The sequence below is a fragment of the Diceros bicornis genome, unplaced genomic scaffold (genome assembly GCF_020826845.1).
Source record: "Diceros bicornis minor isolate mBicDic1 unplaced genomic scaffold, mDicBic1.mat.cur scaffold_158_ctg1, whole genome shotgun sequence".
Taxonomy (NCBI): domain Eukaryota; kingdom Metazoa; phylum Chordata; class Mammalia; order Perissodactyla; family Rhinocerotidae; genus Diceros; species Diceros bicornis.
The window spans coordinates 744,481-816,569 of NW_026691064.1; the positions used below are offsets into that span (position 1 = coordinate 744,481).

The 72,089-nt window shown below is 37.3% G+C and overlaps 1 long non-coding RNA gene across 1 annotated transcript; it reads left to right on the forward strand.

The window, feature by feature from the left end:
* Window positions 1–26,033: 26,033 nt before the first annotated feature.
* On the forward strand, window positions 26,034–45,892 carry LOC131402563 (uncharacterized). Its single transcript, XR_009218773.1, has 4 exons — window positions 26,034–26,150; window positions 35,348–35,411; window positions 44,397–44,492; window positions 45,730–45,892. It is a non-coding gene; the product is annotated as an uncharacterized LOC131402563 (long non-coding RNA).
* Window positions 45,893–72,089: the final 26,197 nt, after the last annotated feature.

Sequence of the window (72,089 nt, forward strand, 5' to 3'; positions counted from 1 at the left end):
GGAGCCCTCCTAAACCATTCACAATTATAAGACTCAGGCAACTACTTCATCCTCTGTATTACTGTACACTAAACACGTTTCAATATTTCAGTTACTCATTAGCCATTTATTAACCACTGTCTCAGGAACAGATGCTTGTTTCACCAGTGAAGATGCAGAGATCATCAGAGCAAACTATCCACACTGTCTTATAGAAGCTCAGACCAGAAAACACATATTAACATATTTTTTATACAACTGAGGACTTTGATAATATCTACATCATTTAGAAGTCTTACAGATTTAAGCAACAGGAAGAATAAATAGCTCGCAGTGCTTAGGGAAGAAAGGATTAACTGCATTGGCTTGTGCCATCAAAAAGCTCTCGGGACACATCTGCAGCTGCAGGGGGAGCTGGACTCAGGAGTTCACGTTCACTGGGATCTGTTCTCACCTATCTTTGTCTCTGGTCTCTTCAGATCCCTTTGATGCAATTCACCTGTGGGCAGCTCCCCCTGGATCCTCCCAGATTCAAGACCAAAGGGAAAGAGCAAACCCCTCTCTCTTAACAGCCTCATGGGAAGTCCTCAGTGGATTCTAACAGGGACATATATCAGAGAATCATGGGGATCTGATTAGCTGAGGCTGAGTTAAGCTACAAATACATAAACTGGAGGAAAGTAAAAAATGGTGTAGATTGAGCAGAAATCACTGGAGAAATTGCTACGTGCAAAACTCAACATATTTCCATTTTAAAAATACTAAAACCTTAATGTTTTTGTGACTATATTTTTTTAGTGACTTACAACAGGACAGACTGGAAACTAGGTCTTTGGGGGAATGTAACCTAATGGATTCTTAATAAATACTTGAAGATTAAGTTGATGATGATGAAAATCTCCTGCTGCTGCTGATTGTGTCTGAAGACCAAATTCCTTCTCTTGTGTCCTCCCGTTACACAGTCAAGGGCCATCACCAAAGGAAACAGAGCTCAGTGTTACCCTAGGACCTCTCCCCCAGGAGATTTACATACAGATATTATCAGACTAAATTAAATCTCAGACACATGTCTTTGGAAGATTATGCAACACTGAAATAATACTCTTAATCACATAATTAACATTTATGGCACATTCTAGTCCAAAACTACAGAATATATATTCATTTCTGTTGTATATAAAACACTCACCGGGTATTATGGCCATATTCCAGACCATAAAACAAATCTCAGAATGTTAAAAATGCTTAAAATTGTACAGAGTACATTCTCTCACCATAACAGTACTGATAAGAAATCAATCACAAAAAGATATCTGAAAAATATCCAAATATTTGGAAATAATCCAACATGCTTTTAAATAATCCATGAGTCAAAGAAATTATGAGAGCAGCTGGAATATACTTTCAAATAAATAAAAATAAAACACAAAATTTCAAAAATTTTGAGGTATTGCTAAAGAAATGCTTAGAGGGAAATGTAGAATTTGAAATGATTATGATAAAATCAATGCTTTCCTCAAGAAATGAAAAAAAGTAGATCAAAGTAAACTCACAGTAAGTAGAATGAAGGAAAAATAAAAAGAAGAGTGGAAAATCAATTCAATAGACAAAGAATAGAGAAAATCAATGTAACCCAAAACTGGATCTCTGAAAAGATCAATAAAATCTATGAAACTCTAATCAGGCTGAATAAGAAAACAATGAGAGAAGATATTACTTACTAATATGAGGAGTGAAAGATGGAACATTTCTAAGATCCTATAGACATTAAAAGAATAATAAAGTTATTTTATGTACAACTTTACACCAATAAATTTGAAAAATGAGATGAAATGGACACATTCCTTGAAAGCCACAAATTACCAAAACTGACTTAAGAAGAAATAGAAAATCTGCAAAGTCCTATATACATTAAAAAAAATATTGAGGGCCCAGCCCCGTGGCCGACTGGTTACAGTTCCATGCGCTTCACTTTGGCGGCCTGGGTTCACAGGTTCAGATCCCAGGCAAGGACTTACTCCACTCATCAGCCATGCTGTGGTGGTGCCCCATATACAAAATAGAGGAAGATTGGCACAGATGTTATCTCAGGGCTAATCTTCCTCAAGCAATAAAAGTGGAGGATTGGCAATGTATATTAGCTCAAAGTGAATCTTGCTCAGCAAAAAGAAAAAAAACATATTGAAAACTTTCCACCAAAAAGGACATATCCTACCCCACCTAATAAGGTAATTAAGAAATAAAGGACATATAAATTGGGAAATAAGAAGTAAAACTATCTTTATGTGTAAATGATATGATCATGCACATAGGAAATCCTAAAGAATCCACAAAATAGCCACTAGCTCTTATAAATGTGTTGAACAAGGTCACAGCACACAATATAGAAATGCAAAGATCAATTGTATTTTTGTATTTCTATATACTACTATCAAAAATTGGAATTTGAGAGGCCAGCCTAGTGGCGTAGTGGTTAAGTTTGTGTACTCTGCTTCGGTGGCACAGAGTTCGTGGGTTTGGATCCCAGACGTGGACCTACTCGCTGCTCATCAAGCCGTGCTGCAGTAGCATCCCACATACAAAATAGAGGAAGACTGGCACAGATGTTAGCTCAGCGACAATCTTCCTCAAGCAAAAAGAGGAAGATTGGCAACAGATATTAGCTCAGGGCCAATCTTCCTCATCAAAAAAAAAAAGGGAATTTGAGACATACAACTAGAATATACAACTATGTACTGGGGCTTTGAGAAGGGGAATAAAAAGGAGGAAAATTAGCAGCAGATGTTAGCTCAGCATGAATCTTTGTAAAAAAAAAGAAAAATGGGACTTTGAAATTGAAGTACTATCTACAACAGTGTAAAAAAATATGACATACTTAGGGATGAACTCAAAATATGAAAAAGATCTGTACAATGAAAAGTAAATAGGACTTCCGAGAGAAATTAAGGAAGACCTGAAAAAATGGGGAGATATATGTTGTTTTAAGGATCAAAAGACTCAATATTGTTATAGTGTTCACTTTACCCAATTTGGTCTATAGACTCAAAGCAATCCTAGTCAAATTCCAAAAGTGTAAATTTCATCTAGAAAACTGTAAGTTGATTTTAAAATTTAGATGGGAATAAAAAGAATCTAAAGAGTCAAGCAAACCTAAAAGAAAAAAATCTGTATATCTTATACGATCTGGTTTCGAATCATGTATCAAACTACAAAGATTTCAGATCCTGCAACAGACTATAAAGATGCCATAATCAAGAGAGCGGGTATGAGAGAGAGAATAGACACATTGATCAAAGGAACAAAGAGAGAGTCCAGAACCACACCCAAATGGTCATTTGATCTTTGACCAGTTTGGCAATGCAAATCAATGAGAGACATGACAGTCATTCAACCAATGGTGCTGGGACAACCAATGGTGCTGGGACAACCAATAGAAATATAAGGGAAAACACCCTGACAACTACTTCATACTATAGACAAAAATGAATTAAAAATGGATCGTGGACCTAAGCATAAAAGCTAAAACTATAAAACTTCCAAAAGGAATTATAGGAGAAAATATTTGAGACTTTGTGGTTACTTCTTACACAGGAAACAAAAGGTATGTATAACAGAAGAAAAATTTTGTAAATTTGAATTTATCAAAATAAAAAATCCTGCTCTTAAAAAATGAAAAAGAAGAAAAGGCAAGCCACATCTTGGGAGAAAATATATGACAAAGGAATGGCTTGTCTCCAGGATACAAAGAGAACACTCACAACTCAGTAAAGAGATGAACAGGACAATTAAAAAGTGAGCAAAATATTTGAATAAATACTTTCAAATGGGACAAATTGCCAATAAGCATGTGAAAAGATGTTTAACATCAGCAGTCAACAATGAATGAAAATTAGAGTCACAATGACCATTGCAGACATATAAGAACATATTGTCTTAAATTTAAAAGACTGATAACTGAATATTTTCAGTTAATCTAGGTGTGGCCAAGGTCAGCGAAGAAAGAAAGAGAGGGAGTGAGGTGGGACCACTATTCATTGCTACCCGCCAGTAGCAGGGGCTGTGCGAGAGCTCTGCTGCCATGATTTAATCCTCGAGTTCCTCTGAGAAGGCCGTTATCCCTCTTTACCCAGAGGCCACGTAGGTTGAAACTCAGATCCCTCTGATTCCAGAATTCTTGGTTTATCCATGATATCACGTGGTCCTCGGGGACACACAGCAAGACCATCTGCCGTGGGATTCCTTATGCTTGCCCTTTCTGGGATCAAACCTTGTCCCCAAATTTCTGAGTGGTACTAATTACAGTTAAAGGTAGTGGAAGTGAAGCTGAATAGCTCACTACAAATCTCTGGGTTCCACAGCGGAACCAGGTTCCTCTGGGTTCAGGAGGAACTCCTTGGACCCAACGCACCTTCAAGCCACAGAAAAGCAATCACCTCCAAAAGGCGGTGTATCATCTGTAAATCTTCGACAAATTTTGTTTTTAACTCTGCTTGTTTGAAGAAAAATATACCATTACTTTTAGCCTAAGCATGTGAATGCGGAAGATAGTCCAGTGAACTGGTAGAGTACCCAGGAAGCCACCAAAGATGTTCAAAGAATTAAGTTAAATGTGACTCCAGCTTAAAATATGTTCATAGAAATAGCACATTCCTGTGACTCTGCAATAGAGTTTGAATCTTTTCACACATAGCTTAGTCACAGATTTCTTACAGCATACAGGAATAGCCTCTTGGAATGGTCATTGTTTTCATGTTGAGTGTCTTGCCTGAGAATTTTTATATTCAGTTAGGGACCTGAAGTCATATACTTCTCTTACTCACAAATAATATTTCAATATGTGATCTAAAAGATTACATCTTGTATCAACTTAGTAAACTGGAGCCGACTGAAAACAAGCAATTACTAAAAATAGCTTCCAGTTTCTTAACTAGAAAATCTTCCATGGAAATAAGGGCTGTCCTTTCACACACCTGGCTGATTTATAACTGAAGATGCTGTACCCACTTGAGATCTCCAGAAAGGGAGAGTGGACATCAGTGAGGGCTCTGACATGTCTATAATCTGCTAACAAAGAAAACTTTGAATGTTTTCTTTATGTCCATATTTCTTACACATCACTGTTGCCCTAGGAAGCAACACCGCCTTCTCTGCCTGCTGTGTTCCATCACACTCCATCTCCCTGTCTCTGTCCGTCATCTTGGTATTTACCTTCCGTTCATCCTTTCTGTTCTTTTATTCTTGCTTCCTCCTTTCCTGCTGTACTTTGGGTTAACTAAGTATTTCTTTACATTGCATTTTATCTTCTCTATTGGGTTTTTTTGCTGTAACTCTTCATGTTATATTTTATTGTTACTACAGGGTTTATAAATACACATCCTTAATTTAATACAATCTACTTTGAATTAATATGACACCACTTTGTATGTAATGTAAAATCCTTACAACAGTATAATTCCATTTAACTTCTCCTATCCTTTGTGCTTTGTAGGTTACATATTTCAATTCAATGTATATTGTAGGTTCTACAGTGCATTATTATATTACTCTAAAGAATCAGTTAACTTTTAAAGATTATTAGTTAAAAAAATCTTTTATACCTACCCACATTTTACAATTTCTAACACTCTTATAAATACAAATTTCCATTTTCCTTTAGCCTGACTTTCTTTAGCAATTATGGTGTGAACCTGCTGGCAATACATTCTTTCAGCTTTTGATCATCTGAAAATATCTTTATTCTGCTTTCGCTTCTGAGAGATATTTTAAGTGGACATAGAAGTCTAGATTGATGCTTTTCATCTTTATCACTTTAAAGAAGTAACCCATTTCTTGTGGCCTACATTGTTTCTGATGGAACGGACTCATTCTTATCATTATTCCTCTCTATAAAATGTGTTTTTTAATCTGCTTGAAGAATTCCTTTTTTAAATAAACGTTTTATTTTAGAACAGTTTTAGATTTACAGTAAAATTACAAGGATAATACAGGGAGTTCTCATAGCCCCCACACCCCAGTTTACCCTATTACTAACATTTTACTATAGGATATTCCATTTGTCACAACTAATGAATCAATATTGATATATCGTTATTAACTGAAGTCTGTATGTTATTCAGATTTTCTTGTTTTTTACCTAACATCCTAATTCAGTTCACGGATCCCATCCAGGACACAACATTACATGTAGCCCTGTCTCCTCAGCCTCCTTTGGGCTACGGTAGTTTCTCAGACTTTCCCTGTTTTGGTGACCTTGACAGTTTGGAGGATTCCTGACAGATTGGTCAGGAATCTTGTAGAATGTGTCTCAGTTTGGATTTGTCTGTTGTTTTCCTAATGATGGGACTGGGGTTATGTGTTCTTGGGAGGAGAGACACAGAGGCAGGGTGCCTTTTTCATCACACTGTATCTAAGTTACATCTCAACATGGCTTATCACTATTGATGTTGACCCCAATCACCTGGCTGAGGTGGGGTTGTCAAGTGTCTCCACTGTAAAGTGACTCTCACCCCCTTTCCATGCTGTGCTCTGTGGGAGGAATTTACTATGTGCAGCCCACACCTAAGGAGTGAAGAGTTATGTTCCACCACTTACAGGGCAGAATATCTGCGTGAATTATTTGAAGTTCTGAAGATGGGAGACATCCATTCTCCCCCATTTTTAATTCATTCTATCATTTGTTTATATAAGTATGGGCTCATAGATATCTATTTATACTTTGGGTTATGACCAAGTAACTCTATTTTGTTCCTCCAGTTGGTCCAGTTTTGGCCATTGGGAGCTCTTTAGGATGGCTCCTGTGTCCCTTTGACAGACTGCATCTTTGTGCATTTTAATAATTGCTTCCTTACTTCTGTCATTACAAGATGCACCAGCCTCATCTTCTATATTTCCTACTCCATCCCTAGAAACAGCCATCTCTCCAAGAAGCCTTTAGGATTTTCTTTTTATCTTTAACTTGATGGAATTGACCATGATGTGCCCAGGTTTGGGTTTCTTTGTGTTTCTCCTCTTGTTGTAACATTACATATTGTACATTTGTTTAATATACACATCACGCTTGCAGTGTCTGGCACATAACACGTGCTCAACACATATTAGCTATTACAATTATTAGTGTAAAAAGATCTCATTTGCATTACATCTGAGGTCCTAAGTGACCTGGGAACCAATCTCCTTTTTGACCAAAATTTCACTAACTTTATCTCTTTTATGTGTGTTCTTCTCACCCTAATCACATTTCGTTTTTGCACACATAGCTGCTGTAGTAACATCTTCCCAGAAGGCACCGTGAGTCCTCCCAGAAGCCGTATTCTGCCATTCATGTGGCTCCATTGTGGTGCTTTCTCCTGTTGACCGAATGTGCTTACAAGTCAGAAGGGTGGTTGTCCAGGGTCTTCCTGTTCCCCCTTCCTCTTTGAGGATGGCTTTCAGTGGAATATCAATAAAATGCTACCTAACTGTTTATGATATTTATTTTCTAATGTTTTTATTCCTCTACCTTTACCCGCATTTCCAGCCTTAGGTTGTTAGAAATACCTTTATAATGTCTCTGAAGGCTCTTGAACCCTACGAAAATGCTAGTAATGTTGATTGGGGTAGCAGTAAGATTATCTTACAATGGAATTTGTGAGTAGGCTTTTGAATTTTTGAATCCTGATTTAACTGAGCCTCTTTTTCTCCTCTAAGAAGACTTAGAGGGAGTTAAAACAAACCAAGAGGGAAAATGAATCAAAATATCCCTTTATTTTTAATGGGATTGGGCAAGAGATCCCAATGGCCTCAGAACCCAATGTTTAGCGAATGTGCTGGACCATGTAGAGGGCACTACTTTTTTTTTTCCCCTACTCCAGGAAGGTCTGAATAGTCTCAATTCAAAGAAAGCACAAATATCACTCCTATATATTTCCCTTTAACGTCTAAGCCTTAGTGTCAGCCATCGTCAATATAACTAGAAGAAAGACTGATTAAAAAGAATCCAGGGCTGCCAAAAGCCAGGACAGACACAGAGAGAAGCCTAGAGCTGTCTTAGTTCAACTTGGCCAGATTTCCTGTGGTCACCACTTTGCACCAAATCTTAGGGCCACAGCCTTGGCCTTCTCCATTCTGTCCACTTCCACTGTGTCATCATGTGGAAGAAGAGAAAGAAAGAGCAAGTCAGAGTCTCAGAGGGCCGTCCTGTCCAGAGTGTATTTTTACAATTTTTGAAGGAAAGTGGTGGGGGGAGATCTTCAGTTTTATGTATACAAGAAAAACGTAAAAATTCTGGATTCCCAGGAAAGGTAAGACAATAGGGCATGGTCTTGTGCAGCCTCTTTTGTTGTTCTTCTCACATTTCGGGGTCAAGAAGAGAAGATGGTGATGGGCATGCATTATAGCTCCTGCTCCAACAGGTCCACAGCCAAGAACTCCACCCTATCCCAACTAACATTATAAATCATATCTGGGTGTGTTGCCTACAAAACTATCAAGACAGTGGTATAAACATACAAATGATAATTTAAAAAAAAATGATCAGTTACTTAAATACCCCAAATTCACGGCCACTTTATAAAATTTAGTAGGTATCTCTTTCCGTTATGGAATTACTTATCTCCACAGATAAGTAAAAATTTCATCGAAGTGTATCTTCCCTTATTTTGTTACCAAGAGAAAATCCCAATATATGGCCCCTTCCCCACTTATTCTGCTCATCTCTGAGTCAAAAGCTGAAAGAACAGTCTTTATTTGGAGGCTAATTTGCTTAAGTTTCAACTTCAGCCTGTGGAATCATTCATGGGAGCTGACACAGCCACCTCAGTACCCCCGGAGCCGGGTTTTCTCAAACCCAATGCTTTCACATTCCTCATCTTTCCACGGCTCTAAGAACAGTTAGTAGAGATAAGAATAGCACAGCAATGACCCCACACCCATAAAATTGAGAAAACATCAATAACAGAATGAAACGTGAAGACTGCAGCAACTTTAAATCTACGTACCAAGTCTAGACTGACACCACTATCAGTACAGTCAGCAACCTCATCTGGACCCTCCCTTCTGCCTACTGTGTCATTACACTTTGTGAGTCGTCTCTCTCTCCTTCTCTGCCGTTTTATGTAACAGTTCTTTCAAGTATGCCCTAGCATCCTCAAACCTCCAGGGATTTCCATTTCTCAGACATCACAAAGAACACAGAAGTAAGAGACAAATTTCTCTTAAAATTTACCTTCAAGGCTACACATTTATCTGCATCTTTATATATCGTGTTTTCTGTCTTTCCTCCTTCCTGTAGGCTAATTTCCCTGTGTGTTCTCTGGATCACATCTCCTCTTACCTCCTCAGACTATTTGATTTATTCAGTTATTCTCTCTCGCTTCTCTCTCTCAACTTCTTTATATTTCCTAACATGTAAATCCATATCTGTACGTTAAAACACCTCCCCTGATCCCACATCCTTTTTTAATTATCACTCTTCTGCATGCCACATATTAAGCTTTTAAATGGGTTTCAATGCGTTAATTTTTTCCTCACTTTCCACTTTTTTGCTTGTTTTTGTTGTTGTTGTTTTTCATTGTAGTAAAATACACACATATAAGATTGACCATCTTAACTATTTTTAAGAGTACAGTTCAGTGGCATTAAGTACATTCACATTGTTGTGCAGCCATCACCACCATCCATCTCCAGAATACTTTTCACCTTGTAAAACTGAAGTTCTATACCCATTAAACAGTAACTCTCCATCCCCGCCTCCCCCAGCCCCTGGCAGCCTCCGTTCTACTTTCTGTCTCTGTGAATTTGACTACTCTAGAGACCTTATATAACTGAATCATACAGTATTTGTTCTTTTGTGACTGGCTTATTTCACTCAGCATAATGTTCTTAAGGTTTATCCATGTTGTAGCATGTGTCAGAATTTCCTTCCTTTTTAAGGCTGAATAATATTCCATTGTATGAATATGCCACATTCTGTTTATCCATTCATCTGTCAATGGACACTTGACTTGCTTCCACATTTTAGCTATTGTGAATAATGCTGCTATGGAAATGGGTGTACACATATCTCTTCAAGACCCCACTTTCAATTCCTTTGGATGTATACTCAGAAGTGAAATTGCTGGATCGTATGTTATTTTTTTAAATTTTTTGAGAAACCACCATACTGTTTTCCACAGAGATTGTGCCATTTTATATTCCCACCAACAGTGCACAAAGGTCTCTTTCACTTTTTTAGCCACTATGATCTTGTTTTACACCAGCTATTTAATTGAAACTATTCTTGACAGGATCGCTACTTAATTCCCTACCACTAAATCCAATAGTTCTTATTCCGTCTCTATTAATCATAATTTCTCACGAGTTTTCATTCATTAATAAATATTTATTGAGTGCTTACTCTGTGCCAGCCACTGTTGTACTTACTGGGGACGTAGTAACAAATGAGACAGATGAAAAACCCTGACCTTGTTAAGGTGTGTTAAAAATAAAAAAGCAAATGGTAAGTGGCAAATGTAAAGCAAAGACAATATCTGGGAGTTATTGATGAAAAGGTATTGAAAAGTTAAATAACTGGTTAGAGAGAAATCACTGAGAAGATGACCTTTGTGTAAAGACAAAAAGGAAATGTATGCCGAATGGTACACTTAAATTGGGTGAATTTGTGCTTTGCAGTTAATATCTCAAAAAAGCTGTTAAAAAAAATAAGTGGTAGAGAAATTTACAATTCGGTTATCAGCAGGAAAATAAAGAGAAGAAGAAAGAGAAAAACCAGTTTGAGAACAGGGGAAACTTTGCATTAATTAGACAAATTAGTTTTGAGGTTATGGCGAGGAGATTAAGTGTAAGGTGCGCAGTTGGGTGACAGAAATGAGAGATGAGGCCTCAGAAGAGATATCCAGATATAAGCGATACTGAGGGGCTGCGTGGAGCCCGTAGACAGTACCCAATATGTTCTCAGAGCATCACTTAATTGCTGCTCTACTCCTGATACTCAAGATGAAGTTAAACCTCTTTGAAAGTCTTATTGACTCCTTAAAATCACCAGTTCTGGTTTTTCTATTCATATTTTACACTTGAGAGACTATAACATGTTATGAGATTACAATTGTGTAAACCTATTGCTAAATTTAATTTACTTTTTGTGAGACATATAGTCATAGTTACTCACTTAAAGTAAATGCCATTTAGTAATGGTAGGATGCTGTTTTGAAACTAATGAGAATATTCTAAAACATAACACATTCAATATGTATAATTTATGTTGCTTATTGTGTTTTCAGTCTTTTGTACATTTAGTCAAATATAGAGTGCCAATTGTAGACTCAAATTCAATGCATTGATTTCAAGTTTCATTTCATTTCAACAAAATGGTAAGATTTGGTCCAACAACAAAGATTTCCAAGGATTTCTGTCCATTAAACATTTCTTCTAAAGAGCTTTTTCAAAGAGTTAATGGTAACTTAATCAAATACACATGGTTTAACATTTCTTTGCAAATCCAGTGATTGAGGAGAAAAACAAATTTGTGCAAAATGTGTTTGCCAGAACCTTTCAAAAATAGGTTAAGATGTATTTTGTTGAAAATGAAAGGCTGCTGGTTTCTCCCATCTCTATCAGCAGATACCGTTGTTGAAAAAAGGAGAGCCAAACCCAAAAATGATGGGACACTAGAACCAGATGTGAGTTCTCACACAGGAAAGTGTTTCATGATGTTCCAGACAACTAACACTACCAGCTTTGGTTACCATCAAATGGAGGCTTTGCAGCTGACACAGTTCCAGCCCTTTGGTAAGTGGTCTTGGGGTTGGCTCCAGAAGGATTGTCTCCTGCACCTGGTCTCCAAGCCTTTCTGTTATTCCTCTCTAGACTAATAGCCTTCAATATTAGTCTAAATCTTTCATCCATGACAAAAACACATATTACCTTTTTTGAATTAAACAAAACTTCACTCTATTGCATAAACTTATTACATAAACTTATGTAAGCTTAGGTTTCATTAGTAAAATGGGGATAACATTGCCTTCCTTCCAATTCATTGAGACAATTGGAGGTGTTACATGCCCAGTTTAGAAGAGCGACCAGAATGAGGACTCCTCATTGTGAGTGGCCAGGACTCAAGGGTCTTTGCTCCCCAGACCCACTTGTCTCACTTCAGCACAGCTATATTTTGGAGTATTTCCCTGTGACACCACGCTTGAGTCTAATTTCTGTGGCATTCCATATTTTTTAGGTTGTAACAGAAATCCAATTTGAACTAAAGTAATGAAAATAGGATTTATTGGAAGAGTACAAAAGTAGAAGACAAAATTAGTGAAAAATATAAAGGAGGTAAGGCATCTCCTAGCATCACTGTCAGCAATCTCTCTCCCAGTACCCACCCCTCTTCCTCTCTCTCTATCTCTCTTTCTTTCGATCTCTTTGTATTTTGTCTTTGCTTTTTGTTTTTCTTTCTGTCTCAGCTTCATGCTCTTGTACGTCTGATGGCTTTCTTCACACAGCTGAGCACACAGCTGCTGGGAGCTCAGGAGTCACATCCTTAAAGAGTTGGGAGAATGTGAAGGAGATTTGTTCCCCAGAGAGTTGGACAGGAAACTCCTGGAGGGTGCCGACTGGCCTGGAGAGTCAGGTGTGTCTTCCTGGACCAACCATTGTTCTGAGGGATGGAGTATGCTGACTCACCCAGGGTCAGGGCCCACCTGGAGCCAGAGAGTGTGGAGACTGTGAGGGCAGCACTCCTCTTTTTCAAGAACCAGATGGTCAGACAGGAGATTTACCAAGGGAAGAAGGGTTACAGTTTCAGGCAAAATAATTTTTGTTTACTGTAGAAGTAGTAAAAAATACTAAGCTGCAATTAATAGCATTGTGCGTGTATGATTCAGATAGCCATTCCTGTCTTCAAATAGGCTTTCTAGACACATCAAAATGTGAAAATAGTTGAACAACACGAGTTTCTCAAATTATTAAAGTATTTTAAGAAATTAGGATAAAAAAATCCTTGCCCAAATGATGATGACAGTCTATTCACAGTTGTAAATGAGCCAAGAGAGAACGTAAGTCTGCACAGATTACTCAGAATTTTCTCCAATAAAGAGGTCAATCTGGAGTGCTCTTGTCCTCAACGCTAACCCTTGATTCTCCCCTTAGAGTGCTGAGAGCACTGGATTTCACTCCTCGCTCTCATATGTTAGAAATGAGATCTCCTCCTCCTTCTTCTATCCTCTGCTCTCCTTCACTTATAGATTAAAAGTATTTATTAAGCACACAGTAGGTGCCAGCAGGAGTCCAGGAACTGGTTTATAGTGAATAATATTACACATGGAGTTGATTCCTTATGCAGTGAGGCTAATGGAATGCCTTCTACATCCTGGACATTCTGACTAAATTGTATTGTCCTACACACACTGTTAATACATCCTTCATTATTTTCCTTGCAGGCATTTTTATACAAGAGTAGTGAATTGTTTGAACATTATCTTCCGTTCTCAAAATATTTTCAAAAGATGCTATTTCCTTTTAGTTAAATATAGTCGTGTTCAATAGTGTTTGAATCGTGCACTTCATTGGATGCTGGGGGCAATCTCAGCCACCCTTCTCTGCTTCCTCTCCATAGCACTCTTCACTGTCAGATACACGATACAACTGACTATTTATTACACTGAATGTCCATCTGCTCCACGAGAAGGCAAGTGCCACGTGGTGGGGGTTTCTCTTCTCTGTTTGCTCCGCTATCCCAGTGCCAAGAAAAGTGTCTGGTGTCTAGCAGGCTCTCAAATTATATTTGTTGAATTGGGCAAAAATAAGACACAATGTCTGTCTTTGAAGAGATTTCATCTAGTTGGGACAGCAGAAATCTAAACTGTGACAGCAGATGCAGACATGGCCAGTGGAGGGTTCTCCATTCAAACTGGAACAGGAGAGGTCAAGAGACAATCTTAGCTGTTTTCTACATAAATCAATGGGAGTAAGATTGTAGATCTGGGTGCCTCATGTTGAAAGTTATGTTTTCCTAATAACCGCACTGTCTTTGAAAAGTAAATTGTAAACTAGATTTTGTGATTTAACAGAAAGCTGTCTTTCATTATGAACTTAGAAGAAAATAATAGAAAAACGGCCAAATGGGATACTTAAAAAACTCAATCTGCATTGAACAAAAACTGCAAGGATTAATAATTAAAATGCCTTTTGCTCTGAGGAAGTCTTAGCCTTTTCCCCTCTGCAAGTACAGGAATTTAGGTCAGGCAGCTGAAGGTAATCGAGAAGGCCTCCCCCTTTGAAAGAATACTGAGATTGGGCCCCCACGCTCGGGTCTGATAAGACAGACAGTTAGAATAACTTAGTAGGAACCTTCTCTAAAAGCTGCATCATCTGGTGGGCCATAGAGAGGCTGAGAGCAGGGCTGTTTTCCAACAACCACCAGAAGATGCTAGGGGAGCCAAATGAGGAATCTTAATCAGGTAAATATTAAGACTAAACTGAAAAATTGGAGGGCAAGAAGTTTACCTTACGCCCCATGACCAGCACTTGGAAAGTGGTCAAGGATGCTTTTCCCTTGAGTTGAGGTCGCCTGCCAGCATCTACAGGTGTCCTGGCTGCTCAGTTTCTATGAACAAGTCTTATCTTTAAAAGTGTATCTTGGGATCAGTCTTTCTCACCAAGAGAGTTACTAAATTCATATTGTTTGACATCATTCTGCCCGCGTAGGAAAGAACATGGGGAAACTGCAAACTAGATGGTGAGTTTGAAGATCTCAGGTATCTGTTGCTAGGAAAGTTACCATCACTTCCACTTAGTAGAAAACACCAAATTACTCACCAAATGTAATTCATAGAATCTCAAATGAAATAACCAATATTTAATAGTGGTTATCAAATGTGAATGTGCCAAAAGAATACAAAACAACATTTTAAAAATGCATGTTTTCAAGAATTGTTCTAAACATGCACAAATTAACATACATGCACACATGTACACACGTTAATTTACACTCACGCACACACATACACGTACATGCAAATACATACAAATGTACGCACACAGATATATACATGCATACATCTATAATTTGTTTTACTAGGTTTAAAGTGGAAAGATTTACATTTTTATGAACATCCCGAGGCATCCACAAGTGGACAGTCTTAGCAGGCCTGCGCCATGAGAAATCCTGCTGTGGGAGGTGGCCCCTGCCAATTCATTTGATTTCTGTGACTGCAAACACAGAAGAATGTAGCAAAATTATTGAATGCCTAGAGCAAGCCTGTGGCCACCTTGCTACAGGTCTGTTTCTACTACCCCCAACCTAGTTTCCTCATTGTGGTGGGAGAAGGGAACTAGCAATGATATGTCAGATGCAGAGAAAGTGATTTTCGTGCACAGTCTCATGTAATTCACACAGTGACATTGACACTGGTCACATCATCTTTGTTGTACAGCCAGGAGAATGAAAGTTCAGAGTGATTAATAATATGCTGGAGGCCACACAGCCTGTTGGCGGTTGAGCCTGAGGCTCTGAGCACTTGTCTGTTGACTGCCCCACACTGTGTGCAGGGTCTGATCTCAGGAATTGATTCTGAGACCTGGTGCCATCTGAAGACTAGTGGGGTTTTGGGAGGTTTGTACTCTAAGCCTGGTGGTCATTGGACAAGGACATGTGTTTATTTATCAAGCTGTGAATTTGAGATTTGTGTGTACTTTGCTGCATGTATGTATAGCTCAATTAACAGAACAACAAACATTTGTCCTTGGAATTAGACACAGGGGTTAGAACAAACCTGTTCATGCGTGACAACAAGGTTCCTGGACTTCAGCCCAGTTTTAGAGCAGTGGTGGCTGTGCAAGTGCTGTAGAAATGAATGCAGCCTGGAAAGACTTGATGACTTCACACTTTTGAAATGTTTAGAACATGTAAGCATAATATATCTTTATAAAAACTACATCAAAGTGATAACTTTGCCAGTTTATGGAGAAGACCATTGCTGGTGATGAATTAAAAATGAGATAAATTGAGGAACAGGTGTTATTGAACCAAGTGAGCTCGCCTCCTGGTGAGTTAAATAAGACTCGACACGAGTAGAAGTTGTCTCACAAAGTAAAGTGTATTTGCAGCAAATAGGAGGCCACGAGGAATCATTTCTGAAGTCATGGCATCCCTGAACAAAGGGAAGCAGCAACTTTTATTTCGTTGGGGAATGAATATTCAAAAGGGAGAGGTGGGTATTCACTTGTAGAGGCTCAGTTGGAGAACATGCGTCCACATAATGAGGCCTAAGCTCCCCCTGGAGAGATCTTTGCTTTAAAAATAAGGCAAAGGTCGTGGGCACAGCTCCTGTGATGAGGCTTGGTCAGTTTCAGGATGGCTGGTGGTTACATCTCCCTTGAGTGCCTCATTTGGTCAGTTTCAGGATGGCTGGTGGTTACATCTCCCTTGAGTGCCTCATTTGGTCAGTTTCAGGATGGCTGGTGGTTACATCTCCCTTGAGTGCCTCATTTGGTCAGTTTCAGGATGGCTGGTGGTTACATCTCCTTAACATACAAAAGGAAAAGAAACAACTTGGAAAAACAGTTCATTGTTTCCAAACCCACCCTTGAGTTTCTGAGGAACCTAGTCAGTGACACGGGCACACAGTACAAAATGAATTTTCAAAGAAAACTGAAAAGAAATGAGAATTGATGGGGAAATGAAATTGGTGGGTTCTTTTAAAAGCACATAAAACATAGAGTCAAAAACTGCTGTTCAAAACGTTTTTGAACCAAAACCTCACCCTATGTAATTCTGTGGTGATTACATAATCAGGGAATCCCATAGAATTGCGAGTTCATATTGTCTGAAGGGTGGATACAAGACAAGTTCTTAAGGGAGATGACATCGTGTTTTTTCCAAGTAGGATCGTCTGGATATACCAAAGTTTATTTATCCACTTACCTGCTGAAGGACATCTTGGTTGCTTCCACGTTTTGGCATTTGTGAATAAAGCTGATATAAACATCTGAATGCAGGTTTTTATGTGTACCTAAGTTTTCAACTCTTTTGGGTCCATAGCAAAGAGTGCAATTGCCAGATCGTTTGTTAATAGTATGTTTAGTTTTGTAAGAAACCTCCAAACTATAGTCCAAAGTGTCTGTACCATTTTGTATACCCACCAGCAATATATGAGATTCCCTGTAGCTCCACATCCTTGCCAGGGTTTGGTCAATATTCCACATTTTGGGCATCCTGATAGGTATGTAGTGGTATCTTAATGTTGTTTTAATTTGCATTTCTCTGATGCCATGACTTGGAGCATCCTTTGGCACATGCTTATTTGTCATCTGTGTATCTTCTTTTGTTAGGTGTCTGTTAAGATCTTTGGCCCATTTTATAATTGGGTTGATTGTTTTCTTATTGAGTTTTAAAAGTTCTTTGTATATTTTGGATAACAGTGCTTTATCAGATGTATCTTTTGTGTAAATATTTTCTTCCAATCTGTGACTTGTCTTCTCATTCTCTTGACGTTGTCTTTTACAGAGCAGAAGTTTTTAATTTTATTGAAGTTCAGCTTATCAATTATTTCTTTCATGAATTGTCTCTTTGGTGTTGTATCTAAAAAGGCATCATCAAACCCAGGGTCATCTAGGTTGTTTCCTATGTTATCTTTTAGCAGTTTTGTAGTTTTGCTTTTAGATTTAGGTCTATGGTCCATTTTGAGTTAATTTTTAAAGGGTATAAGGTCTTTCTCTAGATTCATTTTTTTGTATGTGGATGTCCAGTTGTTCCAGCACCATTTATTGCAGAGATTGTCTTTACTCCATTGTATTGCCTTTGCTCTTTTGTCAAAGATCCGTTGACTATATTTATGGGGGTCTATTTCTGGGCTCTCTATTCTCTTCCATTGATTTGTCTGTCTGTCCTTTTGCCAATACCACACTGTCTTGATTAGCATAGCTTTATAGTAGTTGTTGAAGTTGGGTAGTGTGAGTCCTCCAACTTTGTTCTTTTTCTTCAATATTGAGTTGGCTATTCGAGTCTTTTGCCTCTCCATAAACACTTTAAAATCAGTTTGTAGATACCTATAAAATAACTCACTGGTATTTTGATTGGGATTGTATTGAATCTACAGATAAAGTTGGGAAGAATTGACATCTTGACAATATTGAGTCTGCCTATCCATGAACATGAAATATCTCTCCATTTATTTAGTTCTTCTTAGAGTTCATTCATCAGAGTTTTGTAGTTTTCCTTATATAGATCTTATATATATTTTGTTAGATTTATACCTAAGTATTTCATTTTGAGGGGTGCTGTTTTTAATTTCAAATTGTTCATTTTGGGTATATAGGAAAGTGAATGACTTTTGTATATTAAACATATATCGTGCAACTTGCTATATTCACTTATTAGTTCCAGTTATTTTGTAGATTTTTTTTGGATTTTCTATAGAGATGATCATGTAATCTGTGAACAAAAATAGTTTTATGTCTTCCTTCCCAATCTGTATACCTTTTATTTCTTTTTCTTGCCTTTTTTGATTACCAAGGACTTCCAGTACCATGTTGAAAAGGAGTGGTGAGGGGGTCATGCTTGCCTTGTACCAACTTAGTGGGAAAGCATTGAATTTCTCACCATAAGTATGATTTTAGCTATAGGTTTTATGTAGATAGTCTTTTTCAAGTTGAGAAAGTTCCCCTCTATTCTTAGTTTACTGAGAGTTTTTATCATGAATAGGTGTTAGATTTTGTCAAATGCTTTTCTGCATCTGTTAATATCATCATGTGATTTTTCTTTTTTTCCTGTTGATCTGATGGATTACGTTAATTGATTTTCTAATGTTGAACTAGCCTTGCATGCCTGGGATCAGTTCCACTTAGTTGTGGTGTGTAATTCTTTTTATACTTTTTCAGATTCATTCTGCTAATATTTTGTTGAGGATTTTTTTTTTTTTTTTTTTTGCTGAGGAAGATTCACCCTGAGCTAACATCTGTGCCAGTCTTCTTCCATTTTGTATGTGAGTTGCTGCCACAGCATGGCTGACGAGTGGTATAGGTCCACGCCCAGGAGCCAGACCTGTGAACCTGGGCTGCTGAAGCAGAAGGTGCCGAAATTAACCACTATGGCACGGGGCCAGCCCCTGTTGAGCATTTTTGCATCAATGTTCATGAGAGATATTGGTCTGTAGTTTTCTTTTCTTACAATGTCTTTGTCTGGTTTTGATATTAGGGTAATACTGGCCTCGTAGAATGAGTTAAGAAATATTCCTTCTGCTTCTGTCCTCTGAAGGAGATTGTAGGGAATTGATATAATTTCTTCCTTAAATGTTTGTTAGAATTCACCAGTGAACCCATCTGGACCTGGTGTTTTCTGTTTTGGAATTTCGTTAATTATCGATTCAATTTCTTTAATAGATACAGGTTTATTCAGATTGTCTGTTGGTTCTTGTGTGAGTTTTGGCAGATGGTGTCTTTCAAGGAATTGTTCCTTGAAATTGCTCCATTTTATCTAGCCTATCAAATCTGTGGGCATAGAGTTGTTCATTATATTTCTTTATTTACTTTTAATTTCCGTGGGATCTGTAGTGATGTTCTCTCTTTTATTTCTGGTATTAGTAATTTGTGTCCTCTTTTTTTTTTTCCTTAGCCTGGCTAGAGGCTTATAAATTTTATTGATCTTTTCAAAGAACCAGCTTTTGGTTGCGTTGATTTTTCTCTATTGATTTTCTGTTTTCAATTTCATTGATTTCTGCTCTAATTCTTATTTCTTTTCTTCTATTTATTTTGGATTTAATTTGCTCTTCTTTTTGTAGTTGCCCAGGGTGGAAACTTAGATTGTTGATTTTAGATCTCTCTTCTTCTTTTTTTTTTTTGGTGAGGAGATCAGCCCTGTGCTAACATCTGCCAGTCTTCCTCTTTTTTTTTTTGTTGCTCAGGAAGACTGGCCCTGGGCTAACATCCATGCCCATCTTCCTCCACTTTATGTGGGACACCACCACAGCATGGCTTGACAAGTGGTGCGTCGGTGTGTGCCCGGGATCCGAACCGGTGAACCCCGGGCCACCGCAGCGGAGTGCGCGCACTTAACCGCTTGCACCACCGGGCCCACCCCTCTTCTTTTTTAATATATGCATTCAGTGCTATAAATTTCTTGCTATGCACTGCTTTTGCTGTATCTCACAAATTTTGAATAGTTGTATTTTCATTTATCTCAAAATATGTTTTTTTGTGTGTGTGAGGAAGACCAGCCCTGAGCTAACATCCGATGCCAGTCCTCCTCTTTTTTGCTGAGGAAGACTGGCCCTGGGCTAACATGCGTGCCCATCTTCCTCTACTTTATATGGGACGCTGCCACAGCATGGCCTAACAAGCGGTGCGTTGGTGTGCACCCGGGATCCAAACTGGCGAACCCTGGGCCGCTGCAGCAAACCACACGTACTTAACCGCTTGCGCTACTTGGCCAGCCCCTCAAAATATGTTCTAATTTCTCTTGAGGTTTTTTTTGTTTGACCCATGTGTGATTTAAAAGCATGTTGTTTAATCTCCACATATTTTGGGATTTTCCAGTTATCTTTCTTTTATTGATTTCTACTTTAATTCTATTGTGGTCTGAGAGCAGACATTGTATGATTTTTATTCTTTTAAATTTGTTAAGGTATGTTTTATGGCCCAGAATGTGATCTGTCTTGGTGAATGTTTCATGTAAGCTTGAGAATAATGTGTATTCTGCTGTTGCTATGTGAAATCATCTGTAGAAGTCAGTAATATCCAGTTGATTGATGGTGTTGTTGAATTCAACTATGTTCTTACTGATTTCCTGCCTGCTGGATCTGCTTATTTTTGATGGAGGGGAGTTGAAGTCTCCAATCCTGATAGTATATTCATCTATTTCTCTTCCCAATTCTATTGGTTTTTGCCTCACTTAGTTTGATGCTCTGTTGTTAGTTTCATACACGTTAAGGATTGTTATGTCTTCTTGGAGAATTAACTCCTTTATCGTTATGTAATGCCCTTCTTTACCCCGGATAACTTTTCCTTACTTTGAATTCTTCTCTCTCTGAAATTAAATAGCTACTCCAGCTTTCTTTTGATTAGTGTCAGCATGGTGTGTTTTTCTCCATTCATTTACTTGTGATCTATGTATCTTTATATATAAAGTGGGTTTCTTATAGACAACATATAATTAGGCCATGTTTTTTGATAATCTTTATCTTTTACTTGGTACATTTAGACCATTGACATTCAAAGTGATTATTGATACAGGTGGATTACTATCTACTATATTTTTTACTGTTTTCTATTTGTTGCCCTTATTGTTTGTCTATTTTTGTCTTCCATTCTTTTTCTGCCTTTTGTCTTTTTAATTGAGTATTTTATATGATTTCATTTTCCCTTTTTTCTTAGCATATCAGTTACACTTCTTTTTTTTTTTTTTTTGCTTTTTTACTTGTTGCCCTGGAGTTTGCAATATACATTTATAACTAACCTAGTTCACTTTCAAATAACACTATACTGCTTCACATATAGTGTCAATACCTTATAATAACAAAATAACACTAGTTCCTTCTTTCCTTCCCTTTTATCTTTGCTGTTATTCATTTCACGTATATATAAGCATACATAGGGTATATTCATAAACATAATCAATTACATTGTTGCTATTATTATTTTGAACAAACTGTTATATATTAGATCCACTAAGAATAAGAAAAATAGAGCCAGCCCTGATGACCTACAGTTAAAGTTTGGTGTGCTCTACTTTGGCGACCTGAGTTCAGTTCCAGGTGCAGAAACACACCACCTGTCTGTCAGTAGCCATATTATGGCGGCTCATGTAGAACTAGAAGGACTTAACAACCAGAATATACAGCTATGTACTAGGGCTTTAGGGAGAAATAAAAAAGAGAGAGAGGAAGATAGGCAACAGATGTTAGTTCAGAGCAAATCTTTCCCAGCAAAAAAAAATAAGAAAAATAAAATTTTTATCTTACCTTCACTTATTTCTTCTTTGGTGCTCTTCATTTCTTTATGTAGATCTGAGTTTCTGTCTTATATTATTTTCCTTCCCTCTAAAGGACTTTTAGCATTTCTTGCAGGGCACGTCTACTGGCAACAAATTCTGTCAATTTTTATTGGCCTGAGAAAGTGTTTATTTCTCCTTCACTCTTATAGGATAATTTTACAGAGTACAGAATTCTAGGTTGATGTTTTTTTTTTTTTTTATTTTTTTTGTGAGGAGATCAGCCCTGTGCTAACATCCGCCAATCCTCCTCTTTTTTTTTTTTTTTTGCTGAGGAAGACGGCCCTGGGCTAACATCTGTGCCCATCTTCCTCCACTTTATATGGGACGCCGCCACAGCATGGCTTGCCAAGCAGTGCGTCGGTGCGCGCCCGGGATCCGAACCAGTGAACCCCGGGCCGCCGCAGCGGAGCGCGCGCACTTAACTGCTTTCGCCACCGGGCCGGCCCCGGTTGATGGTTTTTTTATCTCAACACTTTAAATATTTTACTCCACTCTCACTTGCATGGCTTCTGAGAAGTTGGAAGTTGGATGTAATTCTTATCTTTGTTCCTTTATAGGTAAGGTGTTTTTTTCCTCTGACTTCTTTCTGGTTTTTTTGTTTATGTTTGATTTTCTGTATTTTGAAAACGATATGCTGAGGTGTAGTTTTTTTGGCATTTATCATATGGTTTGGTGGTTTGGTGTGAGACATTAATTTGGGGAACTTCTCAGACGTCATTGTTTTAAATATTTCTTCTCTTTTCTTCCTTCCTTCCTCCCTCCCTCCCTGCCTCCCTCCCTCCCTTCTTTCCTTCCTTCCTTTCTTCCTCCCTCCCTCTCTCTGTCCCTCCATCTTCCCATTACATATATGTTTCACCTTCTTTAGTTGTCTCACAGTCCTTGAACATTCTGTTCTGTGTTTTTGTCTTCATTCTCTTTGCTTTTTAGTTTTCAAGGATTCTGTTGGCGTATCCTCTAGCTCAGAGATTCTTCAGTCTAGTCTACTAATAAGCCCATCAAAGCCATTTTAAATTTCTGTTACAATTTTTTGTCTCTAGCGTTTCTTTTGGTTCTTCCTTAGGATTTCCCTCTCTCTGATTACACTGGCCATGTGTTCTTACATGATGTCTACTTTACCCAGGAGAGTCCTTATCATATTAATCATAGTTTTTTAAAATTCAGTCTGATAATTCCAACATCCTGCCATGTACTTGCTTTGTTTCTTCAAATTGTGTTTTTTTGTCTTTTGGTATGCCTTGATAGCCAGACATGATGTGCCAACTAAAAGGATCTGCTGTAAGTAGGCCTTTAGTGTTCTGGTGGTGAGGTGTGAGGGGGAGGGAAGCAAAGCACTCTGTAGTCCTATGATTAGGTCTCAGTCTTTTAGTTGCCTTATGCTTCTGGACTGTGGACTTTACAAGTGTTTCTTAGTTTTTTCTCTCCCCTCAGAGAGGACAGAATGGCTATGGTGGGCTTCCTTTTGTGGAAGGCTAGAGCTGGCTGGAGGTGGGTATTCCCCTTCCCCAGGTCAGTTAGGCTCTGATAATAGCCCAGCAGGTCAAGCTCTGCTTGACTGGTTGCCCCACAATGGCAGGCCTTGTTAAGAAAAACTGAGTGCTTTGGTGTCTCTCAAAATGGTTTCTTTTCCCCTCCCCCTGTTGGAAGCCAGAGAGGATTTTTCTCTGATATTTAGTATGGAAATCTAGTTGGACTCTTGGAGGTAAATCTCACAATATTGTGGGAACCCCCTTATGACTGGGTCCTCCTGGAGTTTTTAACTCTCAGTTTTTAACTGAGCAGTTTGTCAGTTACAGTTAAGGTTTTACTACCCCAGTGCTAGTTCCCAAGTTGGTTTCCCCCGTGAGTCTCTGCTCCAGGAAGCCGTGACTGCCTGTATTCACCTGTTGTCTTTCCAGTCATAGAGCAGCAGTTTGCTCTGTGTCCTCTTTTCTCTTATGGATCCAAGAAGAGTTGTGGATTTTTCAGTCTGTTCAGCTTTTTACTTGTTAAGACGGAGTGGAATGGCAGTTTCCAAACTGCTTACTTGCAGAACTGGAATGTAAGTGTTATTTTAGTTTTCCCCACAGGGCTTGTTAGCCAAAAATGCCTTTCTAGCCACCTGTTATACCAATTACACAGCCTGACCAGACTGCCTTACTTGGGCCTAACCCTGTTCCTAAAGTTCTTCTAAGAGGATTAAGAAAGAGGTATATGGACTATCACTTGAGAAGTTTATCGTGAAAGGAAGAAGGTTTGGATGGTTTCAAAGCTTTAAACATGGAGACCTGACAAAGTATAGCATATTTCCTGTATGTGTTATAGAATCTAAATAACTTGAAAGACCCTGGAAGAGGCAAAGACACCAGGTTTTGTGAAAATGGACCAGAGTTTTTATACAGGCAGGTTTTCCTTAGGGTATGTAGACACGGTAGCAAGAGGTTGGGAAAGCTAGGGAGACCCTCACCAATAATCAAAGTAAAAAAAAGTTTACTGTAGGTATGTACTGCTCCACTCTTGGGTAGACAAGTTGTGAGATAGATGCATGTTTTGTGGAAAGCCAGAATTATCTTATGTTCAGTTCTCTTTCTGTGAGGCCCCAACATCCTAGGTCCTTTTTGTCCACTGAAATGTGTGAGCTGTTCTTGGCCCTGAGGGCAAATATCTCTCTGTTGGGATGGAGAATGGAAAAGGCAGGTGTCAAGTGCCCCAGCTGTCTATCATTTGTAAGAGAATCTGGGTAGACTGCTCCCTGCTCAACTCTTGATCAATGTATATGTTGACTCTGGCCGTAGAGACTTTCCAGAGACGCTAGATTACAATGAAGAACCATTTTGAGGGGCTATGGTTTCCTCTGCTCTGATTTCTTTTTTTGTGTGTGTGAGGAAGATTAGCCCTGAGCTAACATCTGTCGCCAATCCTCCTCTTTTGGCTGAGGAAGATTGGGCCTGGGCTAACATCGTGCCTGTCTTCCTCTACTTCACATGGGACGCTGCCACAGCATGGCTTGACAAGCGGTGCGTCGGTGCGCGCCTGGGATCCAAACCCGCAAACCCCGGGCGGCCGCAGCGGAGCGCGCGCACCTAACCACTACGCCACCAGGCCGGCTCCTGCTCTGATTTCTTGATCAATTCCTTCCTACTGCTTTCTGTCTTCCTGTAATTTCTCAAAGTTTCTGGTCTACTGGTGGGACCTTACCTTGGTTTTCAGTGTTATTATTCTGTCATTCTGAAGGTATATACATTATATTAATTATGTGTGTGTAGGGTGGCAGTTGGGAATATATATTGCCACTTGAGAGGGATCTTGAGATGAAGGCTAGGCTCGATGCACATATTCAGTTTGTCTTATTGAACCAAACATGATGACTAAATTAAAAACCCTATAATCAGGACCATAGCCCACTTAAGATATTGCCTTTATTAAAATGACTAAAGTTTTATTAAATAAGAACTGACCGTAATCTTTGCTTTCCGTAGTTACTTCTGAGAGTGTAAACTTCATCAAATATTTGAAATCCTTACACGGAAGCTGTGACTCCTGACCTGTTGGTTGGAGCCTACCTCCAAGTGCAAGCTTTGAGTTTATAAGAATGGGTACCTATAGCTGTCGAAAAGGCAGGAGGAAAATTAGATTCCAGGAGTAATAGACCCAAGACTCCTGGTTTATTCAACATGGGACTGGCTCGTTGCAGAACTGAGAAATACCTTTTTATCTCTCAAGTTTTAGGCTTATTTAACATTTCATATGGCTATTTTAGATTCCAAATATTATTATCTAGTATAAAAGAGTGCTTTATGTTTTTCTTAATTCTTAAGATGCACAGTAGTCATGAACAGTAATAAGTGTATCATTGAAGAATTATCGTTGGAGCATTGATAGGATTTAAATTCTGTATCTGTACGGTATAATATTAGGTTCTCATTTTAAGCTTTATATTTGAAAAGCCGGGTATAGCAGAATATTAATAGTAATGTAATAATCACAAGAGTTTCAACATGGTAAAAAAGTGCTAGTAGGCAAGTATGTATTTGGTTTTCAAACGGTATCTAATTGTTCTTATCAGTATCGAAAGATCCTGTTACTGCATGTGTCCTTATGTTTTATTTCGTTTCTTTTAGGTCTCTTTTATTCAAAACCTTGTATTTTGTGTAGAAAGAGTTTACCGTGTGCCTGATTTTGGTGTCTGGGAAAGAGGAAGCAAATATAATAATGGCAGCACAGAGCTACATTCGAGGTAATTTGTTTATTTCTAAGGGTTTTTTTTTTTTAATTTAAATGTGTGGAATTTGAATATGAATAAAAATCAAAAGTATTAGATGGGAACTGTGGTTTCTATGTTAATTTCATCTCTTTTTTTTTTTTTCTATGTGATGCAGATGAAATTCACTTAAAATTAAACCAAAAGAGTCTGCTCTCAGTGCCGATAAACAGATGCAGGAAAGGAGCAGGGTGTCTTTCCCAGCCTCCCGTGGTGTTGGTACATGCATATCAGCCTCCAGTCCACGGCTTGGCCTTGCTGCTCAGCCAAGTCATTTTCTTTTTCCTCTTTACAATGACACTCTTTGAAAGATCAAGGAAATTAAAATTGCCAAACACCTATGTATATACATTGCATGTAAAATTCCCTTCCATGTTATAGAGCTGATTTTTGTCCTAATCAGAGATACTTATACTCTTCATATAAAACTTAACATTCATTGTTTTCTCTGAGAGGTGTGGTCACCATCTTGAGCTGTGGTTTAGGGGGTTTGAATAAACAAGAATAGTTGATAACTTATGTTAGTAGTTTGTGAATTTCCTTTACTCTTTAGGGTGAGGGAAATAGCTTTAATGACTGATTGCACCTTTCAGATGTTGTAAATTTTTGCCCAGGAGGTCATCTTTTAACTAAAAAGTGTAGCTCAATGAGTCCTATCCATTTCACACTAAAAGATTTAAGAATTTAAAGGTGATTAACTATAGGTCAGTTTACATCATTGAGACTTGAAGTAGAGAAACAGTTTAAGAAACACTGGTTAAGAGGAATCCACAGCTGTATATTTTTTTGGGTAGAAGAACTAATCACACAGAAAACTAAGCCAATATAAGATATAAACTAAGATATAGAAACTGGCTCCAGATCTCTAGCTGTGTATCATCTCCATGCCTCAGTTTCTTCATCTATAAAATGAAGATAATAATAGTTTCTACTTTATAAAGTTGTTATAATGATTGAGTTAATATATATGTAAAGCATTTGAATACCTGGCATAAGTGAGCACTAGAATACAAGTGTACTCACACATTTAAGAATATTTTAATAACAAAGATTGAAACAAAAAGGACTTCAGTTAACTCTGGGTTAACTAAAATACAAACATTTTTCTGTAAGTTTTATGATTCATATGAGGCATTTTTATAGTGCACAGCAGAATAGTAACAATCAGTGAAGAAGTCAGTGAAGTGGAGAAATAATTTGTGGGAAAGTTCAGTTCAGACATTAAACAAATTCTGGCAAATATTAAAAATAGGAAGATAATGTTATATTTCAGCCATAATCCAAATTAAGTTCTCAACATTTTCCAGATTATCAAATTACAAGAAAGAAAGTGGATTTGATTAGAAAAGGTGATTTTTAAAAATTTACCTTTCTAGCATTTATGATTTATCAGACCTTTTATCTGCGTTTTAATAACCGTTTGATACATGCCAATGTTATCCCACTGACATTATTTTCAGTATAAAATATTTGGAGTAGCATTTTTTCTGTTTATAAAAAGTGTAGTAAATTCAGAAAGAACCTTGGGTGAAAGATACCATCCTCGAAAGTGAAGGTGTTGGAAGGTTTCTAGTGAAAAAACAGGCTCCAACTTGTTTTCTTGTAACTAAGGTGCTAATCTTTAATTGAACCATTAAGGATTTTATTTCAAGGCTTGGAAGATCATTATATGATGTTCTTTGCTACCTTTTGCATGCAAAATTAATCTTAATTGTAGCAGGCCAATTCTATTCAAATGGATGGGTAATGAAGTTTGCCATTAGGTTTGGATGATGGGTTTTATACATTTAACATTGATCTTTTAATTTTCTATGGTATAACACTTTACAATTCTCCATAAGAATTCTAAACATTTTTTTCAAATGTGTCTGACCTCAGATCTCCACAAGCCTTCTTGGATGTGTCACCTCTGGTGCCAAAAGGGTCTATTTTGACACTGCAGGCGGACTTGGCACTGACGGACGCAGCGATAGCGGTAGTCGTGGGAGGCCAGTATCTTTCTGTGCTCAGGCCTGGGTAGTGGAATGTGGAGCTGCTGCTTAGCCTGTTGCTGCTGTAAGACATCCCAGAACTGTCTGTGCCTGGTTGGATCTGATCCTTACTGCTTAGTGCAATACCCTGTTATCTCCTTAAGCTGTCCTCCTCATTTCAGACAGCCTGAAGTAGTCTACAGTAACTCTTGCTGTAAGTACCCACACCACCCTTTTTGCCTTCTGGCTTTCTTTGCCGTTCTCCCTCTAGCTGTGTACTATACGGTCCTCCTTAGCAGGAGTCAGAGAAGAGACAGAGCACAATCTGACTGTTGCCTTGGTGCTCACTAGGGCCTTGGCCAAAGCGACTGGCTTGGTGAATGTTCCTTTCTTCCCTTATCACACTGGGCACATCCCTTCTAAGCTGCAACTTGATCAAAGAAGGTTACCACCCCTAGGCCCCCAAAAGGCACACATAGTATTCCGAAGTCAGAGCCTCCCTTTTCAGCATCCATTCTCAGTGGTCCTTTAATAATTGCAATCTGTGGCACTGTCCAGTTACAGAATATATTTTATTTAGGTCGGGCAGGGAACATTATTGCCTTTTATACGGGAAGAAACTAAGGTTTAGAAGGTTTAGCGATCTCCCCCCGACCCTGCCTTTAAATGATACACCCCAGTAAGTAGTAGAATCAGAACTGGATTCCAGGTGATTGGCCTCCAAGTCCAAAGTTGTTTCTGCTCTTTCACGTTGTATTTTCAAGTCTTAAAAAGTTTTTCTAAAGTTTGAAAGAACAGTAGGGTATATGCTCTTGGTGAAACTGTTATAAGTTTCAAGTATATCTTTGTTTAGTAATCAGTACAGCTTGATTCAGCTTAATGCTTTGATCAGACCCTTCCTGATCTGCCCTTTTCAGCCCCAGGTTTGCTGGTATCCCTTTTAGTCCAAGTTTTTGAATTATTTAGTATTTCTTAGATAAACCCTAGAATTTTTTTCTGAAAGGTGATCTCTTTACATTTATCTGAACCGCATTCTAGCAGCTGCCTCACCCTTTTCAGGGCTTTAGGAAAAGGATCCATTGCTCTAGGCTCACTATGATTTTCTTGAAATGTTTCCTAAGCAAGTGTTCCCTGCTTTCCTGGTTTTTCTGTTGACTTGACTTTCCTCAAGTGACATGCTCCTTTCAGTTTCTCCCAGGGTGTCTGGAACTGTGTCAGCTAATTCTCCTCTTTTCTCTTGTTCAGTCTCTAACAAATGCCTATGTATTTTAAAATCCTATATTATTTGATTTAATTACATTTTCCTCCATATATCTTTTTGGTACCTATTTATTGTAGCACTAATTCTTAACCCCCAGAATTACGTATCCAAGTAGTCTTCTCAGCTGCTCCAAGTTGAATTAAAGTATTTTAATCTTTATATTTCCCCTTCCTCATTTATGTGAGGATATTCCTACACCTTGGGACTACCTTTAAACCAAAATTCTTTGTTTTGGAGAAGAGATGAGTCATCTATAAGATGTGAATTGAACCTTCACCAAGACTAACTTTGAATTTTTTGGCTGTTGGGAAGAAAAAGGAAAATTGTACTTAATAACTTAGTAATGTGGATATCTGCCCAAATAGAAAGAAAAGTTTTTGAAACATTAACTCCTAAATAGAACTTTCTATTTAATAGCATAATTTCCTTTTTTACTTTGTTAAATCTAATATTTGCGGTACAAAGAAGACTGTAGAAGCAAAGAGAATTTAGAAATTTAGATCTGATTTTTCAGTTTTTTTTTTTTTTCATGGTTTTATGTTCTATTCGCTTGGCTTTTCCAATAAAGAAAGCCATCACTAAAATATCAGATAAGTAACCATCATATCACCACTTTACTCAGTTTAAGATGTTTTTAGTGACCATTTTATTCCACACAGTGCTTGTTATTTAAAGTAACTACTTAATCTTCTTAAATCATTTTTGATGTTCCAGTCATTGAACTATGATAGAAGCAACTATCCCTCCGTTCTGCTTCATTTTATGTATTTTTGCTGTACTGAACAATTCATCAGCACCCATTAAAACTATAGTCCTGTCAAGTTCTTGCTGTTTCAGGGGATATGATTGGGTGGCTCAGGGAACTAAAGCATAGTGTTAATGAGCAGGAGGATGTGAATTTAGTTCTCATGCTTGTCAATGAATTTTTTGGATTCTGTGGTGGGTTGTCAATCACTGAGTCCAAACCCATCATCTTTTCTAGAAAAGCTTTGAAATATGCAACAAACCACTTTTATTACAAACTATCTCCCAAGCGAACATCACTTCATTTTAGCCCTGTTAAATGAATGTTGAGGTAACACTTTTCAAGACCAGATTGGTGAATGTTCTACTGGTAGTATTCACCTAATATTAATATATTCAATAACTAATTATAGAGTAATTTAATTTTCTGAGAATGTCTTGTGCTAGTAAAATATTTTTAACTCTTACAACAGTATGTATTATATTTGACAGTAAAATGTAAGATCACATTAGGAGTATGTTTGAGTTTCTAAATAGCTTGCTGTAGCCAGAGATTTAAATAACCAGTGGATAATAAAGTAACATATTTGTGAATTTCAGTTAAGTCCAATTATTTAACCAATTGCATTGGGAAAGAAAGTTAAAAGAGAAAGAGTTCCACATTTACTCTAGTCCAGGTACAGTGTTTGTTTTTTTTTGTAATGCTTTATTTAGAAGACAATTTCAAAATTCATCCTTTAGCTGTCTTGTTAAAGACAAAACCTTGAGTTAGCTACATCGTGTATCTCCTCCAGTGCAGTATTTCTTTTGGATATTTGCCTTTTGAATAATTTATTTATTCTCGCTTCTCAAAATACTACAAACAGTCTTCATAACACATGTACGTCACACTGTAAGTGGAGGTTTTCTGGTATTACTCAGTTAAATGCATGTAAATGTTTGTGCGTTGGGGACTATAAGGGAACTCCTAGGACATCAGGAACACATTCTTAAGCAAGAACACCAGTTGACGATGGATGTTTTTGCATGAACTGTCAGAATAGATGACCCCTAGGGGCTCTCCTAACCCTTAGGTTCCAGGAGTCTAGAATTCTTATGCAGGTACTATTTGGTTTCCATTTGGAGCATGCAAGGCTGAGTATGATTGGCCTACTTATTCTGGGTACGTGATAGAATTAGGAACCTGACTTAGGTTCTTTTCTGGTTACCTATTGTTGCCAATAAACTACCCCCAAATTAGAGGCATAAAACAACAACAATATTTTATTAGTATTAACTCTCATAGTTCTGAGGGTTGCTGGGCTAAGCTAGGTGGTTCCTGCTCAGGGTCTTTTATGCATTTTCCGTCAGTTGTGGGTGGGGTTGGAGTCAGCTTGATGGCTTCCTCACTCAGGTATCGGAATGTTGACTGGAACCTTGGCAGGAGCTGTCTGCCACAAGACTTATATGAAGTTTTTTCATATAGACTTCCTCACAACATGGTGGCTGGGTTCCAAGGTCCAGCGTCACAAAAGAGAGGGCCAGGTGGGGGCTGTATTGCCTTTTATGACCTAGCTTTAGAGGTCATGCAGTATAACTTCCACCACATTCTATTTGTTAGAGTCAGTAAGACCAGGCCATATTCTAGTGAGGGGAATAAGAGTCCACCTCTTGATGGGAAGACTGTCAAAGAATTTGCAGACGTTTTAAACTGGCACATATTTTTCGCTTGGACTTTATTCCTTCAGGTTCTAGGCCTTGTCATTTCTCTGTTTTCTTTTTCCTACCTTCCTGTGGGTTCTTCAGCATTTTTTAGAATTGCGTATTGATTTATCTGTAATGATTTTGAAGGTATCTTTTTGTATAGCTTTTTAGCGATTGCTCTAGGTATTACATTATATATCTAAACTGAGTGTACCGCGGTCATTATTTCACCCACTGGAGGCAAATATAGAAGTCTTACCTCCATTTATGTCTTGTTACGCTCCCCCATTTATATTATAGTTATCATAAATATTTTTCCCACATGCATTTAGAACCCACAGTGTTACAACTGTTGCTGTAATTGTCAAACATAATTTATAAAACTCAAGAGGAGAAGAAAAGCCTATCGTGTGTACCCATATTTTTGCTTACTATATTTTTTCTTCCTTTTTGATTGTTCCAAGGTTGATTGGTTGGTTGGTTGCTTGCAATCATTTTGTTTTGAGAATTTACTTTAGTCATACTTTTAGGGTAGATCTACTGGTGACAGATTTCTTATTTTTCTTTCATCTGGGAATGTCTTGTGTAAATAAATAAACAAATAGGATATATTTACTGGTATAAGATTCTGGGTTGACAGTTCTTCTGTTTCAATGCTTGAAAACACTTGCGCCACATCCTTTTAGCCTTCATGGTTTTTGGTAAGCAATTCATTGTCATTCCGTTGTTTTTCCCCTATAGGTAAAATGTTGTCCATGGCTACTTTAAAGATTTTTTCTTTGTCTTTAGTTTTCAAAAGTTTTGATGTGCCTAGCATGGATATATTTATTTTATTCTGATTGAGTTTCACTCGCTGCTTGAATCTGTAGCTTTTTGTTTCTTGCAAATTGGGAAGTTGTCTGCCATTATTTCAAGTACTTTTTTTTTTAGCTCTGCCCTTTTTCTTCTCTCCTTGAGGGAGTCCAATGACATGAATGTTAGATCTTTTGTTATAGCCCCAAAGGTCCCTGAAGCTCTCTTCGTTTTTTTTTTCTAGTCAATTTTTTTCTCTTTTGTTCTGATTGGATAATTTCTATTGTTTTATCTTCCAATTTGGTTATTGTTTCCCCTTTCTCCCCCATTCTGCCATTGATCCTGTCCACTGAGCTTTTAATTTTTATTATTGTAATTTTTCACTTGTAAAAACTTTGTTTACACTTTTCTGTTTCTTAGCTGAGGCTTTCTATCTTTTCACTTGTTTCAATCATATTTATAATTGCTCATTGAAGAATTTTTATTATGGCTGTTTTAAAATCTTTGTTAGATAATTTTAACATTGCTTTCGTCTCAGTGTTAGCATCTATTGATTGTCCTTTTTCATTCAGTTTGGCTGGGTCTGGTTCTAGACATGATCAGTGATTTTTGATTGAAATGTGGACATTTTGAGTATTATGTTGTAACACCCTGAATCTTATTTTAACTTTCTATTTTAGCTATATTTTTTTGGCACCACTCTGCCAGGGGAAGGGGGCAGGGTCATCACCTCATTACTACTGGGTAGGAATGTAAGTCTAGGTTTTTCTTTGATATCCAAGATGGAGACTCTTCATTGTTGCTGGTCCAGTTGGGATGCCTAGTTCCCCAGTAGGCCTCCACTGATACCTCCTTGGCTAGGAAGGATAGGAGTGCCTCATTACTCATTCCCAGTTGGCCTCTACTTATGGAACAGGGAGAGGATGTGGCCTCTTTGCAGCTGGGCATTAGTGAAAGTACTGACTCTCCATTGGACCTCCTCTGATGCCATCCCAGCAGGAAGGGTAGGTTCACCTCATTACTGGCAAGCAGGTGTGGAAGTCTAGGCTTTCCGTGTGTTCTCCACTGACGCTGAAGTGTGAGGGGGGAGACTTCTTAACACTCATTGGTAATGAATGTCTTGGCTTCCTTCTTGGACTTCTCTGACACCACACGGCAGCTGAGAGGGTTGCAGGTTGGGTGCAGTTCCTTATTATAGACTCAATGTAGAAGTCTAGGTTCCCCACTAGCCTTTACAGGAGTGAGTGGGGGTAGGGCCACAGTTTTCTTTTCTTGAGTGGTTCTTCTCTAAATTTTAAACTGTCTAAATTTTGAGTGGTTGTTGTCTATTGTGTTTTGCTAGGCTATCCTTTTCCTGGTCCTTTAGCTAGAGAGAGCAGGCTTTTGTTGGGGCTTTTTTTAATACACCTACTGGCATTTCCTGGTTTTTGGCTTCTTTAGCTCTAAGTCTGGTATATTGGAGGCAAAAAGGAAACTCAGGGAACTTACCAAGTGTTGTTCCTAGAATCCTAAGGCTCCTAGCCAGTCTGCCTTTCCATCTTTCTGAGGCTTTTTATTTTTGTTATGTGATGTCCAGGGTTTTTTGTTGTACTTAGTGAGAGAAATAGGGAAACTTATGTCTACTCCACTTCCCCATCCATGTATTTTAAAAGGTTTCCCACCTATTTACTATCCTGTATTAAAAGTAATGCCTACTTGAGAACATTTCATGTAAACAACCCATTGAAAATGTAGATAATGATGATTCGAATAGCTTAGAACAGTGGTTCTCAAATTTAAAGTGCATTTAACCCCCTGGGGGGCTTTTTAACACTGATTGTTGGGCCCCACTCCTGGAGAGGAGTGAGAATTGGCATTTCTAACAAGTTCCCAGATAATGCTACTGCTCTGGGGACCACACTTTGATAATCACTCCTTTAGAGAAATGCTGAAATGATGACTGATCATTAATTTTAAATGATATTAATAGCATATGCATTTGCTTTTAATAAAAACAGAAAAAATGCAATAAGTAAAATAAACTGGATATTAGATCTAAAATATTTAAATGTTATTTATAAGATGACAGTCATATTTTTAATGAAATTTGTCTTCCCATTTTCCAGCACTATTGTATGTGGCATTTGAGAGGGCAAAGGAGTACGTATTTTATTATAAACAGAACAATATAGCAAAAAATGAGAGGTATGATGATCAGTTGTTTTGTGAGCATAAAGTAATGCCTATTTTATTGGACTCTAAGCAAAGAGTATTTGAATGGGTATATTAAACCCCACTCCGTGGTAAGTGTATGATGTGCAAGAACTTTTTTTAAGGCTCAGAGTTGATATCAGAAAAGCTCTTTTACATTGATCTGAGCTAATGATGCGCAACCTTGTTATTACTGTGCACATATTATAATATACCTTCCTCTAAAGTTCATCTTTTTTTTTCTTGAGTTAGTGAATATAAATGATACTGGAATTAAAACTACTCCCATCAATAGTATGACCATTTGCCTAGATCAAGGTGAACTTAGAAATATTTTTCCCAGATCACTAACTATAAAAAAGAGAAATTAAAATAGTGAAATGTCAGACTGCGATCTCTTAGACATTATTCTTCCTACAGAAGTTGTTCTAAGTTTTAATAAAGAAACTTACTTGTGAATATTCATCAGATAATGGTTCTTATTTTGTAGCCAGATATATTAGAGTTATAAAGTATTTCCTTTTCTCTTTTAGCTCTGTTGGCTTAGCAAAAGCAGCTCTAGAAGCAATTAATGGATTCAACCTCTTTGGCAACCAGGTAAAAAAAACAGCAATAGTAACAATAAACTGTGATTGTTTATTTGAATTATGTTTTTAATTAATTTGGCCATTCATTAACCAAGTTGTTCCTTATGATCAGAGAATGTCTGAAATTTATGTGGCAGACCATGGTTGAACAGACTTTCCTTTGAATATGATTTGCCGGTTAAATTTTAGTTTTCTAACTAAAAAACATTGCTTAATTAGAAAAAAAAAAAATCTCTTCATAAAGAATTCTCATTGTCTTTGTTCCCTAGCTTTTTCCTCAGGTCTCTTGTTGAGCTTTCACAGTTTTAAATATTCCTAGCCTTATATATCATATATTTTCCATATTAGTTCTCATGTTGGTTTCAACTTAATGTAAATCTTATGTAGAGGGGAATTTGTGTAATATGTGCAGCCAAAGAATTGGAAATTTTAATCCTAGCTTAACCCTCAACTGGCTGTAATTATATGTCTAAATCTCATTTTCTTCGGGATAAAAGAGAAATCCTAAGGGTTGCCTTAAATTTTCTTAAAACAAGATCTTTAACAAGTTTCTGCACCCAATCAAGTGACCGTGGATTGAGTTGTCAATGAAAGGGAATAAAATGTAGGAATACAGGTTATTACTCTGGATCAAGAACTAGGCTAATTGTCTTTAGCAATTTTTGTAAAGATTCTTAAGATGGGAGGGCAAAGGCGGTTTCCAGCTGATATTATAATTAACCTTAAGTTATTAAAATGCTTGGTGGTCTAGTGGTTAAGATTCAGCACTCTCGTTGCTGTGGTCTGAGTTCGTTTCCTGGTCAGGGAACCTCACCACCCATCTGTTGGTTGTTATACTGTGGCAGCCATGTGTTGCTGTGATGCTGAAAGCTATGCCACTGGTATGTCAAATACCAGCAGGGTCACCCGTGGTGGACAGGTTTCAGGGAAGCTTCCAGACCAAGGCAGACTAGGAAGAAGGACATGACCACACATTTCTGAAAAAATTGGCCATGAAAACCCTATGAATAGCATTGGAGCATTATCTGATACAGCACCAGAAGGTGAGAGGATGGAGCAAAAAGACCAGGCGGGGTTCTGCTCTTTGGTACACAGGGTCACTAGGGGTCGGAACGGACTTGATGGCACTAAAAACAACAACCAATTAAAATGCCGAGTCAGTAAAAATACATTTTAGAAAGTTATGCAGATATGCAAAAGGTAACATGGTTTTTGTTATGGCAATTGTAATACTATGTACCCGAAGTCTTGAATTTAAGAAAGTTTTAAGTTGAAGTGTTATAGTACAACTGCCTCTCTTTCACTCCCTACATCCACAAACTCACTTCTGTTCTCACTCTAACTTCCTCTTGGAGGATGGACTCTGCTTACATCCAGGACATGAAGAATGAAGAATGAACATAGACATGAACGGATTGGGAAGAGGGGAGCAGCACCTTATTTTGGGTGCCCAAGACTAAATCGCCCACTTCCCACACTCTTCCTCCTCTCTCAAGACCTCTGGCTGGAGAAATGGAGAGATCAGAGCTCATGGGGGTTTGAGGGGTGTGAGCCTATCGAAATCATGATTATTAATATTATGCCTCTCCTGGAGATTCTTGGTGCCTCTGGCACTGATCTCTTGGCTTATGTCAACATTTCTTTCTCACTGGAAGAGTCAACATACTCATGGAAGTCCCACATGTATCCTTCAGTACTTCTCATTTCCTTTTCACCCTTGCCTCACTCTCAGTACATTCATTTAAATTAGTGTGTACGTGTGTATGTATGAATTTGTGTGTGTATATGTGTGTGTGTATGTCTGTGTTTGTGTTTGTGTATGTATATAGGTATATTAGATAGATAGGTAGGTGGGAAGGAAGGAAGGAGTATGGCATAAAGGTATAAAGGCATAAACATGGCATAAAGGTATGGCATTGTAGCATTATTTACGATGGCCAAGATATGGAAACAACCTAAGTGTCCATCGATGGATGAATGGATAAAGAAAATGTGGTAAATATATATACAATCATGTGGCGCATTGCGATGTTTTGGTCAACAATGGACTGCATATATGATGGTGGTCCCATAAGATTAGTACCATGTAGCATAGGTGTGTAGTAGGCTATACAATCTAGGTTTGTGTAAGTACACTCTGTGATAGTCACACAATGATGAACAGCATACAGTGTGCCTAAAAGCACATTTCTCAGAACATATCCCCATCATCAAGTGATGCATGACTATACAATGGAACATTATTTAGCTATGAAAAAGAATGAAATCTTGACATTTGTGACAACATAGATGAACCTTGAGGGCGTTATGCTAAGTGAAATAAGTCAGACAGAGAAAGACAAATAGCATATGATCTCACTTATATGTGGAATCTAAAACAACAAAACACCAAGCACATATATACAGAGAACAGATTGGTGGATGCCAGAGGTCGGGGGTGGAGGGTGGGTGAAATAGGAGAAGGGGGTCAAAAGGCACAAACTTCCAGTTATAACATAAGTCATGGGGATGTAATGTGTATCATGGTGACTATAGTTAATAATACTGTATTGCATATTCGAAAATTGCTAAGAGTAGATCTTAAAAGTTCTCTTCACAAGAAAGAAAATTTTTGTAACTATGTACGGTGATGGATGTTAACTAGACTTATTGTGGTGATCATATTGCAGTATATACAAATATTGAGTCATTATGTTGTACACCTGAATCTAATATAATGTTATACGTCAATTATACCTCAATTAAAAAAAAAAGAATGGCATTGTATTTGGAGTCAGGAGACTCACTGTATGCTCTGTACTCCCACTAGTGAGTTCTGTGACATTGGCTAGTTGTTTACCTGTCTCGGCTTCCTCAACTAAAAAAATAGAGATAATGATACTAGGACCTAACTCAGAAGGTTTTCATGCAAATAAAAAGCTTAGTATAGTGCTTGGCAAAGATTAAACCCTCAATAAATATTATCTCTTGTTATTGTTAATGAAGTACTGGTAATGTTAAAGAACGGAAATGAAGAGATTGGACTGAAAAGCTTCTAGAGAGTATTTCAAGGAGACTTAGAGGAGTCATGGACTAAATCAATAGTGTTACAGCAGCAGTCTGGAAAGATACAGGTCTTGCTCTTCTGCCTTCCATGGCATACCAAGTAGTGTGCTGAATGGAGTTTTGTGTCTAGGTTGGACATTATAAGGTATTGGTCAGCTCTTTTTTGCAATCGTGCCATCTCCTTTGATGTCCCTGAGTCTTAGTGTATGTTGCTTATGTGTCTGGTATATATACTACATATATGCCTCCACCTACATAGAAGCCCACACGTATACATGCTACCTTTCCTAACTACCCATGTTTCAGGGCTCTGTCTTCAGCCTACTTTTCCCAGGAAGCTTTCATAGATCTCTTAGCCATAACTCTAAAAGCACTGAATTGCTCTACTATACTTTCTGATTCTGAGTTATAAATATACTGCTAGAATTGTTCCTCAGCCATAATGTCTCAGTCTTGGCTGCACAGTGGAATTATTTGCAATACTGATTGCTGGGCTCTACCCCTGGAGATTCTGATTTAATTGGTCTAGGGGGAGACCTTGGCCTTGAGATGTTTCCAACTGCCCAGGAATTGTAATGTTCAGCCAAGGATGAGAACGACTGCTCTAAGCAGAGTTAATATTGACCTTGGTTAGCTCACGTCCATTCCCAGCAGAGCTGTGTGCCAAATGTTTGCCGAGTTGACTATTCGTTGAGTATTTTGGATGGAAATATAGACAAATAATGTCTTATTCCTTTAGCCACATAGATGTCACATGTTGCAAGTGGAGCTCTCCATGTTCCTTTTTTTTGGATAATATCAAACAGTATCCTAGTTTTACCAATTCCCTTTCATTTTTGTTTCTGATGTGGAGAATTACAGAAACCTGACTTTGTTAATGTTAAAATTCCCACCTCTACAGCAAAGTTAAAAATATACCTGCTAAATAGTAGCACATTTAAGAGTGCATATGATCTTTTCAGTGTTTAATCATTTTATCATATTGCTCCATGTCCTTCAATGGGCTGTGGTCTAATTAGAAGTCAGTGGCTGGGAAAAGAACTGATGTAACAAAGAAATGTTTTTATTCAAATGAAAACCTATAGAAACCTCCTCAAGATTTGAGGGATTTCAGATCAGATGAATATTCTCAGCTATTTCCAAAAACTGTTGATGTAGTGTTTTAGAAGACCTGATCATGTGTCTTTAACTAAATTAATTTAGAGCTTTGAAAAAGTACACCTATTGATCGCAACTCAGACAATCTTAGATCTTTGGAGCTGGAAGGGCCCTTCTCTCAAAATGAGTGGTCACAGAGTTGAGGTGGCTTTTCACTGGTCATGCAACAAAGAGGCAGAACAGGAATTAAACCAAAGCCACTTGGTAATGAATCTGGAATATCAACTATTAGTACAGGAAATCTTAAATCTTGAATGCTTTCTACCTTTAGAGGTGAGAACTGTGCATTTGCTTTTGAAAACTTTTAAGCCATTTTCTTCTTTTTTAAAAAATTTAATTTTTTTATTGAGGTGTAATCAACATATTAGTTTCAGGTGTACAACATAGTGATTCAGTATTTGTATATATTATGAAATGATCACCATAATAAGTCTAGTTAACATCCAAACCCACACGTAGTTACAAATTTATTTTTCTTGTGGTGAGAACTTTTAAGATCAACTCTCCTAGCAACTTTCAAATATGCGGTACAGTATTGTTAACTGTAGTCACCATGCTGTATATCACGTCCCCATGAGTTATTTATTTTATAACTGGAAGTTTTTACCTTTTGACCACATTATTTTCTTCTTAATTGTTGAACTTCTGAATGAGACATCCACTTGGCAAACAGCGTGAAAGGCTTGCCTTTTGCCCTTTTTGTGCTTCAGTGTATGAGATAAGATAAATGTTAATTTTTATTTTTATGGAAAATTGTTGGGTGGAATAAGCTTTTAGCTTTGATAATGGTTATTATGTGTTCTTACACTTCCTTTCTTCTTTTTTTTAAAATGTCAGACTTGTCTTATTATTCAAGGAAAAAACCTTATCATTTAAATCTTCCCTGTGAAAGCAAGTTATTTTTCTTTGGCAGAAAATATCTAAGAAGAAAATGTGATAAAATGGCCTAATGTCTTTAGTGATAAGTTTATAATAAAGGCTAATTTGGAGCATTTAGAAACATACTCATCAATATGAGAATCACATATTTCATCATACTTTCAAATATGTTCTCTATAAATATAGTGACATATATAATATTTAAGTGATATTTGACACTATTTAAATAATAATTTTTAAATAAATTATAATTCACACTCAGCAAATGTCATAGACATGCTAAGCAACAGTTTTGTGGTTCCTGGGTCTGAGTCTCAGCTCTCCCCTTTCTGAAACCCTAAGAATTACTACTCAGGTTCACCTCGCTCTGTAGTTGGAAAGTTCTTTTAACGCATGTGAGTAGAATCTTCTGTAGAAAAGAGAAGCATGGCTTGTGAGAGGGGCTGCTGGAAGCTACTGTTGGGCCAGTAAGTAAAAGTTGACTATTTACATGCCCATTGCCACCACAGCCATGATGCAGAGGGGTAATTCCCATCAGTAAATATCCTTTCTGTAAGAATCCTGCTCTCCAGGCTCTGCCACGGAGCTCAAGAACAGCTTAATGCTGAACTAGGGAAGAAAGTCTCCTGATGGTAGTTCTGTGGTATGATTTTGCATTCAGAAGAACAGAAATCATGTGTAGTAGATACACTGAGTGGGTTCATCTTGTTTTATGCTTTGATGCTATGTGGCAGCAAGCCTATTAGCTCAGGTTCAGAGAAGTGATTGATGGGGTAAAGAAAGGCCCAGACAATCCTTCAAATCATTTCCCTTTGAATTGAGACTAAAGAGATCAGCAGTGTCTTATGGTCATAGATGTCACCCTTGGCTTTAGGTACCATCTCAAAAGTGTTTGTTGCAGTCATGGAGTCTGAGGTAGATGGTTCAGTGCAGCTCTTCCCCACCATTGGAACTCAAGTCCCCATGACAGTGGTTAGGTTGAATCATCTTCTAGTGTATTTACTAGAAAGTAGTCATAGAAACTCAGTTTGGGAATACAGTTTGAGCTATCAGTCTTAAAATATGCTCTGTAGATGGAGTCAGGATATGATGGTAGAGTTGTGATAATTTCAGGAAATGGAAGATGAAAATAAAATATACAGTGTTAATCAGATACTTTGGAGTGACATATACATATAAAACATCCTTTCATATTCCTGGTTTTGATTGGAGAAATCACAATACTGACAAATGAGCTGAGGCCAGAATCTAAAAGGTAATGACTAGAGAAATTGCTCATGTTATGCAGAGCATTCAAAGCAATGCAGACATATCAAACTTCCTTTGAAATTTGCAGGCATAAAATTAATGTGTCTGATGATTTAAAGTTGGTGATAATTAATTCCATAAGTAGGGTCTCCTTGATGACTTTCTTAAAAATTTGCTTCTGAAGAGGAATAGGTGCCCATGGTCTTAGGTGAATTTTATGGTGAATTTTATCTTCCTGTGAATCTTGGCCCTATGCCTAAGCATGGTATATTTTTTAAGAGGACAGCCACACAATATAGTTAACTAGCATTTGCTCTCACTGTTAAAATCCAGTAATATTATGAAATTATTTTTCCCTTTGTGCATATTTCTTAGAGGCTGGCAGAGGAAGAAACCTGAACAAATACTTTGATGAATTTAGATAAATAAACCATTTATTCGTGGCCAGAAAATAGAAATTGGCTTGTTTATATTAATCAGATAATGGCAAGAATTGCCAAATTTGCTATTTCACTTCATTATTTATAAATTACACTAGTTAGATTTTATCTTTTAAAAATTCAGTTCAAGGCAGACTGATTTGGCATGCAATTAACTTTATTAATTATGAGCCTAAAGATAAATTATAAGTCCTGTTATTTTGTGTATTCACAGGCTCCCAACATCTCATACCTATTCATTTCTCTGCTGTTTGTTCTAACTACCCTGCCTGCTCCCCTTCCCACAAAAATTCAGATCCTAGCTTTGGTCCTTGCCTTTTCCATGAAGTATCCCAGGTTCCCTATTTTGTTTTTTTTATGTTACCTTTAGAGATTTATTATCATTATTATTCTCTCATCTAAGCCACTCACTTGGTACATAGGCCCATATCTTGGTACATCGTCATGTATTGCCTGCCATGTGCAGTCTTTTTGTTTTGTTTAATATTCATCTGGTTAGGACTGAATATCACCTGGGTCAGCTCCTTGAGAGCAGAGGTCAAGTTCTATCTTGTTTTCCTCAAAGCAGAGAACACATCACTCTGACAGTGGCAGATACCGCATGAAGCTTTGTTGAATTCAATTTTGTCAGTGGATATGAAAACTAGGGAATTTCAAATAATAGAAAGGACAGTTTAGTGTTAATCTGGTTGTAGAATGACAGCCTCACTCATTTCTTCTTCATTTATTAATTTACTCGTCAGAGTTAAAACAGATTTAAGAAATGATATTATGAATGAGAAATCATTCTATTTTTTTTTTTTTGGTGAGGAAGATCAGCCCTGTGCTAACATCTGCCAATCCTCCTCTTTTTTTGCTGAGGAAGACTGGCCCTGGGTTAACATCTGTGCCCGTCTTCCTCCACTTTATATGGGACGCCGCCACAACATGGCTTGCCAAGCGGTGTGTTGGTGCGCGCCCAGGATCCGAACCGACGAACCCCATGCTGCCGCAGCGGAGCGTGCGCGCTTAACCACTTCCACCACCGGGCCGGCCTGAGAAATCATTCTATTTTATGAGCTAATACTCATGTATGTACGTGGGTTAACAGGAAAAATGTACATATAGTGAGTCTGATATTTGGAGGTAGGGCCTAGTACCACTAGACATTGAGTTTCAGTCTAGGTGATTGATTTGAGGTATTTTAGTTTCAGAGTGAATGCGTCTTTGAAGTTGGTGAGAATTAGAATGATAGTTCTCTTCTTCCCTTCCCCATGTGTTTTTCTGAGTATTCTCTTATAATGGAAGCTGTATTTGTATTCCAGTTTCATTCTCTGTGTTTTCAAAATGTTTAGCTCCCCAGTAAAAGAACAAAGCTATGTTTACTTATGGCTATGCTCATAAATACGGAAAGCACTAATGGCTAAATATTAAATTTTTTTTAACTTGGTTAGCAGACCAATTGACATTTTTTGTTACACCTGTCTTTTTGTTCAAGTTTTTTGGCTCTTACTTGAAAGATATTTTTTATTGTGGGAAATTGTATAACTTAGTGGTTAAGGTGTGGGCTTCTGTGTTAGAGACTTGATTTTGAACCCGTGCTCTATTAAACTAAGATTCAGCATCTTTTTCAGTAAAATGGGGATAATAATCCTCTATATATGGGGATTAAATGAGATAATCCATGTGAAGCATAAAGCACAGTGCCTGACACACAGTGAATATTAGCTTTTATTTGCATTTTTATTATTTGAGATTCTCCTGTCTCTATATTTTAATCAAGTAGTTTTTATATCTATAATTCTAGATTGTATCTAAATTTGCTTAGTTTGATCATATAATCAACATTCTTTATTAGGACTGTACAATTCAGATTTTGTGAACTCAAATTGGTTCTTGTTTTATTCCTTGTCAAAAATGTGAGTAAACTATTTGTATTTTTATTAACATGAATATCCTTAATTGATTAGGTATCTTACAATCAATACATTTTGATTTATAAGAAGACTGAGGAGAAATAGGGAAATGTAAAAATAACATTTTTTATGATTATAAAATGAATGTTTATTGCAAGAAATTTGGGAAGTGCTGAAAGTATAAAAAAAGAAAATTAAAATCTTCTGTAATGCCACTCTCAATGCAACCAGTGTTAGTGTTTTTGTGAAATTTCTTACAGTCAAAATGCCCAATGTTCTACAAGTCGTTTTTTCTTAATTTAGGAAATGTTTTTCTCTTTCTTGTTCCAGGGCTGTTCTTGGTCGGTTATATTTGTGGATCTCGATGCTCACAATCGCAATAGGCAAACTTTGTGCTCACTCTTACCCAGAGAATCAAGATCTCATGTGAGATATTTTTATAATAAATTAATAAGAGCTATCGTTTATGATTGTTATGTAATTTTGTTTACTTTTCTAAGAATGTGTTCCAGAATGTTAGAGGTTGCCAGCAGAGAAGAGAAGAGAGAATAGACGTTGCCTCTCACTTGCCTGGTCTGTGGAGGTCTTGTTCAGGAAGTGAGCAGAGCTGTGGACACAGCTGCTTTGTCTTTCGAGTCTTTTGTAGAACAGGAGAAAAGTAGACCTTTTATTTTTTCAGGAGGGAGTAGCAACATTATACCAAAATGAATTTTTTTGTCACAGAATATTAGAAAAATATTTTTCATAATTTATATTCCTTTTGAATAAAATTATTTTTCATGCTTCTTTTCTCTCATTCGAGTCACAATTTTTTTTGGCTGATAAACTTTTATATGCCTATAGTACGCAATTGCGGATTTTTATAGGGGTTATTTATGGCTCTATTCTTAGAAAACACTCAAAATGGAATAATTTAATTATTTAAAAATAACTGTTTTATAGAAGTAATGCAGGATTATGATCAAAGAAAAACAAAACCCACAAATAAGCAAGTAATAATAATATAATATCCACTCGTTATTCCACCACTCAGTTATAATCTTAGGGTGACAACATTTGTGTTTATATGTTTTTATATATTTTTATATACATATATACTTTTCATTTTATAATACTGGGAGAATATTGTTCATAATATTTGATAATCTGGTTCTATGAATGGACATGTTTCCAGATCAATAAATGTTTCTACAATATAAACTTTAATGGCTGCTAATTTACTTATCTAATTGTTGGACATTTAGATTGTTTTGTGTTTTTCACTGATACCAAAAAATTGTTATGAGAAACTAAGTTTTAATGATTAGTTATTGGTGTTAAATTTTTACACACTGCCTTAATTAATATCTTAAAGTTTGAGTCCAGTGTTGAACCTTGAAAATACTCCTTATTGGTGAATAAAGTTTTATCTCCTCTGTAAGCTTCACTAAACCATACCATATAAGCGTCTGTGTGTCCCTTGTAGCACAGCAATCTCACTGTCAGTTAAAGACTTTTATTGACTTATTTATTGACTTATTTCTTATTTACTTACCTTTTATTATCTATTCCTTATTTATTGACTTATTTTTATCGGCTTTTCATCTCCATGATTCTCCTTGGGCTGTGTTGATCATATCACTGCAGGCACTTACAGTCCCTTCTTTTTTTTTATTGCTGCCAGAACACAGATGCTGCCCTGCTCCCCTGCATCACTTATCCTGCATTTGCCCTGGATGATGAAGTTCTGTTTAGCCAGACACTTGATAAAGTGGTTAGAAAATTAAAAGGAAAATATGGATTTAAACGTTTCTTGAGAGATGGATATAGAACATCACTGGAAGATCCCAACATACGCTGCTACAAACCAGCTGAAATGAAGGTATCAAAAACTATTCCATATCAGGGCATAACAGAGTGGTCAAAAGCACCGATTGAGGAGTCAGACTTCTTGGGTTTGACTTCTGGCTCTGCTACTTACTAGCTGTCTGGCCTTGGGCATGTTAATTAACCTCTCTGTGTTAATATTCTTCATTGGTAATATAATAGTACCTACTATTATTGGTCCTATTATTGAGGTTCTTGTGAGGATTAAATGAGTTAGTATATATAAAAATGCTTAGATCGGTGCTTCGCACATCGTAAGCACTTGATAAGTGTTAGCTCTTACCACCAGTGAAGCCCATTTGCTCATATGGAGCCATATTGATTCATCGGGTGAATAATTCTTCTTTCACACTTTCAGAACTCTGCCTGCCTGTTTCATACCATTTGTCTCATGTAATAGAAAATATCTATTTGTGATCCAATTTTCAATCTGTTAAGCAAATGCTCTTTTTTTTTTGTTTCACTTAGACACTTCCCTTTGAAATATAGTCCTCTAAATAATTAGTTTTAAAATATTTTCTATTTCAAATATACATATGTACCACTATATCTAGATTTATACTAGGTGTTTTTAAGCTGTCCAGAAAACTATAACACCCCCCAAAAAGGTAAGCGTGCCTCCACATTGCTGAATACAATTAGTGGGGTAGATTGAAAATTACTTTTGTAAGCATTGTCATAATTTTGACTCATTCACTGAAGATAGGGAAAATCCCATGAATCTGTATATAAAAAATGTCCAGGCAGCATGGTACCTTGTAATTTGTTTGACAATTAAATACTCTTTTAAAATTTAGTATACATTTAGTTTTGCAGAACAGCGAGACACACTATTTATCATTTTATTTAATTTCACAACTGACTATCATTTGGGAGCATTAGGAGCCATTGTATTGTGTACATCTTTGAAACCTTACAGCAGTCTGTTAGATTAAGCCAAAAGATCCGTTTATCTCTTAAACACCTTGAGATGTTTCTTTTCTATTTAATACCTTTCCTGTGCTGATTTACAGCACTTACATTTGAACTGGACCCCCTGTAACTACCACCCTGCATACTTTCAAGTTTGGATCAGTCCAGCAGGCTCTCTCTATTTCCCACCTATTGCTGAGCACCACTGAGAAAGGCCACAGCAGTGTGGATAGATGCCACCCCGGATTTAGGACATCCATCTTGGTTCAGTTCTCATCATTGCTTTCACTGCTTGTTAGTTCTGCTATGTGACCCTGCCAGGGACTCCTCTTATAAGCTTCTCAAAATTTTTTCCATTTGTACTCAAGTTCCCAGACTTGACTTCTCACTTTCTACTTGTTAGCCTTACATTTCTGTTTGGCCTCCTCCACTGCATCTATCCTTCATCCATACTTACCTCCATCTCTCTTGTCTCCCAGAAGTTGCTGTCTGTTCTTCATTCTAAGGCTAACCCTCCATATGTACACCTCATCCTGTTCTCTTTTAGTTCCTAGGATTCTTGGTGTATCATTTGTCTTCTTCCCTGATAGATAGGTGTCTGTTTTTATCTCTTTCTTTTTGTCTCCTCATCTTCCCTACTTCTTCCTTCCCGCTGTTTTGCTTCCCCAACTCAAATCAGCTTCTTTTTCTTCACATAAACACAATGAAGTTCATCATTAAAAAAACAAGCAAAAACTCTCCCTCACCACTCACCCCTGTCTGCCTCCCATCGCCTCTCTCTTTGTGGCTACACTTCTGAAAAGCATGGTCCATTCTAGGTGTAGTACCTCGTTTGCCTCTACTCACTCCTTCACCTTATAACCCTGCTCCTCTTCCCAGTACTTCCGGTAGCTGTGCTGGCTTCAGTCAGTTTAGGTCACTGGGTCATAGTGGATGCTTTTCTGGCCTTATTTCACTTATTTCCTTGGCATTTGGGTGTCTTAACTGAGTTCTCTTACTTGGAACGTTTTCTGTGACCCCATTCTCTTCCTGACTCTGCTTACTTCTCTCACTGTCTTTGTTAGTCTCCTCTGCAGGTTCCTCTTCTTCCACCTCTTAAATATTACTCTTCTCCTGGGTTCCATCCTTACTCTTCTGCTATTCATGCAATCATAGCTATCACTGTTAACTTTAGTGTCTCTGTCCCTAACTCATACTTCTCCCCAGGAGTGCCCTACCATGTATCCACCTGCCTTCTGGACGTCCTCCCTTGGATGCCCTGCAGTCTGCTTATGTGCGTCTCCCGCTCTTCTGCCCAGGTCGCAAACCTGAGAGTCATCCTAGGCACTTCATTCTCACTCACCCCTCGTTGTCACTCACCAAGGCTGACAGATTTAACCTTCCTCTCTATTAACTCCTTGGTTTAGGCTAGTGGTTCATAACAAAGAACAGTTTTGCTCTCCCGGGGGCCTTTGACAATATCTGCAGACATTTTTTCATTGTCACCACTTGGTGGGTGCTACTGGCATCTGGAGGTAGAGGCCAGGGATTCTACCAACATCCTGCAATGCACAGGATAGCCCCTACAACCAAGAATTATTTTGCCCAAAATGTCAATAAATGCTGAAGTGGAAAAACCTTGGTTTAGGCTATCGTCTTTTCTCTTTGGATTATTCCCAGCAGCCTTCCAATTGGTCTCATTTCTTGCCCTAAAACTCTCTTCAACACTGCCTGCTGTCCATCTAGCAAGTAAATCTAATGAATAAATCTGATCCTGCTCAGTATTCAACAGTGGTTCTGTGTCGCCTCCAGATCAAAGTCTTAGTCTCTTAGCATGACCTGCCAGGCTCTTCTTGATCTGGCTGGCCTGGCCCACCTGTTGGGCTTCAGCTTTCACTATTTCTTCCTTGCTTGTTCCAGAAATACTGAATTGGTGGTAGTTTCTTTAAGAAACTTTGTGCTTCCATGCATCTGTAGTTTATACTTTTGTTTCTCTGTGTGGAGTTCCCTTAGCTCATCTCCCTGGAGAAATCCATCAAGCATTAGCTGAAGCATCTCTTTTCCTATACACCCTTCCCTGACCCCCTAGGCAGACTTGGGTCTTTCATTCCCTGTGTTTCTGGTATATCACGTATGTAGATTTCATCGGGTGCTACAGTTGTTCGTTTACGTGCCTGCCTCTCCCCTAGGCTGTGAGCTCTTGAGGGCAGCTTCTCTGTCTTTTTGTCTTCACAGCCCTCTGTCTAGTTGGTGCCAGGCATTGCTGAGTACTTAGCAAATGCTTATTGAATGAATGACTACTGTGTGTGATGGATTAAATGAATGAGCGTTTGAATAATAAGAGTTCTGAGAAAAATTTTTAAAAAAGAACAATGAAACTACTTATAAATCAGTCCAATTTTGTTATTACTATAAATGAATCTTTTATGTACATCCTAACTATAATTATTCTAATTAATATAATTTTCTAATTAATTTAGTGAAATTTTTAATATTTTATTTTTGTTTTAGCTATTTGATGGCATTGAGTGTGAATTTCCCATATTTTTCCTTTACATGATGATTGATGGTAAGTGAGCTTTCCTCCTGAAATTTAAGCTATAGGATATAAGTGGTTTAAAGAAGAGAAAAATGAAATATGACTCCTTTCAGCTAGCAAAATAGACTGCACACAGTGATGTTAACTGCTCTGCATTTTTGTACGCTACTCTTCTGCTTTCTGAGTGAATATTAAATCATTTTCTGTAAAAGAATTTAAAGAATTAAAGAAATACTTTATTTAAAAAATGATGCAAACATATTTTCATATTTGCAAAGAAGTTTTTTTATGAATAGAAATCACGAATACCATAATTCGTAACATTGTGAATATCTATAATATTTACACATATAAATAGAGATATTTCAATTAAAATTCTGTTTTCGATTCTAAATGCTAACATGACCTTCTAAAATCAATTTCCTGAAAAAATATCACGCACGTTTGCATTACCTTTTTCAATTTTATTTTTATCATTTATGTAGAAATTACCAAAATAATTATAACTGGGCTAATAGATTTTCCTAAGGTAAAATTTCTGTGGTGCTTATTGAGCTCAGATGCTGTTGGATTTTATATTTTACGTTTTAGGAGTTTTTAGAGGCAAAATCCCAACCAAGTAAAGGAATATCAGGACCTTCTGACTCCAGTGCTTCATCAGACCACAGACGGTATAGTTGGCTTGTTTTTCAAGAAATTCTTCCTCCTGATATTTCCTTCACATTCCTTTGAAAAGCGTAAATGATTGCTTTTTAAACAGAACAGTTTATTTAAATTGAAAAAAATGAATGAGATCTTGAATGAATTAGAAAGAATAATTTATTAATTTGCTATAATAAATTTGTTTTTATAAAAGGAGTTCATTAGGCAATACAAGGATGGAGACGAATTTAGGTCGTCATGGCTGTAGTAATTGGAAAATAGTTCACTGGATAGGCCCGGGTTCTTCATCTGTTATCTACTGTGTAACTCCACTCTGTGTAGTGTGGCAATAATATAAAATGACTGATTTGTATTCAGGTCACCAGAAATGGTATGTTCAGGTGACTGCTGCCCCCTCCAGAGGGCCAGCTAAAGGCTCTGTCCTAGCCTAAAGGTACTACCATTGTCAAGAACATTCTGGCCTCCTCTTTGGAGTTGCTTCTAGGGCTTTTAGCATGTTATTTTGAATGTCTGCTGTGATGCTAAAATGTCATCCTTTGAGGATGGGTTTAATATTTTAGAAATGGTCAAAAGGCCCCATCTTATGAGTAGTATGTTGGTTGCAGTTAAACACTGTCAGGGCCCATAAAAGAACATAACTGATTTTTCTGTATGACTAGAAAACTAGTTATCAAAGGAATTCCAAAGGAGAAGTTCCAAATATCTTTGGGGTTTGGAAGTATTAATAAAATGAGAATATGTTCTCATAAGTGAACATCTTTGAAAACATATTTATCTGGAAGTTAAAAATTATGATTTGTTGGGGCTGGCCCAGCGGCGCAAGCGGTTAAGTGTGCGCGCTCCACTGCAGCGGCCGGAGGCTCACCGGTTCGGATCCCAGGCGTGCACCGACACACTGCTTGTCAAGCCATGCTGTGGCAGTGTCCCATATAAAGTGGAGGAAGATGGGCACGGATGGTAGCCCAGGGCCAGTCTTCCTCAGCAAGAAAAAGAGGAGGATTGGCAGATGTTAGCTCAGGGCCGATCTTCCTCACAAAAACAAATATGTATATACGATTTGTTGGTGAAAATGGATGGCTTATGGGCACAATGCATGAACTGGCGGTTACAGCACTGAGCCCTGTTCCTATCTCACATGAAGTTTGTGATATTCTTTAGGGTTTTCCACAAGTACCCTAAATACTTCACAGTATGTACTCACCCTTTAAAATACTTGTAATGTTAAAGTAGTGAAATGTTTATGGATAAACATTGAATTTGAAATAAAAATTAATTAATTTATTTATGTCTTTATGCTCCAAATAATTACTTGTGCAATGTGAGAAATAATGTAATGCGTGTGGTAATGCATATGATATTTAAAATCCCTCGAATGAGATCTTTTAGTACTCAGTGGTAAATCATTGATGCCTTGAGGTGGTGGTTTAGTGTACCACACTTTAGGCTTCATCACATTCAGAGAGTGGTGTTCAAACTATTCCCTGTGAATCATAGACCTTTTTACTAGTTTTAGACACAAACATCGTGATTGATTGATGCATGAAGAAGGAAGCAAATTTTAGGGAAATGAGGGAAATTAAGTTTACTATGGGCTGATATTGCAAAAAGTCTTCTGTAGCACTCTACTGGAATTGGGTTTTTTTCCCCCTTTACATCATCCACAGAGATTCTAGTCTTTAAATAATAATTTTTAGTTTCACCAAGGAATATTTTTAAACAGTTTGCTCACAGGGTATGATGGATTTTTTCTCTTCAGTGATATTGAATGGTAGATAATGGGTTTAATGATTAAAATGAGGATTTCTTCCCTCTAAGCAATGGCTCAGGGTTATAATTCTTCATTTAAGATTATACAGTATCTCATTTGTAAAACTTCCATAGACTAATCCTATTAAAAATAGCTTCTTCAATGGCTCTAAATATTTGCGTACTGTATATTTGTTGGTTCATTTAAAGGTGTTAAAATTAAATGTTGTTAAAGGAGATATGTTAACATTGTTGGCTAAAGCGTAACATATGCTGTCAAATTAGTGTTTTAAAGTCAAGAAGCTTTTTCCGCATTTTGCACTTGCAATTTCTGAAAGGAGCCAAAATATCCAATTTTCTGTAGTCTATCAAATCTGTTACCTCCTCTACAACCTTTCTCTCTCCCTTCTAGTTATTGCAATTTCTTGAAGAGAAAATTTGGGAAGGACACTGATTCGTTATATTTTAAATATTTATTTTTAAACTCCATAGGTTATCCTGTTGTACCAAAGCACTACTATGTGCCAGCTGATTTTGTAGAATCTGAAAAAGAAACCCTGGTAGTCAGAAGCGATTTCCTAGCAACTGTGGCCGTGATGGAAAACTGTTTCTTTGGGGACAAGCCCTTTATATCATCGCAAAACTCCTGGGTAAGTGGAGAAGGTTGGGAACAATGTTATCTCTTGTTATCAAGTCGTTAGAAATAAGTATGTCAGGGGCTGGCCCAGTGTATTAGTGGTTAAGTTCACACACTCCTCTTCGGTGGCCTGGGGTTTGCAGGTTTGGATCCCAGGTGTGGACCTACTCACTGCTCATCAAGCCATGCTGTGACAGGCATCCCACATATAAAGTAGAGGAAGATGGGCATGGATGTTAGCCCAGGGCCAATCTTCCTCAGCAAAATGAGGAGGATTGGCAACAGATGTTAGCTCAGGGCTAATCTTCCTCACCAAAAAAAAAAAAAAAAAGAAGAAGTAGGTCTTTGCAGACATTTTTCTTGTGTTTGCCTGGCGTTTCATGCTGCTAAGAGGTCTTGGGGGAGTTTCTTAGTATGTAAAGGTATATTAATATGTCTGTTTCACTGAATGATGATGGACGGTTTCTGGGAAGAAAGTCAGATAGTGTGGGTACCATTATCATTTAGAGGGCTGCATTCAGCTTAGTGGATAGGTTTCTAACAGAAGCCTATGGGAACTTTGAGTTACTTTTATATAATGTAATAAAATTCTGATTTAATATAGCAATCATGTTTGGTCATAGCTTTAGTAAACCACTTGCCAAAAGGAATTGGTTATCCCAGAGTTTTCTTCTTTCCGGTAAATACACATTGGCAATTTACTCAGTTTGCTAGAGGCTTAACGGGAGCATTATTCATAATTCTTTGAAGAATTATTCTTTAGCTTTTCCTAAAACTTCAGCTGAATAAAAGTACTCTTTGGACACATTGAAATGAAGGCTAATTTAACGAACACAAAGAACTATTATGCCTCTTCCTGTGCGATTCCTTGCTAAAATTTAAAATATTATTAGCATTTCCATCAAAAAGGCTATCTTATTAGAGGCAGAATTCCTTTATGACAAAAAGATTATGAAACAGGCTGATCGTGAATACTGTACCTGTACTAAAAGAACTGCTTGCTATGTGAAATACTGTTGTTGTCTTTGTTGTCCCCAGTACTACTGCATAAATGCTAAATTTGTGCTGTAGGAGTTATTGTCTTTGGTTTCTTTTTTTTCCATTCCATTAGGGAAGAATGTTTCAAAGTCCAGATTTCCAATTCAAGCTTTACACAGATGATATATAAGGGCAAATAGAAGCTAACCAAAGAAGAGAAAATTAACTTAATGCTGTTTCCAGTTTGTTCTTTTCCTAACTGTATTTTCTGGGTCTCCATATAAACTTAATGCTAATTTTAAAACCTGTAGAAAAATTTTCTTCCTTTAAAAGGGCAGCTTTTTAATAAGGAGTTGATATTATTTATACAGGTTTTGCATTTAGATTTTCCAACAGACAAATATATATAGATGAAGTAGTGTTCTTAGAATCAAGCCTAGTTGGTAAGGTTATCTCTGGGTAGAATGTTATTTCCTTCTCACTAACATGAATATGAAGAAGCCTTGTTGATACTCACAGCTAAATAAAACATATTATAGTAGAGGAGTAGCTAACCTACCTAAGGACAAGAATTTTAACATCAGAATCCTAAGTACTATACTTGGAAATTACAAACGAGCATAACGAAGTTTTTCTGTGATTCAGAGGCTGAAAACTGGTGCCTGGGATATGGGATTTGAGATCTAAACCTTCTTCATTCTGCTTCTTGCTGTATATTCAGCCTGAGCTTGATACAGTGAGAAAAAGTGCTATTTGAGCAAAGCCTGTGGATAAAATTGAGAAGCCTAGTGAATTGGGAATGCAGAATTGACTATACTCTACATAAGCAAATTGAGCTTTAAAAAAAAAGAAAAAAATTGAAAACAATATCAATCAGTAAAAAAGCATTGGACCTTCTTTACTCCAAAATTAATGTATTCAGTGTAGACAGATTTTGAGTTTAGATACCATTTTCTTATCTTAAGACCAGAGTGAACAGAAATAGTGTAGGTCATGCCTTGATCTGTTTCACGATCAAAAAGAAGAAAGAGCCTTCAAAGAAAGAGTCAGTTTCTTTTCTTCCCTGCTGAGCTTCTACAAAGGCAGTAGAGAACATGCAGAGGGTGTGTTGCAAACTAAGAAACAACATGCTTGTCTTCCCTGAGAAAGAGATGCTGCATATTCTTTAGCACTCTTACCTAGCTGTGTGTCTTCTGGTTGACAACTCACTCTTAGCTATTGTATACTTGCTCCAAGAACCAACACACTTCTGTGGACGTTAATCAGCATTCTAGACGCCACATTTACCAACAAAGGCTTATTTATTCATTAAAGAAGCCTCAGTTGGATATCTGCTTGGCAACATTTTATGGACAGTTAATTGATTGGAGTTATGTGAAAATAATAGAACAGTAAATCTTTAAAAATATTCTGGAATATATGACTTTTACTAATTCAGGCCAGTTTGTATCCAGTGAAATCCACTAAGAATATTTTGTTCTGTGTGTGCCTTAGTGAATAATTATACAACAAAACTATGTGACTTGTATTCCACTGTTAGAGCAAAAAGACTCAATATGGTGTTTCCTGGCCGAAGGCTTGACCTACCCACTGTGTTCTTAGAAAATAGTTAATTATTACAGTATTTCTTTTATTTTCTTTAGAAAATTTAGACTTTTAGAATATCAGTGTTTGCTATAAAATGGGTGAATAAATTGTAAACATGTTTATTTTAAACCAGAGACATATTTTAAGATACATTTGTCTTGTCTTAGAATAAAGTGATCATTTGTTATACCTACAATTGTTATTTAAATTTGGAAGTTTAGAAACTATCCATGTAAGAGATGATCAGTCTGTAGAAAGCAGTGTACTTTTTGAGTTCTTTGCAAAAATAACTGTAAAAGTATTTATCACATAAAAGTTCTTTGGATTGCATTTCTTTTCTGAGGTTAAGAAAAGTAGGGAAATGTAAGATAACATAAGGTTAATGACAACTTTACTCTAAAACTTTCCCAAAGCCATTACTTAACTTTAATATGTTTTCTTAGTATTTTCTAAAAAGAGAAACTAACATATCAGTTGTTTAGCTTTAAAAAATATCTGACTTCTAGATTTTATCTTGTCTTTTCAATATACATGCAACTGACTTTCCTTTCTCTGTACGTAGGACATTGACAGTGATGACCTTCATGTAGGTCCTACTGTAAGATCCCAAATCGTTAAAGATTAGAGCTTTATATACTGTATAACTTAAGACAGGTGAATAGAAGGATTTTTTTAGAATGGATACTTTGAAAACATTATTAGTAAACATCAGGAGTTAAAGTCAGTCATGTTCTTTGATTAAGCTTGAATTATTGAGTAATTTTAATAAGTACACCTTTCTCTCCAATATACACAAACTCCCAAAATATTCAGGTGAATGAAATTTTTCTTGAGTTTTGTGAAGACTTTTTGTCTTTTTGGCATGAATGTTATTTAATTTCCTGGGAGTTTTATTCAGAGACTTTTAAAGTGATAAAATGGATATAAAAGTACTTTAAAATATCCAAAGTGTTATGTACATATAAAGTTCCCAACTTAATTTCTTGGGTACCTAAAGTTCTTTGGTAAGTCATTGTTTCAAACTCAATTTATTTTCCACTAGACTATATTTTAAATGAGTATTAATACCTAGCAAACTTGTAGCCATGTGATATAGATTATTTCTCTGACATTATCGTCTTTTTCCTCCACTTCCTTCTCCCCTAGTTTCTCTTCCTTTTTTCCTTTTCTTCATGTTTTTCTTTGACTGTAGTGGAAAGATCAAGAGTTTTGGGGTCCTAAACTTAGGAACTAGGCAGTTCATCGTTTGAATATAAGTTCTACTACTTACTATTTATATGACTTGAAGAATTTTCTTACCTTCTGTGATCATCAGTTTCTTTATTTTTATGTCAGAAAGATTAACTGATGAGGAAATATACATAAAGCATTGACTGTGGGACAACTACATACTTCAATGGTTCTTCTACTTCCTGCCCTTCTACCCTCCCTCCCTCTCTCAGCCACCGTTTAGGATATGGTTTTGTGAAAATATGTTGCATAGTTCTTGTTAACCAGGCAACTCAGGATGCTCCTGGGCCCTCCTTGCTAGTACTCTCATTGCCACAAAACATCACAGGAAGAGAATGCTTGCCTAGTTGCTCCATAACCATTCATCTGCTTGATGATTCAGCTACTATTTGTAGAGGCCTGCTCTGTGCTAGTCACTGTGATATCCAGTAGCTCTACAGCAAGAAAGGAATGTGACAATCTAGGAAATATTTCTGTCCTCTGAGGGCAGCCTACTTATTCTGATATACTGCTTCCTAATTCCAGTGTTTGTAACTAAGATAAGTCCATTTGCATTTGATTTCATTCATGATATTTCTTGCCCAATTGACCTCAAATATAAAAGCCACTTATTAAGCCTGGAAATTTAATGCTTTTAAAAGTTAAAGTAAATCAGTGATCACACCCCTAGTGTGCATGAGGTCATACGAAACTGAGGTCTTGATTTTCGTTGGTCCGTTGACTTCAAATGCAGTTGACTTAATTTTATTGCTCAGTATAGCACGTGTTTTGTTACTGATCAGTAAAGGTAAAATGAATAGATAAGAGTACAGATATAGTTATAAATTGTGGTTGCTGAAAGATTTCCCATCTGTTACACTTCAGGAAACTTCAAGCAGAAAGACATCAATTTCTGAGCACTTTTGTTATCCTTTTCATGGTATCCTTGTGATTGATAGTGACCTATAATGGGATTTCTGTGCAGTGGGCATTATAAACATCTTGAGAGCACATGTAATACAGTATTACTTGAAAAGCTTCACGTAGGAAGATTTTCTTCTTTTAGCTTATTGTATAAATGACTAGCTTTCTTGAAACTGAAATTTTTAGTTGAATTGCTACTAGGTCTAGAAAACTTGTATAAAAAATTTATGATTCCACCCTCAAATATCTTAGTGACATTGAATATGAAAGCAGTGATGCCTAGAGTTCGAGAAGACTGCATACATATTGTCAAACTATTTCCCAGAAATGCTAATAATAATACCTGCCTTAAAATGTGTCAGATTCTGTGCTCTACCCTTTACAAATAATGTCCTAAGTAATCCTCCTAACTCCTCTATGAGATGGGTACTCTGTGTCATAACTGAAACTCCGAAGAGCTCAGCACCTCACCCGAGGTCACCCAGCCCGGGACTGACAGAGACTTGATTGATTTATTCAGGAGTCTTCGAGGTGCTTGCGTCACCTGTAACCTTTGTGGCAGTAAATATGCTTATTAAAAATAAAAACTTTGGTAACCTAATAAGAATTAATTTGTATCCTGTTTTCATTTACATGCTGATTGTTAAAAACATATTTCTTAGTCATTTCTGTATCCTCTGTGAATTGTCTGGATATCTGCTTTGCGCATTTAACCTTGGTTTTACGATTTTTCTTATCAGTCTACATAAATGTTTCATATGTTAGGTATACTAAATCTCTCTGACGTTTTCCTAGTTTGTTTGCCTCTAAACTTTGCTTGTTCTGTTTTTCGATGAATGAAATTTAAAGTCTTTATATATTCAGGTGTTTCATTGTTTTTCTATTTAACTTTTTGCCATAGAATTTAACATTTAATCTTTGAAAGTTCATCACTGTTAATCAATTGAGTTAAAAACATATATTATACATTTGAAATTTTTTGGTACAATGTATTCGGTTGAAGATCTACATTTTCTTTTTCTTCATAGCTCATTTCTTAATACATGTGTTGCTAATATGTGTCCCTGCCCCTGAGAATCAACCAGGCTTTGCAGCACAGAATTTTACTCCATGAATTAGCTGCTGAGCCTGTTTTAGTGTGTCCTATGTGATTTTGGTGTCATGATAAAAAATTACTCTGTTAAATTTCCTTTAAATTGTCATTTCATTAAAGAAACAAAAATTCTCCTTAATATTTTCTTTTTACCCTCAATAATTATTGTTAGAGGTGAACCCAGGGTATGTTTTATAAGCCTTTCTATGCATAAAAAAGTGCAAATATTAATGAACCTAATCTGTCTTCTAAGGATTTAAAGACAGCTACTCCTATTTATAGAAATGCTTGATTTTCTGTGAGCTTTGGTACTGTATTGTGAAATGTAGAAAGCCAATTGCTCTTTTCTCCTGTTGTCTCATTTTCCCTTTAGCAATTCTGTAGTTGGTTGGGTGTAAGTTCTTTCAGGCTTCTCACACTTCGCCAGAAAGCTGCTGTCACGGAATTAGCGCAATGAGGAGCTCCGTTTTTGCCTCCTGAGTGATAAAAATCAGTGCAGTGAAAAAAATGTATGTCTGTTAACTTGACCTTTTAAAATACCTGTCGCTTTTACCTCTATGGAAATTAAAGTAATGATTATGGCAATTAATGTTTCCAAATTTGTTAACTCACCAATTTATTATTTTGGTTAATAAGTCTCTTGAGTACCTGCTGTATGCCAGATGCTGTGCTAGGTAGTGGGGTACAGCTATGAGTGAGAAGCATACAGCCCGTGGAGACATAGACAAGCACATGGTATAAGTGGGGGAACATCAGGCTAGATACGCAGGTGCAGTACAAAGAGAGAAATAAGAAGGAAGTACAAAGAAATAAACTTTCAAAAGACTTGGTTAACTATTTGATTCATATCAATTTTGATACGTTAGCATTTATGCTTTCCAAGGATATAAAGATTTCTTAATTTATCTGTCATCATTTATAAATAACAAAATAATAAAGATAGAATTTCATTTCTATAGAATGACAGTGAAACATCAATTATGTAAAATGCTTGTTGGTAGTGGAAATTTTTCCACATCTCAATGATCAGACAAATGAAATAGGGAAACAATTTGCTGCTATTTAGACTATCATGGTCAACCTTGCATCATGAGCTAAAATGATAGTAATAAATTGGAATTATATGTTGATATTTGCCATAATTAAGCCTGTATTGGTTTGTTTTAAATTTTGCAAAAGTATATTTTTTTTCAGAGAGAAGAATGTTCTGTAATATGCTCCCTGATTTGGGTAGGAAAGTATAACATATCAAGGTCTAAATTGTTTGTTTATTGTTTCTTCCTCCTGGTGTCTCTTCCATCTGTATTGTATAGAATGTCAGTGTTCTCAAAGGACAGAATTGTATGTGGTTTAGAACCCCGACTCCAGAGAGAGACTGCCTGTGTTGGAATCTAAGCTCTGTCATTTACCAGCCATGTGCAAGTTGCTTAACCACTCAGTACCTCCATTTCATCATCTGTAAAATGATAAAGTTGTTGTGACGATTAATGAATTAATACATGTGACATACTGCCAGGGATGTAGTCAGTTCTGTGTGAGTGTTGCTAGGGCTGCTGTTGCAGAGGCAGCAGTGGCTTCTGGGGCTGCTCCTCCTTTTTTTGTTATTCTATTTTTAATATCACTTTTATTATTATTAAAAACATCTTCCAAGTGTTACTATAAACACCTTTGGTGATTTTGCCTGTTGGATAACATTGCACATGTGCCCTGAAGTTACCCTCAAATAGAAATATAATGAGAAACATTCCCAAAACTGCAAAGAAATTTATAAGCATTTTTGTGGTTAACTCCCTGTTCTGTTTTTCAGAATTATTCACTGTCTAAAAGCAGTACCTAAAAAGCTATGGAAAATGAGGTGTAATTTTTTTCTTTTTTTTAGTAAATATTATACGTGGGTGAATTTATACAAAACTCAGCGTGGTGTCGTTTTTATGTGATCAATATAGAATTGAAGATCAAGAGTGAAATGAGCACATTTTCATAACTTAAGTGCGGTAAAAATAAAAAAGTGTGCTGACTCACTTTAGAATAGTTGGATTCCTTTTTCGATGTTATTATTTAATTATGTTTCACATGTCTGAGCATAATAAGATAACTTGATAGATGTGCAAATGCTGGGTCAGAGTATGCTTGCTGTAAATTTGGGTAATACTGCCAACTTGTCCTCTGACGAGATTATGCAGAATTATATTTGAGTTGTGGTTTCCCACCACCGACTCTCTCCTCCCCAGCTTAGTTTCTTCCAGGCCCAGGGAGAATCCCTGCCTCAGTGAGTCTCAGGTGCTGATGGGCCTCTCAGGTGTGTTAGAGCAGAAGACAGCAAAGAACCACTGACTTAGTACCTTCTTCTCAACCTCCCCTCCCAAAAATCTAAGTGGCGTTCCTTGTTGTATCCTTGGATTTTATCAAAAGTTGCCACAAGGGACTACCACATGAAAAGAGCTTCCGTGTTTACAGTATAGCAGCAGTTGGAGACATTACCGTCATGCTGGTCAGTGCCCCAGAAAAAACGCCCCATCTCAGAAGACTATTGTAGAATTTAGCATCAGCAGACACTTTGACTCCCCTTAGTGAAATGATTTCCTTCCTTGAGAATGCAAATGCATTATTTTTAGAACAGCTTTATTGAGGTATAATTTACACACCATACATTTCACTTATTTAAAGTTTACAATTCGGTGGTTTTTAGTATATTCACAGAGAATTGTGCAACTGTCACTACAAACAGTTAATTAATTTAATTTTCATCATCCCCCAAAAAACCTCATACCCTTTAGCAGTCACCCCCCACTTCCCCCCAATCACTTCACCCTTCCCCCATTCCCCCCAGCATCCTGGCTATATCAGACAATGTTCTGCTGCTATTCATGGTGTTTTCGTGGCCAGATTTTTTGGAAGTGGGTGGCCGGGTTCTCCTTCCTAGTCTGTCTTAGCCTGGAAGCTCTGCTGAAACCTCTTCACCATGGGCGACCCTGCTGATATTTGAAATACCAATGGCATAACTTTCAGCATCACAGCAACACCCAGTCGCCACAGTGTCACAACTGTGACATGGGTCGTGTGGTTCCTGATCAGGAAACGAACCTGGGCGACCGTGGAAGAGCACCTGATCTTAACCACTAGACCACCAAGGCTGACTCCTCACCCCAGCACTAGACAGTCATTAATCTACTTTCTATTTTCTATAGATTTTCCTGTTCTGGACATTTCATGTACCTTGACTCATAATGTGGGGCCTTTTGTGACTGTCTATTTTCACTTTTTTTCATTGTTTGCAAGGTTCATCCATGTATCAATCAACACCTCATTACTTTTTGTGGTGGAATAACATGCCATTGTATGTATATACCACATCTGATTTATTTATCCATTCCTCAGGAGATAGACATTTGGGTTGTTTCCACGTTTTTGCTGTTATGAGTAATACTGCTATGAACTTTCATGTACAAATTATTGTTTGACATTGTTTCATTCATAAAATGACATGTTTTTAGCTTTCTTGGATATACCTAGGGGTGGAAAACCACTGAATTGTAAACTTTAAATAGGTGAAATGTATGGTCTATACCTAGGGGTGAGTCATATTGTAACTCTGTGTTTAACATTTTGAGCAATTCCAGACTGTTTTCCAAAGTGGCTAAACGATTTTGCATTCCAACCAGCAATGTATGAGGGTTCCAATTTCTCTACATTCTCTCCAACCCTTCTTCTTGTCTGTTTTGATTATAGCCATCCTAATGGATGTGAAGTGGTATTTCATTGTGGTTTTGATAAGCATTTCGCAAATGACTAATGTTGAGCATCTTTTCATGTGCTTATTGGTAATTTGTAAATCTTTGGAGAAATGTCTATTCAGATATGTCTATTCAGGTACTGTGGCCATTTTTAAATTAGGTTGTCTTTTTATTATTGAGTTTTAAGAGTTCTTTACATATTCAAGGTACAAGTTCCTTACAAGATATATGATTTGCGAATACTCTCTTGCATTCTGTGGGCTAACATTCTGCTTTCTTGATGGTGTCCTTTGAGGCACAAAAGGTTATAATTTGGACAAAATCCAATTTATCTCATTTTTTCTGTCATTTATGGTTTGATGTCGTAGTTTTGTCTAATTCAAAGTCACAAAGATTTATGCATATTTTCTTCTAACAGTTTTATAATTTTAGCTCTTACGTTTAACTTTTTGATCTATTTTCCGTTTATTTTTGTAGATGGTGTGAGGAATGAAGGTCCAACTTCATTCTTTTGCATTTGGATGTCCAGTTGTCCCAGCACAATTTGTGGGGGAAAAAAACTTATTCTTTTCCCTCTTGAATTGTTTTGGCACCCTTGTCAAAAATCAATTGACTGTAAATGTAAGGGTTTATTTCTAGACTCTCGATTCTATTCTGTTGATCTGTGTGTCTTATCTTCATGCCAGTACCACATTGTCTTAATTACTGTAACTTCTTTTTTTCAATCTGGATGCCTTTTATTACTTTTTCTTGCCTAATTTCTCTGGCTAGAACCTCCATTACAATGTTGAATAGAAGTGACAAGAGCGGACATCATTGTCTTGTTCCTAATCTTTGGGACATTCACTCTTTGATCATGAGTATGATATTAGCCATCAGTTTTTCATAGATGCCCTTTATCAGGTTGAGGAAGTTCCCTTCTATCCCTAGTTTGTTGAATGCTTTTTATTAAGAAAGGATGTTGAATTTTGTCAAATGTGTTTTCTGTGTCTACTGAGATGATCATGTAGTTTTTTGTCCTTTATTCTATTGAAATGGTGTATTGCAAGTATTGATTTGGGATGTTAAGCTATCCTTGCATTTGTGGGATAAATCTCACTTGGTCATGGTGTGTAATCCTAAAATGTTACTGGCTTTGGTTTGCTAGTATTTTCATTGAGGATTTTTGTGTCTATATTCAGAAGAGATTTGGGTTTGTAATTTTCTTTTCTTGTGGTGTCTTTGGTTTTGGTGTTTGGGTAATACCAGCCTCTTAGAATGAGTTGGAAAGTGTTCTCCCTACTATTTTTTGGAAAAGTTGGTGAAAGGTTCCTTTTAGTTCTTCTTTAACTGTTTGGTAGACTTCAGCAGTGAAGCCATATGTTCTGAGCTTTTTTTTTGGTGGGAAGTTTCAGTCACTTGTTACAAATCTGTTCAGATTTTCTGTTTTTTCTTGAGTCAGTTTTGGTAATATGTGTATTTCTAGGAATTTGTCTATATCGTCTGGGTTATCTAAATTCTGGGTGTACATCTGTTCATAGTATTCTCTTATAATCCTTAAAGGTGGTAGTAATGTTCCTTCTTTCATTCCTGATTTAGTAATTTGTCTTCTTTCTTTTTTTCTTGGTCAGTCTAGCTAAGGGTTTGTCAACTTTTGAGCTTTTCAAGAATCTTCTTTTGGTTTAATTTATATTCTTTATTGTTTTTCTATACTCTATTTCATTAATTTGCACTCTAATCTTTATTATTTCCTTGCTTCTGCTTGATTTTGACTTAGTTTGCTCTTTTTCATCCACTGTCTTAACGTGGAAGAATAGGTTATTGGTTTGAGGCTTTTCTTCTGTTTTAATATAAGCATTTACAGATACAAATTTCCCTCTGAGCATTGCTTTACCTATATCCCATAAGTTATGTTATGTCTTCATTATTTTAATCATCTCATCAGAAAGTACATTAGAAAGTATTTTCTAATTTCCCTTTTGGTTCTTCTTTGACCCATTGGTTATTTAGGATTACGTTGTTTAATTTCTACATATTTGTGAATTTCTAAAACTTCTTCCTGTTATTGATTTCTAATTCATTCTATTGTGGTCAGAGAACATACTTTGTATGATTTTAGTCCTTTTAAATTTATTGAAACTTGTTCTATGGCCTAGCATATGGAAGACGTTCCATTTGCATTGAGAAGGATATATATTCTGCTCTTATTGAATGGAATGTTCTATAGATATATATTAGGTCTGGTTGGATTATGGTGTTGTACAGATGCATTTTTGATAATGTCATTTCCCTTCTTTTTTTTCAGCTGATGAATTAATCAGTCCTAAAGACATTGATCCTGTTCAGCGCTATATCCCACTACAGAATCAACGTAACGTGAGCGTGAAGTTTTCCAATCAGGTAAAGAGAGATTTTATTTCTTGATTTAGACTCATTCAAAGACATTTAAAGCTTAATTGAAGAAGAAATTTTATTCTGAAGGGGTTTTTATTGCTTTTTCCGAGGGCGAAGATTCTCCGTCTCTGGTTAGTTAAAATTTACTTGTGGTAAAGGGCTCTTTTTTAGTGAGGGAGTATGAGCCAGATATGTCTAACAAGATGTTTTCCAGGTACACATTTTCCTCTTCAAAGTGGGTAAGCTTAAGGTGTCAAATGTCTTTGAGAAGATGCAGTACCTATGGGAGGCAGGGAGATAGATGAGACGGCACCATATTGAAGGGAATGGGGTCTGGTGAAAGGCCCTGTGCTTGACGTCTCTCCAGCGCTGTGTCTCTGTGACGGGACAAGTGACTGACAGAGTTCTTCTTAGTACTTGGTGATGTGTCGGGTGAAGGAATAGTTCTCAGTTTTTTACATTTAGTAGCTATGGATTCAGATTGTGTTGTGTCAACAACATAAGTGTTTGCAGGATCAGCAAGATTGATGTAGACTTGAGCAAACTCTCAAGTATTAAATGATACCAGTAATGAGGACTGTTAAAATGAAAATGCTGTGGATTATGGAAACTGCCTGAGGAGAAAGGGAATGAACTTGAGTGTGTGCCTGGGATTCCAAGCAGTTAACATTTATTTAATAAGAACAGCATCAGAACTTATAGAAGACATGTCTACAAAATTGAAATGCTCCTTTTATTTTAAAAAACATACATATACAAACACACACACACAGAAATAAATGTTTGTTTTAATGAGAGAAAGGAGAGCCAACCAGCTCCATTACATTCTATCACGCTATTTCTGAGTCTTTTGCTGGTCTTCAACAAAACATGTTAAGTACTCCTTGTGGTTTATAGATGGGAAGCTATTTGGGAGACTTGTAAATAAATGTTAAGATTTTCTCAAGAACATAAAATCCCTATGTTAATATGTGATAGAAATTTTTCACTGGCCTGTTAGCTCCTACACAAGGTGGGGATTTAGCCTTTATCTTAGTTACCACTGGGGTCAGTGCAGTACAAGTGTACATTCTGTACAGATTTGAGACATGCAGTTTATCATTGAAGAAATGATAAAATAGGGAATACATTTAACTTCATATTACCCAGTGCTGTGACTCGGAGCCATTTTAAGACTAGTGTTTATCATTTACATAGCATTTCACATGTGTGACCCACTTCTCTAGGGCAATGAAATCTCAAATCCTTTTCTTAGAAAATAAAGTAATAGGTCACAGATTTGAGGTGTGGGGGCAGGAGCCAGAGAACATCAAAGCACATGGCTAGCAAAATCAACAATATAAACAATTTTTATGCTTGATACTTATAAGGAAGGCTGTGGGTTATTTTTATTTTTTGACATCCAATATGCTTGCAGCTCTTTCTCTCTCACTCAAGAAAGCACATCAGAGTGAGTGAGAGTGACTTTTATAGAGAATTTGCTTTACGTGTATTTTTTAACATTGAAATCATTTTCTGATGTTGCTATTAAATTATCTGTGGCATGCCTCCCTGGTGGAGCCACATCGCAGCTAAGAGACTTGCTCTAGGGTAAGGACAAAGGCTCGTCTCCTGCAGCCATGTGGTAGATTACGTCTGTGCAGAGTTGTGTATGGTTTCTGAGAGGGAGATGATGGGGAGGATTGGCAGCAGAAAATTGCGGGGAGCTGTCATGCCCCACTCTACTGGCAGCTTTGTTGTGGTAGGATATAAAATGGTGAGGTGCCCTTGTCACTTTCTCAGCCATTTAAGCGGTAGCCAAGACTGGCGTGCCCATGTCCATTGCTGGCTTGGGTGACATGGACTGGCGAAATATAGAGGTCAGATGTAGTCCTCTGCTTGAAATGGTGTCAGTGGCCTCTTGGTCATGATTGACCAGGTCAGACTTTGCAATTAGCTGATGTGTGGGGGTTGACCAGGTGCTTTAAAGTCTGCCAAGTGTTGGAAAAAGTAAATAGAGAGGAGTAAATTTCAGACAATTCCTGAAAACGAGTGAAATCCCAGACTTGGAAGGAAGATGTATCGGGGTCCCCATGACCACCCTTAGCCTCAGAGATTCACTAGAAGGACTCACGGGACTCGGAAGCTGTTGTACTTGCACTTGGGGTGTATTACAGTGAAAGGGTACAGGGTAAAACCAGCAGAGGCACGTGGGGCAAGTCTGGGTAAACCAGGCACAAGCCGCCCAGTGTGCTCTCCCAGTGGAGCCGTGCGAGACGCAGTTACGCAGCAGCCACGTGTGACAGCGTGCAGAGCGTTTCCAAGCAGGGAAGCTTTCTCAAGCTGGAGTGTCCAGGCTTTTCACTGGGGGTCAGTCCTGTGGGCGTACAGCACCCGCATGACTGACCTCGGTCATTCAAGCTCTAGCCCCTTAGAGAAAAAGCAGATGTTCCCCATAAACCACAATGTTAGGGGAAACCCTCTGGACAAACCACAGCAAAAGCTGTGGCCCAAGGCCTCAGGCATGCAAAACACTCTTTCTTATCTGACAGAACATTCCAAGAAGCCGGCCAAGGGCCCATCCTGAAAACATGCCTTTCTTGGGAATGTTCAGGGTTTGAACAACACAGACCTGCCGAATCAACTCATTCCTTCACAGAAGGGTTTATGGCAGAAGGAAGTTTCCAGAATCCAGAAAGCAGGGAGTGTGCTAGCACTGTAGAAAGGTCCATTCCTTCAAGTTTGCATAGGGCTATTGGCACATTGCAAACCCAAAACGTTGAGGACTAAATTGAGAACTGTTGATTTTCTTAACAATACCCGTAGCAAATTCATTTCAGGAAAAGGGAATACTTTTGTACCTGGGGGTAAGACTGAGGTTGGAGAAGTGTGGTATCATCTAGGGTAACCCTTCTCACTACTCACTCTTTAGTCAGAAATTGCTGTTTCCTCTTGATGTTAGTTAGAGAATAAAACAAATCCCATTTTGTAAGTAAAGTTTAGAGAAGTAGAAAGAAAAGCATTGTAAGCAATAGCAGATATACTTGAACGTATTATGAGATTCTGACCAAAAAAGAAAAAAACCTTTTGGAGGTCTTCGAATGTAAACTCCTAGAGATAAGAAACTATGTTTTATTCATTTTTGTAGCTTCAGGACCTGTCCTAGTGGTCCTGAAGTGGACTTCTCATGCAGATATCTCTAAATCTGTTTCTCTAATTGTGATTCTTTCCTAATATTTAAACTTGAATTTCCAACTACCTGGTAATCATCTCTCCACAGATCTAGTATTTAAAACCCGATGTTTCTGGTTGTATACTTATTTCTAACTCATCAAGTTGTATACATTAAATATGCACAGCTTTTTGTATGTGCATATTTCTCAATACAGTGGTTTAAAAAATTTAAAAAGAAGTAAAAGCCAACATTTCTAATGCCAAATTTGTTGTCTTCTCTTTTCAAACCTGCCCCTCTTTCCACAGTCCCTATCTTGGATAAGAAAGGACTGCAGTAGTCTCTTCTCACACCAGTAGCTTCTGTATTCAGTTGATTGTCATATTGGCTTTGCCTTCGCAGTAACATCCACATTTGTCTCTTCATATTCATCCGCACTGCCATGTACCACTCAGACTTTATTACTGCTCAATGGGATGATTACTATAATCTCTTTGTCTCCAGTCTCTCCTCCTGTTTATCATCTGTGCTTGAGAACACATGATCTTATAAAGCGTGGGTGCATTCATGTTATTTTCTGCTTAAAACCTTCCCTGACTCTCTGCTACCTACACGATAGATTCTAAACTCCATATCCCGACATTCGAGGCCCCACACGGTCACCTCAGTTCCTTGTTTTTCACCTATATCCTGCAATTTCTCCAAATTTCTCCCTGCTCTTCCTTCGCAGAATTGTTGATCTAATATCACACCCTGCCCTCAACCACTCCCAGACCTCCACACTTAGTGCAACCTTCATCCTGAAACCCTGGCCTCTTTTTGAGTCAGAATCCTTAAAATCCAAGCCCCATGCAGTGCCTTTTTCTTTGACTACATATAAAAGTTATATAAACGCAGGGGCCGGCCTGGTGGCATAGTACTTAAGTTTGCACGCTCTGCTTTGGTGGCCTGGGTTCACAGGTTCAGCTCCTGGGCACGGACCTACACCACACATCAAGCCATGCTGTGGCAGTGACCCACATACAAAATAGAGGAAGACGGGCACAGATGTTAGCTCAGGGCCATGCTTCCTCAAGCAATAAGAGGAAGATTGGCAAGAGGTGTTAGCTCAGGGCCAATCTTCCTCACCAAAAAAAAAAGTTACATAAATGCATATTGTAAAATGTGAAATAATACAGATAAGATTACAGTGCAATTGCATTACAATCCATTGGGAGTATTAACCATTCCACCATTTCTCCATCTCTAGAAAAGCCTTTTTTAAATCTATATCTGTTTTCACCTCTGTCTCCAAATTTCTGAATAATGTAGATGTAACTCCTGTGCTTGATGTTTTACCTTTACACAGTATCTGTTGTTTCTTTGTTTTGGAAAGATCACTTGTATACCCCAACCTCCCTTCCATCTTAATCTCCCAATATTTAGTAGTTATTTTTAGTTCTTTTATTTATCACCTTTATAACTTTAAACGATGTAATAAAACTACATTTTTTGGGTCATCTCCTTTTGGGAACTTGTCCTTATTTTTGATGTCCTAAAATTTCATGGGAACCTGTTTTTGTATGAATCTTATTTTCATTTATTTTGCTTGGCATTTGGTTGCCCCTTTCATTTTGTGACTTTCTTCAGTTGTGGGAAATTTTCTTAAATTATATCTTTGATAATTTCCTTTTCTTTATTTTCTCTATTCTTTCTATTAGTGCTCTTATTAGTGAGATCTTAGACCTAAAGGAGTGATCCTCTGAATCTCTTCTTTTTTTTCATATGGTTTCTATTTCTTTGTGTTTTCTTTTGCTCTACATTCAGGGAATCTTCCTTAACTTTTTGTTCCAGCTCTTCTGTTGAATTTTTTTTCAGTCACATTTTAATATCTAATAGCTCATTCTTGTTCTCATTTTCATAGCTTTCTAGTTTTTATTTAAAATTATTGTCACAATTACTACAAATTTGGAGAGTCAAAAATTTTTGAGGTATCAATTGAATAAAAACTTTTTTTAACTTTTTATTTTGAAATAAATACAGATCCACAAGAAATTGCAAAGAAATGTCCAGGGAGGGCCTGTGAATCCTTCACTCAGCCTCCACAATGTTAATGCCTTATATTACATAGTACAACAGAAAACCAGAAAATTGACAGTGGTACAGTCTATAAAGCTTATTCAGATTTAACCAGTTATACATACACTCGTGTGTGTGTATGTGTGTGTGTGTAGAGCTCTGACCATTTTAATCACATGTGTAGCTTTCTGTAACCTCCATCATAGTCAAGATACTTAATTGTACCATCACCGTATCATAATAAGGCTTCCTTGTGTTACCCCTTTTTAACCACACCCACTCCCTCACCCCCAGTTTTAACCCCAGACAACCACTAATCTGTTCTCCATTTTATAATTTTGTCATGTCAGGAATGTTATATAAATGGAACTATATGATATATAACCTTTTGGAATTGTTTTTTTTCACTCAGCATAATTCCCATGAGACTGATACAAATTGCTGCGTGTTATGAAGTTTGTTCCTTTTTATTGCTTAGTAGTATTTCATGGTATCACTATACCATCGTTTCACCATTCACCCACTGAAGGATATCTTGTGGCTTATTTGACGTTTCTTAGAATTCCATTATGATTTATTTATAATGTTTTTTAGTGTATTGCTTTCTTAAATTTTCTTAGTAGTTGCTCTAGGAATTACCATATACATACTTAGATTATCAAAACTCTACTGTATCAACATTTTACCACTTTAAGTGAAGTGTAGAAACTTTACTTCCGTTTAGTTTTCTTTCCCTTTTTCACTTTTTAAGCATAATTTTCTTAAGTATTTCCTCTGCATTAATTGAGCAGCACATCAGGTTGTGTGAAAATTTTTGCTTCAACCATAAAATTTGATTAAAGAAACTCATGAGGTAAAGGAGAGTCTGTTCTGCTTATCTCAACTTTTACCATTCCATTATTCTTTCCTTTCTGAATGTCTCAGCTTTCTGGAAAAATGGTTTCATATAATATGTGGTATTTTGTGACTGGCTTTTTTCACTTGCATAATGTTTTCAAAATTCATCAATCTGGTAGCATATATTAGTACTTCATTCCTTTTTACAGCCAAATAACATTCCATTGTATGTATATACCACATTTTATCCTTTTCTTTCTGTTTAGATAGCTTTCTCTTGATATTATTTATAAGTAGGTCTGCTAACGAACTTATTAGTTTTCCATTGTCTGATAGTGTCTTTATTTCCCCTTCATTCCTGAAGGATACTTTTGTTATATACAGGACTCCTGATTGGCAGTTGTTTTCTTTCAGCACTAAGAATTATTGTACCACTTCCTCTGGCCTCTGTAGTTTCAGATGAAAAATCCCTTGTCGATTCAAATTTGTGTTCTTCTATAGGTAATACGCCATTTCTCTCTGGCCTGACACCAGCCTGAGCTGGTGTGGGTGGATCGGCCCACTCACTGGTTCCCAGGTGTGGCACTGGGGCTGGGTAGGCTTGTCACTGCTGTGGAGCTGCTGCTGCTGGTGGATCAGACTGCCTGCTGGTGCCCTGGTTCTGAAGTAGGGGTTGAGCTGGCTCTTGGAACTTTACTGCCGCTCCTGCAGGTGAATTGGACTGCCTACTGAAGCCTGGTTTGCCAAACAGGGATCTGGACAGCTCACTGGGGCTTCTTTGCTGATGCTACAGTTGTATTGGCCCACCAGTGCCCTGGTTGTGAAGCAGAGGTTGGGTGGGCCCATTAGGGCTTTGCAGTTGCTGCTAAAGGCAAATTGGCCAACAAGTACCTCAGTTGAGGAACTAGGGTTGGGGTCCCCACTTGGTCTCTGTTGTGCTTCCTGTTTCCCAGTCCTTTCGCCAGAGAGAACAGACTTTTATTGTTTTTGTGTTTGTTTATTTTTTTGTCTATGCCTGTTGTGTCAGGCTGCAGGATTCCCTGGTGCTCAGCCCAGCATATGTGGGATCTCAGGAATCGCACTGTATTGCCATTCTTCAAGTCCTGAGGTTCTTAGCCAGTCCAGTCTACCTTCTTCTTTCCAGCTTTCAGAGTCCTTTAATTGTTATCCATTGATTATTTCCAGGGTAAAAAATTGTAATTAGAGTAGGAGGGAAAACTGAGTCTACGCATCTTGTTCCCATTTCCCTTTTTTCAATAGATACTTTCTCTCTGTAAGTCTTTCTGTAAGTAAAATTTGGAGTTAAGATTTCTTCTGTTCTTGAAACATCTTTTTTCTCCAGAGTAATTGTATAAAACAATAACAGCTATCATTTATTGAACTTTTTTTTTAATAAAAGCTTTATTGGAATATAATTTACATCCTATACAAGTCACTAATTTAAGGTGTACAATTCAATAATTTTTAGTATATTCATCACAATCAATTTTAGAACATTTTCATCACCCCCAAAAGAAACCCTGTACCCTTTAACAGTCACTCTCCACTTTCCTCAACCTTTCTCTCTCTCCCTACCCTAGCCCGAGGCAACTACTAATCTACTTTGTGTCTGTGTGGGTTTTCCTATTCTGGACATAGCATATAAATGGTTTCATATATGTGATATTTTGTGACTGGCTTTTTTTACTCCCATAATGTTTTCAAAATTCATCAGTGTTGTAGCATGTATCAGTACTT